Raw genomic sequence first — 60,948 nt, 5'->3', positions numbered from 1 at the left:
AGCACAAATAAAGTATGTTAATGTGTGTCAAAGTATGCATAAAAGTGTATATAATCTACGCACATCACTCGTTGATTTTACTTGGTATCCACATCCTTGAGGTGATTAATTCAAGGGTCTACTCTCCTCGTGATCTCATCTACTATGAAATCTACTCTTACAAGAAAATAATCCGAAGGCAGAGAAACCTTGTACAATCTCACAACAAGAATACAATGAAAGCAAGAAGTAAATACACAATACAAACAAAAACCTTGCTAGCTTGATCTCTTGTTGCTTTGGATTTCCTCTTGATCGGTTGGAAAATGCAGCAACACTTGTCTTCCAAGAACTCAAAGATTGGCGGAGAAGAAGTTGTTGAATCTCCTGTGAAAAACACCTTTTATCTCGTGATCTAGGATTCTCAATTGATTAGTCTTACTTTCAATCGATTGTCATGTCAGATTTGTCTACTCAAATCTTACAATGACTCTTTTCTGCTTCTCCCAATCGATTACCTAATTGATTACGCAGCTTTAGTTGATCACCTGATCAATTCAGAAGCTCATTGTTTACTCATGATTTTCTCCTAATCAAATGGGCACTTTCCCAATCGATTCAGCACAACATTGTGCTTCGTGAAACTCTAACCCAATCGATTGACCAATCAATTGGAGAGAGCTGAATCATTTTGCCAATCGATTTAGCACCTCTCTATGCTCTCGTGATGATTTCCTCCAATCGATTAGAGAAGACTTAATTGATTGCCCAATCAATTCAGCCTTCTCCTTTCTCATGACAAACAACTTCCATGATCACTTGATCGACTGGCTTTGGGCCAATCGATAGCCCAACTTTGACTTGCTTAACCCAAGTCTAGTGTTTTCTTGCCCAACATTCGGTCAACTGTGACCTGTTTGGACTTATTCACCAAGTGTCCGATCAACTTTTTGACCTACTTGGATTTTCTCTTGTGCTAACCTCCTGTTGAACTTCTGATCACCAAGTGTGGTCCTCCTTGACGTATTTAGATTTTCCTCTTACCTAATAATAGTTAGGATTTGCATTTGCCAACGTGTGGTCCTCCTTGACCTACTTAGATTTTTCTTTACCTAACTATAGTTAGGACTTTCCTTTGCAAACGTGCAGTTCTCTTTGACCCATTTGGACTTTTCTTTGCCAACATGTGGTCCTCTTTAACTCACTTGGACTTTCTTTGCCAACATGAGGTCCTCCTTGATCCACTTAAACTTTCCTTTACCCCACCCTCAAGTTAGAACTTTACCTTGTCTATCCTTCAGTTAGGACTTTTCAATCAAGTATCCAATTCTCCATGACCTATTTGACTCCCGTCTCACATATTGTACCATATATTATTCAAACATTGGAACTAAAACTCGAACCCACTTGAGTTTAGTAAAACTGACTAACCTTAATTTGAGAATGATTGCACCAATAATCTCTCAACACAATAGCATTGCTAATTCACTCACTAAAGCATTATCCCAACAAAAACATGAATAACATTTTATCATATAATTGATTCTAGTGTTATAGAGACAATTAGATTATAAAGGAAATTTCTACAAATATAATTCGATACGTATTAATAAAATTAATATTTTATTTATAATCTTATTATTTTCTATATAATTGGTGGTAGACAATAATAAAAGGTATTACTAGTTGATTCTGTCCGAAATCTGAGTTAGATGAAAACTGGCTGAGATGTCGTCCATGTTGAAGGAGAGGTGACTCGGATACACCTGGCGTATGTGCACTGGAAAACAGACCCCCACGTGGAACTGAAGGAAGGCGATGACCTAATTGCCGGTACTTAGGCTCTGCGCACATTCAGACAGGCACATGGAACGTTAGAGATCCAAAATTAGGAAAAAAAATCCCCGGCGAGACCCTCTAACGCTCAAGTTAGGTATTTCCCCCCAGAAGAACAGTGTACGAAGGAAAAAGAAATGTAGAAGATGAGTGCGAGTGTGCGAGTGAGCGTACCTGCTCAAGGGAGAGGACCTCCCTTTCTATATGACACTGCGTATCTCTGGAGCCTGATCGATGTCAGAGAATGTCGGGTGTCAGAACTTGTGGGGTGATGGAGGGCACATGGTACCCTCTCATTTGTTGAAAGAAGGTTCCATTCGCAGCTGATAACAAACTATTGAAATACTCCTTGACGTATGGTAGTTATTCCCTGACAGAAGGTTATGATTGTCTGTCATCATTGTCACCTAGTACTGTCTGTCCCACCCAAGATTGACTATGGGCAGATCGAGATGATCGTTCGGGTATAACACCTGGATCGAGTCTTGATGAGAAGGACGAGCTGTGGTGAGGGCCCCATCTTTCCTGTTTGGATCGCTAAAGAGCCGACCGGGAGTTGTATTACTGAAAGTACCAGGCCTAACTATGCGGACCGAGCTAAGAAAACCCTACCAATCGGGGCAGGTCAAGCATTACCCTCGGCTGCACCTTATATCTCAGATCTGGGACCCTGATCTATCTGTACCTGACAGAGAATTATGCGGCTGATGACGTCAGGCGATCTAACTCCTTCTTTCTCATCCTAACCGTTAGCTGTCACATCCCTTTGACTTTTGACTGTCACACCCCCTTAACTTCTGACTGCCACGCCCCCTTGACTTCTGACTGCCACGACTCCTTGACTTTTGACTGTTTGACCTTATCGAGCCCTACTTTCATACACCGTATCACTAGTATTATTGTATTTGTAATAGATGAATTATAATGTAAGATCAAAGTCCCAAGTACTAATATGATTTTGAGATAGATTTAAGTTCATGCTATAACTAGTATGTGTTATATTTTACAATGGGAAAAGGGTTAATTTCTGATTGGTGCATGCCTTCAAAGAAAAAATATCTCCTCCTATCTTCTAATAGTTTAACGGCCAGTTATAAATTGACTCCATGATTTATCTTTTTTCATATAATCTTAAAATGATTGTGAGGAACAATTATTTTTTGTGACCATATTATGTGTTATATTTTTACTATATGTCAGCAACTTTAAAATTAATTTATATTGAGAAAAAAAATGAATATAGATTCTATCATCCTTTAAAAATTTTCCTCATAAAATTCAAAAAAAATTGAAGGTCAAGAATTTACATAAACAATAACTAATTATTTCCATTATTATTGCATGCCATTCATTTTAAGGCTAAAGCCGAAGTCGACACAAACACTTCCAGAATATTTATTGCCATAGATAATATTCTTAATTATGCAATCGCCATTGGCATTGCCATTCCATAGTTTAAGTAAATAGTCTACTGCGGGAGCTTGTTGATCTTGCAATAAGCGTAGTCTTTAAACATCTTCGCTTTGTACTTGGGAGGGTTGTCTTCGTTGACGACTTGTTGCAGAGGACCAATCACTGAGTCTCCGGGAGGAGAGCAAAACACCGGCCATGACATTCTCACCTTATCTTTGTTCACTGTACTTCTGTGCAACACGCTCTTATAAATCCCATTACTCAAAATCTACAAATGATCACGTACATTAGTGTGACTATTTCAGTTTCGCACTATATATAGCTACTGTCAGTACAAAAGCTTATGGTGCGAGTTTGTTTGTGCTAATTACCTCAATTTGGTCGCCGATGTGGACGATAATGGCATTAGGGACATAGTCGACGTTGATCCAGAGGTCGTCCTTGAGGATTTGCAAGCCGGGGACATCGTTGGGGACGAGTATTGTCATGGCAGACATGTCGGTGTGTGCCACCACTCCGAGAGCTACGTCGGGCCGAGGACACGGCGGATAGTAGTTGATCTTGAGATTAAGGTTTAGGGAGTCTCCTCCTACAGCCTCCTTGAGAGCTTGATCCTCCAGCTCTAACCCTTTCGACAATTCTGTTAGCATTCTATCGACCAGATTCACAACATATTTGGCATATTCCTCAGTTATTTTCCTGAAAAACAGATAAAAACACAAGTGATCTCTGATATTTAAGTTTTGTCAGGGTGTTTTGGATAGTAATCTTTTGAAGAATCTTATGGGGCTAGGCACTAAGTTCCTTGGCCTTCATTCACATGGGAAATGAACATGCAATTAAGTATTGTAAATATCTATAAATCACACTTTCTCAATTTCTTAAAATATAATTATATATATATATGTTTTTTTTTTCAACTTTTTATTAACCCCGTAGGTAAATTTTTAAAATTATCAAATTATATAGGATAATTTCAAAATTATCAAATCTCATACACATTTTCCATTTTACTCTGATCGACTGATTTTTTTATCAGTCGAATCGATTTTACTATATGTAAAAATGTTAAAATTTTAAGTAAATCAGTCGACTGATTTTTTTTAATTAGTCTACTTTAGTCAAAATCAATTTTAAATAAAATCGGTTGATGGACCAAATGACCTCGGATAACTATAAAACTACTTATTATATATTTATTTACCTCTCCTAATTATATCCATATACTCAAACATTAATTTGACTCAATATATTGAGAGTGGTAATTTTTTAAACATAAAAATATTTGAAAAATTCAATTCATATTAAAAAAATCATTACTCTCAATATATTGAGTTAAATTGACGTTTGAGGATATAAATATAATCAGGAGAACTAGTCGAACATTTAAGAACTAGTTTCATATCAATCTGAGGTCGTTTGGCCCATCAACCGATTTTGTCCAAAATCGACTGATGGATCAAACAACCTTGGATTGACATGAAACAAATTTCTATATGTTCGTCTATCTCTCTTGATTATATCCATGCTATCAAAATATCAATTTGACCCAATATATTGAGAGCAATGATTTTTTGAAAATGAATATGTTGAAAAATTTAATTCGTGTTTAAAAAATTTTGCTAATGGACCAAACGACCTCAGATTAACATAAAACTTATTCTTATTGATAGTTCTTGTAAAAACCTCAACTGCATTGATTCTAAATATAAAGAATTCACATATATGGAATAAGAAAAAAGATCTAGTTTTATCGAGAACATGACATAAGAAAAATAAGTACATAAACAAATATGACAAGTGATATGGGTTATGATAAGTGGACCCTTTGCAGGAGAAGGAAAGGGGATAACAAGGACAAGGAAGGCTGAAAAGGGCAAGATGAGGGGTTGCCTGGAAAAGGTTTGACCTGACAAGGGGGTCGCTACACGTATGGCAGACAAAGACCGATCGAACTTGATAAACTGCTCGAGCATATTGGTTCGGCAGGCAAAGGCTGGCCGGGTTCAGTAGACCAGCTGAACACAGAGACGTTTTAGTCTTATATGATACTTAACATACGGCTGATTGAAAGAAGGGCTATCGGGTAATATTGTCTCTATAAACCCAACGGGTTGATCTTGGTCGGTAAGGTAGGGTCGGTCGCGCTCAAGGGACCGGCCGAGCATATGAGTTTGGTAAGCAAAGACCGCTCGAGCACGGGTACTCGATCGGGCATACATAACCAATCGAGCATAGAGAATCGGCCGAGCGTAGAAGTTCTTAACCTTGCTCACAATAGACAAAGATCAGACAAACGTAATAGAACGATCAAGCCTATAAGTTCAGCGGGCAATGGCTGGCCGGGTTACATAGATCGGCCGAATACAGAGGCATTTAGTCTCACAAGACCCTTAGCCTACAGTCGACTAAAGGAAGGACTATCGGGTAATAGTGTCTCTATAAGCCCGACTAGTTGATCTTGGTCAATGATGTAGGATCAGTTGCACTCAATAGACCAGCCGAGTATATGAGGTTGGTAGGCAACGACCGGTCGAGTGAAAGAGACCGATCGAAAGTAGAAGCACTTAGCATTAAGCTGTCCTGAAGGCCTATATACGCCTGACCGATTAGTCTCGGTCGATAAGGTAGGACCGACCGAGCTTAATCGACCGGTCGAGCGCAGAGGCATATAGTAGCATATGGTCGATCGAAGGAAGGGTTAAAGTGCAATGACGTCTTTATACACCCGATTGGTTAATCTCGGTCGACAAGGTGTGACCGTCCGAGCTCAATAGACCGGCCGAGTATGAGAAATAGATTGAACATTAAAGTCTTCAACCTAGACTAATACGGACAGAAGATATTCCCCATATATGCAGAATGAGCTTATGTAACTAACCAGGTATATGTAACAGGTGAACCATAACAATATATATAATCATATGACAACTTAATCAATTTGGCGGCGAATAACTTCTAGAAGTCTCTGCAGGTATGCTAAACGACAAAGAAAGTGCATTTGGGGTAAGAAAAAGTTTCCTTAAACTATTATTGCAGTCCTGGCTTACGTGATCTCTTAACAAACTTTAATAAACCGGGGTCCACCTCATGACTGTGGAAGTTAGATGAGGTGGAATAAAAAGGAGAATCCTCTCCACTGGCAAGGTACGCAAACATACGCATTGCATCCAAATCAAACCCTAATTTTTCATCTTCTTCGATACTGCTTCTTCTTCATCTCGCCGGAGACTAACTTGAGTGTCGGAGGGCCTAGCCAGGGATTCCCACCCCGGTCTTAGGTCACTAACGCTTTGTTGGTTAGTCTCATTGTGTGCAGGGAGACGAGGTCATCTACTGGATTGTTGAGTTTTGGCTGATCCACGGAGTCATCTCGCCGGAATTCCTTTTATGCGAGGTATTATTCATAGATCCACTTTGGTTTTCTTGGATCTATTGTTTTGTATTCAAGCATCGGTAAGATCCGCTATGGGTTTCTCGGACCTTTCCCCGTTCATCGACATTAGAGTTATTATTCGCCATCACTCGTCGTCGCCCAGTGTTTCATCCCGCAAGCTCTCAGACAGGATCAAATTTGGCGTCGTCTGTGGGAAATCTTATCTGAATCTGAGACTATGTGATGGAGGACACTGGAAAGTCTAATACTATTACTCTGACTCAAGAAGACTTGGAGTTGCTCATCAACTCCAGGGTTCAAAAAGTATTACAACAGCAACAGCAACAGCAGCAGCAGGCCAACACTGGAGGTACCTTACCGGTAGCAATAAATTCGGCGATCTCGACTACAGATCACCGTAAAAATAGAGGTATGGAAGAAGATGATATGGCTTATATAACCCCTGCTCCTGTTTCCCCTACTAGACATCCTCGGGCATTCTTTCGCACCCCTGTGGAGCAAGGAGGATGAAAGCCGGTGCTGTAAGAATCTTCGGATGAGGCACCAATGAAGGAAAAGCGCAGGGGAAAGATGGTAACCAGTGATAGTTCTCCTGAGAGGATTGTTACTCCATTCTCTTGGAGGGTTCTTGATGATCCATTACCAAAACGCTATCAGAATTTGAATGTCAGAGAATATTCTGGAACTATAGACCCAGAGGACCATCTTGCTAAATTTGAGAACGCCGCTCTGCTACAGCAATTTTTTGATGGAGTTAAATGTCGAATGTTCCTTACCACCCTTGGTGGAGCAGCCCAAAGATGGTTTAAACGATTACCAGAAGGCTCTATTCGGTGTTTTAAGGACTTCTGCAAAGTATTTCTGCATCATTTGTCTAGCAACCGAAGATATCATAAGACCCCATGGAGTCTTTTCCTTATCAAACAAGGGCATAAGGAAAGCATCAGAGCATATATTAACAGATTTAATCAGGTAGCTATTGATGTTCCTAATGCTACTACAGAGATCTTGGTGAGTGTTTTCTCTCAAGGCCTCAATGATAACAATTTTTTCAAGGACTTAGTGCGTAATCCCCCAACCAATTTTGATTTATTGATTGAGTGAGCTACTGAATTCATTAATGTCGAAGAAGCCCAAGTAGCTCACAAGAAGGAGAATGTAGTGCCGGTCTCAACCACAGCCCACAAGGGAGCTGTAGCTCCTGTTCATCCGCCAAGGGGGCCTCGCGGAGCTCCCCTACCACACCGTCAACCTGAGCGAAGACCGCAAGTATTCCTGCATGTGGAGATGCCACAAGAAGTTCCTCGGAGATGGTGCACCTATCATATGTCGGGTACTCACTATATTGAAGATTGCTTTGCCTTGAACCAGAGGACAAATAGCAATCGTTATCGCCGGCGATCTCCCAACCGACAACCCTACCAAAGGTAGAATAGTCTGCCTAAGCGGGAATATCAAGCGACTGAGACACAACAGGGAGCATTACAATTACCGGGCGGGCCATCCCGGATGTATAAACCAGCATAGCTCGAGATCGCGATCGCTCAATAGGAAGAAAACCGGAGCAATGCCGCCCGAGGAAATATTAACATGATAACAGACGGGCCTACTGATGGTGACTCTAATTGGGCGAGAAAGGCACACGCTCGGCGACTGCAGATCCATGCAGTTGGATGTAAAACAGAAAAGGCAGCGGGACGAGAGATCAGTTTTGGTCCTAAAGATCTGGAGGGAGTAGAAGTACCCCATGATGACGCCATGATAATAAAAGTTGTCATAGCTAATTATAATATTTCTCGCACTTTCATTGATATTGGTAGCTCTGTCAATATTATTTTCAAAAAAGCTATTGACCAGTTGTAGATAGAGCCGAGTGAGCTTCAACCCATGGTAACTCCTCTTTATGATTTTACGGACAATAAAGTTCAACCGCTCGGTCAGATAAAGCTAGCCATTTCTTTAGGGGAGGAGCCCCTAATGAGAACCAGGAGATTCTACTTCATGGTGGTGGATGTGCCTTCTGTATATAACATATACTGGGTCGACCGACCTTGAATGAGTTTCGGGCGGTCGTTTCTACTTTCTGCTAGAAGGTGACGTTCCCCGTTGACGACCAAGTGGGAGAAGTCCGTGGAGATTAATTACCCGCACGGAAATGCTATGTGGAAATCATCCGAACGAAAGCCAATGTCGCTCACAAAACTTAGAGGATAGAAGTTAATGCTATCCAGGAGAAGCCGCCCAGTTTGATATACGAAGAAAAGGAGGAAGTACAAATATAGGTCGGTCGACGAGAAGCTGTAACTTATGTGGCGGCCGACCTAGACCTTCCGCTTAAGACTGAGTTAATACAGTGTTTGAGCTAGAATAGCGATGTGTTCGCATGGACTCCCAAGGAGGTCACAGGTATTTCTCCTCTAGCAATGGAACATTCATTACATGTTTATCCTGATGCTAGACCTGCCAAGCAAAAGAAAAGAGACTTTGGGCCGACCAAAACCAGATCATCAAGGAAGAAGTGGATAAGCTACTGGAGGTGGGATATATTCGGGAGGTAAAATTTCCTAGCTGGTTAGCCAACGTCGTCCTGGTACCTAAACCAGGAAATAAGTGGAGAGTGTGTATTGATTTCTGGGACCTCAACAAAGCTTGCCCAAAGGATTATTATCCTCTGTCGTGCATTGACCAAGTGGTAGATTCTACTGCTGGATGCGAGTACATTTGTATGCTAGATGCCTACCAGGATTATCATCAAGTACCTCTTGCTAAGGATGATCAGGAAAATGTTAGTTTTATTACGGCTGAAGGTACCTATTGTTATAAAGTTATGCCTTTTGGACTAAAGAATGCAGGAGCAACCTATCAGAGGCTTATGAACAAAGTCTTTCGGAAACAGATAGGAAGAAATATGGAAGTATATGTGGATGACATCTTGATTAAATCTCTTCAGGCTATTGATTTGTGCAGAGACATAGAGGAAACATGCCGGACCTTAAGACAATATGGACTCAAGCTCAATCCTGACAAGTGCTTGTTTGGAGCCAGAAGTGGAAAATTCCTGGGCTATATGGTGACCGAGCGAGGGATAGAAGCAAATCCCAACAAAGTCCGAGCAATCCAGGATATGGAGCCCCGCGCAATATGAAAGAAGCTCAAAGATTAATCGGGCGAATCACTGTGTTATCCGCTTCATCTCTCGATCAGCCGATCAAAGTTTTCATTTCTTCAAGATACTTTGGAAGGCCAATAAATTTCAGTGGGATGAAGAATGTGACAACGAATTTCGAGAATTAAAAGATTACTTGCCAACCCTACCTGTGTTAGATAAGCCTGTAGTAGGAGAAACCTTATGAGTTTATCTTTCAGCAAATGAACATGCTGTAGGCTCAGTACTGGTGAGGCAGGAGGGTAAGGAACAACAACCTGTGTGTTTTTTAAGTCATCTATTGAAAGGAATTGAGTGTAGATATACTACACTCGAGAAATTAGCTTATGCTTTGGTCTTGACATCTAGAAGATTGCACCCTTACTTCTTATCACACGCAATCATAGTGTTAACTAATAGCACTCTCGGTCGAGTGCTCCTTAATCCAGAAGCATCAGGGCGATTGATCAAGTGGACGACCGAGCTTAGTGAATACGATATACAATATCAGCCTCGTTTGACAATTTAAGCACAAGCTCTGGTAGATTTTATAATAGAAGTGCAAGGTCCCGAAGAAGAAGGGACTTGGAAAATTTATGTAGATGGATCTTCTACCAGATAAGGTAGTGATATTGACATTCTTCTTATATCTCCTAGGGAGGATCAGGTTCAACTTTCTGTCCGGCTAAGTTATAGAGCCGCCAATAATGAAGCAGAATATGAAGCATTGATAGCTGGCTTACAAGCAGCTCAGCATGTGGGAGTTACTCCGGTATAGATTTATTCTGATTCTCAACTGGCAGCATAACAATTGTCAGGCAAATTCAAGATTTGCAGTGATCGACTTATGTTAAATGCAGAAGCTTTTGATAAATTGAAAGCTACATTCCAAGAGGTAAATATACAGAAAATCACCCGATCAGAGAATCAAGTGGCGGATGAACTAGCAAAGCGTGTGTTAGTGATAGTACCTTGGAACCTAGACCAACCAGTGGAGCAAACAGTATTGGTGTCTTGTATTGAGAGGCAAGCTAACACAGAAATACAGGGCGACTGGAGAGCGCCGATCATATCATTTTTGCAATAAGGTGTCTTACCAGCTGATGTCGAACAAGCTAGAGTCTTTAAGAAGAAAGCCACCCGATATACTTTGATATGGGATCAACTTTACAAAAGGGCTTTTTCTAGTCCCTTACTCAAATGCGTTGGACCAGAAGATATGCAATATATTTTACAAGAGGTTCATCAAGGTTCATGTGGTAGTCATATTGGGGGAAGATCTTTAGCACATAAGATATTATTGGCTGGGTATTTTTGGCCTGCTCTACAGGAAGATGCAGCTTAACTTGTAAGAACATGTATGTCTTGTCAAAAACATCAAAATATCTCACATCATCCCACTCAGTTGTTAAAGACTTTCATCGTTTCTTTCCCTTTTGATCAATGGGGTATGGATATTGATCCGGCGGTAAGAATTGGGGGCCCACCTTCTGAAGGGTCCCAACCTAAGGACGGATGGAGGGCTGGCCAAGCGGGTAATGGTCCGAGCGGAGCTAGAGATAACCCATCCATGGGCTTGGGTTTCCGACGCCAAGGCAGGAAGATCGAAGGGCCGAGCGGAAGTCCGCTCGGTTGGGACCGAAGGGCCGATTGGGTGATCCGTTCGGCCAGGATAGGGGTGAGGGTACAAAGGTGGCCGAGCGGCCTATGCGCTCGGCTCGGGTTATGGGATATCAGCAGAAGTATGTCTGATGATTAGGCCGTACACAATATCACACGATGGAGGATCTTGCCATCACATCATGGGAAGGTTGATACAGTAGCAGTATGGCCTCAAGGACGTCTTCCTGACAGATCCATATCTGGGCATGGCCCTTCTGACATACCCATACCTGGGCATGGTCAAAGGCAGGTGGTTGCTTTGACTGGCGCGCCCAGGCTTCTTCGAGAGGTCTATATAAGGCCTCCATTTCTTCACCGGAGGTATGAAAAAAAGTCTTCATCTTGAGGCCACCTATTCTTGATTCCTCGCCTGACTTGAGCGTCGGAGGACCGTCGCCGGGACACCCCTCCCGGCTCGGTTTTGCTGCAGGTTCGCCGGAGCGCTCGAGGATTCAGCAGGGAGCGCCACGTGCCCAGTGTCCGTTGACTCCTGGTTCGGACAGGATCAAATTGGCGCCGTCTGTGGGAACGCTCCTGCATCCGACTGGAAACAATGGACGAAGCTGGACGACAACACACGGTGGCGCTTTCGACGGAAGAACTCGAAGCTCTGGTCGAGATAAGGGCCGCCAAACTTGTGGAACAAAAACAGAAAGCAGCAGCCGAGCGGCCTGAGCAACAAGCAACATCTGCGTCAGGTGGCCGAGCGGAAGCACCTCCAGCCACCGTCGCATTCCATCGAGCCTTGTTTCGCACCCCTGAAGCCGTACCAGCTCGAAGAGATAGGGGATCTTCTTCAGACGAGATGCCAAGGCGGGATGACAGAAAAGGGAAAGCTCCCCGGGCGGACTCATCTCCCGAGCGGATCAATCGCCAATTCTCGGAGGCTATTCTACGAGACCCTCTACCCAAGCACTACGTGCCTCCGACGATCGGCGAGTACAACGGAACAACGGACCCGGATGATCATCTGGGTAAGTTTGATAACACAGCTACACTCCATCAATATACAGATGGAGTAAAGTGTCGCGTCTTCCTTACAACTCTCTCGGGATCGGCTCAACGGTGGTTTCGGAGGCTGCCGGACGGATCCATCACTAGCTTCAAGGACTTCCGAACGGCCTTCCTCCACCACTTCGCTAGCAGTCGGCGTTATCAGAAGACAAGTGTCAGCTTGTTTGCCATCAAGCAAGAGTCGAGAGAATCGCTTCGAGCTTACATCCAGCGATTCAACCAAGTGGCGATGGATATCCCAACGGCCACATCGGAGACGATGATGAATGCCTTCACTCAGGGCCTTGTGGATGGGGACTTCTTCCGGTCGCTCATCCGAAAGCCGCCCCGAGATTATGATCATATGCTACATCGGGCCAACGAATACATAAACGTGGAAGAAGCGCAAGCCGCCCGGAAAAAGGAAACTCCCACCGAGCGGGCACCTATTCATGCCGAGCGGAAACAGCACGCCGCTCAGCAGCCACCTAGAGGACCGAGGGCCGCACGCCAGGTCGCACGTACAAGAAGTGGCTGCCGCTCGGCCCAAGCCAAAGAAGAGGTGGACCCCTATGTTCTGCTCCTTCCACCAGACGGATACGCACAACATGAGGGATTGTCGAAGTCTTCCCTTCGTGGCCAATCCCGTTCCTAGGAAAGCCGAACGACGGTCTCCCCCCATCGACAGAAGGCAAAGGACCCATGAAGCCGACCGGACCCGCACCGAAAGGCGACATCAGCAGACGCCCGATCGGCACCGATCTCCAAGACAGGAGAATCGCCGAGCGTCCAGAGAGCGGGTGGGCCGACCGGAGGAGACTCCAACCGAGCCAGAAAGGCGGGCGTCCGGCAGCTGCAGATCCACGCATCGGCTGTAGCCAAGAGCGGGCAAGTGGACCGGAAATCACTTTCGGGCCCGGAGACTTAGAAGGAGTTGAAGTGCCCCACGACGACGCTCTGCTCATTAAAGCGGTAATAGTAAATTACACTATTCACCACATATTTGTTGACACAGGGAGCTCGGTCAACATCATATTCAAGAAGACATTCGATCAGCTGCAAATTGATCGAGCTGCTGCCCATGACGACCCGCTCTACGGGTTTATTGTCAAGTTTCACGGTCGGACAAATTCGGTGGCTACCTCCTTTGGGAGAAGAGCAGCTCGGGAGGACCGGGACAATAAACTTCATGGTGGTCGACTCTCCTTCGTCCTACAACGTCATTTTGGGACGACCGACGCTTAGCGAATTCCGAGCGATCGTCTCAACCTTCCACCAGAAGATGAAGTTCCCGTCGAAGACAAAGTGGGAGAAATGCGGGAGATCAATTAGCAGCTTGGCGATGCTATATCGAGATGGTCCGAGCATCTAACTCGCTCGGAAGGCACCTCGAATCGAGGTAAATGCCATCACAGAAACATCCCGCTTTAATTTATGATGAAAAGGAGGTTCAGATCCCGACCCGATCGGAGGCCATGACTTTTATCGCCTCGATCCGGAGGAGGAGCGAGGCGATCCAATGCCTCCAACGAAATCATGATGTCTTCGTCTGGTCGACACATGAGTTGCCGGAATTTCGTCGAGCCCTGGCGCATCATGAATTGCATGTCCGGGACTCGACCCGATGAAGCGGAGGAAAAGGGATTTCGGCGAGTAATGCCATCATCCGGCGGAAGTAGAAAAACTCGAGGCCACATACGCCAAGTTCCCGAGTGGTGGCTAACGTAGTATTAGTCTCAAGCCGGGCGGCAAGTGGAGAGTCTGCATCGACTTCGGGACTTAAACAAAGCATGCCCCAAGGACTTCTATCCTCTGCCATGGACTCTACGGTGGGCTGTGAATTAATTTGCATGCTTGACGCCTATCAAGGATATCATCATGTGAAGATCAAGATAGAAAACTACTAAGGGCACATATTGCTATAATGTGATGCCGTTCGGATTGAAGAATGCCGGGGCCACCTATCAACGCTTGATGAACAAGGTGTTCAAGGAGCAGATCGGGCGTAATCTGGAAGTCTATGTGGACGACATTCTTATCAAATCCGTCCGAGCGACCGATCTTGTCAAGGATATGGAAGAAACCTTCCGAACGCTGCGCAAATATGGAGTCAAGCTAAATCCCCAGAAGTGCCTGTTCGGAGCAAAAGGAGGGCGTTTCTTGGGGTACATAGTGACCGAGCAGGGAATCGAAGCAAATCCCAGCAAAGTGAAAGCTCTGCAGGACATGCCACCCCCAAGAAATACAAGAGAAGTGCAGAGGTTGACCGGTCGGATAACTGCTTTGTCCAGATTCATCTCCAAAACCGTCGACCGGAGCCTTCCATTCTTCAAGATCCTGCGCAAGGCTACTAAGTTCCAGTGGGATGAAGAATGTGACCAAGCGTTCGAAGAATTGAAGACATATCTTAATTCTCTGCCAGTGTTAGCCAAGCCGATCGGGGGTGAGTCACTTTATATTTATTTGTCATCGACTGAGCATGCTGTAGGCTCAGCACTTGTGAGGGCAAGCGGTGAAGAGCAGCCGGTGTATTTTCTAAGCCACATTTTAAAAGATGCTGAATCTCGTTACACCGGGCTCGAGAAGTTGGCCTTTGCTTTGGTTCTAGCTGCTCGGCGCCTTCGACCGTATTTCTTGGCGCACACCATCATTGTCCGGACAAACAGTCCACTCGGAAGAGTACTGTTGAATCCAGAAGCGTACGGAAGGCTCATCAAGTGGACGACAGAATTAAGTGAATTTGACATCCAATATCAACCCCGCTCGGCGATCAAAGCGCAATCCTTGGCTGATTTTGTGACTGAAGTGCAAAGGCCAGAGCAGGAAGCAATGTGGAGAATATATGTAGATGGGTCCTCCACTCGGCTCGGAAGTGGGATTGGAATAGTGCTGCTCTCACCTCAAGAGGAGAAGATGCACATATCCGTCCAACTGGATTACAAAGCAACCAACAACGAAGCAGAGTATGAGGCCCTCATAGCCGGATTGCAGGCAGCCCGGCATGTGGGTGCCGGTCGGGTGACTCTCTATTCGGATTCGCAGTTGGCCGCTCAACAACTTTCTGGCACCTTTGAAATTAACAGTGTTCGGCTTAAACTCTACGTTGAGGCCTTTGAAAAACTCAAAGCCACTTTCCGAGAGGTTCTTATACAGAAGATCCCCCGAACGGAGAACCAGGCAGCAGACGAGTTAGCCAAACTCGCGAGTTCAATAACACCAGTTGTCATTCAGCAACCAATTGAAAAAGTACTGCTGGTGGCGCATGTTGATCAGATGCAAGGCCTCACGTTTCCCAGCGACTGGAGGACACCTATTATAGAATTTATCCGTTCGGGCACCACACCCTCCGATGAATATGCAGCCCGGCTCCTTAGAAGAAGAGCCGGTCGGTTTACACTCATCGGAGATCAGCTTCAAGAAAGCTTTCTCGCGCTTCTTTGAAATGTGTAAGCTCGAGGACTCAGCACATCCTCCGGAAGTACATCAAGGATCATCGGGGTCATCCGGGCGCTCATTGGCGAAGATCATCTTGGCGGATACTTTGGCCAACTTTACAAAGCGAGGCCGCTTAAGTATCTACACCGCTTTCATGCCGAATATCACAACTTCTCCCACCAATGAAGAAATGAAGGCGTCAAGCGTTTCATGCCCGTTCGACCAATGGGAATGGATATTGTCGGTCCATTTCCGATGGCGGTCGGGCAGAGGAAATTTTACTAGTGGCGGTAGACTACTTCTCCAAGTGGGTGGAGGCCGCGCAGATCACTGAACAAATGGTTAAAAATTCATCGGCAACACATCATTTGTCGGTTCGGCATCCCTCGCCGACTAGTGTCAGACAACGGGTGTTCACAGGGAAGATGTTAGAAGATTGGTGCAAGAGCTACGGCGTTGAGCAACATTTCACCGTGGCCTATCCTCGAGCAACGGTCGGTGAAGTGGCCAATAGGAAATTCTCCGTATTCGGGCACTCGGCTCGATCATTGGGAGGAAGTTGGCGGACGAAGTGGGCGTCTTGTGGGCCATCGAAGCGACGAAGAAGGGGGAGTCACACTGCTCCATTTGGTATATGGCGGTGAGGCTCATTCCGGTCGAAGTCGGCGTTGAGTCAGCCCGGATCCAGAGCTACGATGATGACAACGCCGAAAGGAGAAACATGGAGCTGGATTTGGTAGAAGAGGAGAGGGCAAAGGCATCCGTTCGGATGATGGCGTACCGTCAACGAATGAAGCAAAACTATAACCGGCGCGTCATTCCCCGATCATTCCAGGTCGGCGACCTTGTCCGGAAGAAAGTCAAGCCGGTCGGCGACGTCGGCAAGCTTGAAGCTCCGTGGGCAGGTCCCTTCAAAATCATCGAGAAGCTCCGCTCGGGTGCGTATTATTTGGAAGATGAGGAAGGTCGCCAGCTAGATAGGCCGTGGAGCGCGAACCACCTCCAGCCTTACCGGGCAGGGTGAAAGGTGTGCCTATGTAAATCATCTTGTGTACTTTTTTCGACTGAATACTTGAAATGCAGAAACGAAAAATCAAAAGAACAAATAAGGCACCGCCAACAAAATAACGAAGGCCCCGAGCCGCTCGGCCGGAGGTAAATGGGTCAAGCCAAGCGCTCGAAAATTGAAGGCCCCGTACCATTCGGACGGAGGTATATTATCCAAGCCAAAATGCTCAACGAAGCAGACCCCGAGTCGTTCGGCCAGGAGTACGTTCTCCCAGCTAGGTAGCAAAAAGATGAAAACACATGGAGCATTCTCCGCTGAACGGCGTATGCATATAGATTCTTAAGCAAATGACCCGTGCCGGTCGGATGGGCGTAAAATTTGTTCGAGCACGGGAAAAGTTATGAAGGCCAAGGTCGCTTGACCTGGTAAGGAGTTAGCCTTGGAGGGCGTCTAGCCCAGACGTTAAACCGTAGAGCCGCGCCGACCGGCTATAAAAACCGAGCACCGTCGTTAAAGATCGAGAGCTGCGCCGATCGGCTATAAACATCTGCGCTGACGAGCACCGTCGTTAAAGATCGAGAGCCGCGCCGATCGGCTATAAACATCCGCGCCGACGAGCACCGTCGTTAAAGATCTAGAGCCGCGCCGACCGGCTATAAAAACCGAGCGGAAAACCGACGAGTACCGTCGTTAAAGATCGAGAGCCGCCCCGATCGGCTATAAACATCCGCGCCGACGAGCACCGTCGTTAAAGATCGAGAGCCGCGCCGATCGGCTATAAACATCCGCGCCGACGAGCACCGTCGTTAAAGATCGAGAGCCGCGCCGACCGGCTATAAAAACCGAGCGGAAAACCGACGAGCACCGTCGTTAAAGATCGAGAGCCGCGCCGATCGGCTATAAACATCCGCGCCGACGAGCACCGTCGTTAAAGATCGAGAGCCGCGCCGATCGGCTATAAACACCCGCGCCGACGAGCACCGTTGTTAAAAATCAAGTCGGTCCGGCGACTATAAATACCCCGAGCGGACGAACGAATATCAGAGTAAGAAACCGCGGAAACTACAAATATTAAAACATTCAGGCCCGATTGGGGGTTGGTCCTTCGATACTCGGCGTTTGTTAACTTCACGCATGCAAGATACGTGCAGAGCGAGTAGGCCTCCCCGCTCGGACTTTATGCAATGGGCCAAGCCGATCGGACGCGTGACGGTGAACGCTTAAGAGCATGACTGACTCTAAGCATACACGTTAAGCAAACAGAAGAATATTATGGATAATGAGTAAGAAGACAAAAGCAGATGGGCATCATTTCATTAAAGGAAAAATTAGGCCGAACGACACGTACAAAAATTTTGCATCCGCCGAGCGGATGAAATACAGAAAACACTTAACTCGCCTCACTCAGGGTCTTCAAAATTAAAGAAGGCGTCCGGGATATCATCGATCATGGCCACCAGGTCGGAGGCGGGAATATGCATTCCCTCAGCAAGGTGGCCACCCCTCTTCAAGTACGCCATGGCGACCTTGACCGCTTCGGCGAAAGTAGAGGAGACACTGCCACCGAGTTTTACGCCGAACCTCTCCGAATGGAGGTATTCCTGGCGCGCTGCTGCTAAGCGACTCGGCTCTCCCTCTTTATATTTTTTGAGCACTGCCCGGGAGGCGATTAAGGAATCTTGGAGGGCCTTCAAGTCCATCGCAACCTTTGTGCGTTCTGCCGAACGGTCCTCTCGATCGGCGTTCAGCTGGGCCTCCAGATCCTTGGATCGCTGATCTAGCGCACGGACATCTACTTTCATCTTGTCCAGATCGGCTACTGCTCGCTTCTTCCGGGCAGTAGCGCGTTTGGCATCCGCTTCGCGCTTCTTGACTTGGCCCTCTAGCTAAGCCACCTCCATAGCCAGGTCGGCAGCCTTCTTTTGTTCGGCCTCAAAGGCTTGTTTTTCTCGCTCAGCCGACGGACCCCCCAACACTTGAAGTTTTTCAAGGAGCTCCTCCAGCTCGGCTAGCCGATGGCTAGTGGCGATTTGCTCAGCCCAACGCTGTGAGGGGAATAATAACATCATAAGTCAAACGGTAGCATGGTACAGGAAGAAAAATGAACGTACCTGAGTGGCCTGCTGCATGTTGTTATCGCCGAGCTGCTTGGGAGTCATGAGGGCCACTTGAATCTGCGCGTCCTCAAAAAGCTTGGCGAGCGGACCCGTCAAGGTTATTTCGTGAATGGGGCTCGATGGCCGATCGGCGGACAGTAAATATTCCTCCGATGGGAATCGGAGGGTGGTCTTGAGGGTCGGATGGCCGGCGCTTCTTCAGTCGCGGCCGCCTGATGCGAGGACTCCCCTATGGTGGAAGTTTCGCCCAACCGACGTGGCGGCGACGAGTCCGGGGAGGAGAGCCGGTGGGCTGCGCAGGAGGCGATGTCACAGGAGTCCCGATCTGTGATGGCGTGCGATCGGGCGAAGTTACGCCGACCTGGGGGACGCCCAGCTCGGCGGGGGCCGAGGAAACAGGATCCGCCTCAACCTCCGTTGAAGCGGATGGGGCAGCTTCTGTTTCCAGGGCGGACTGTGTCCCCCCCTCTCCTACATCCGCCGGGCGGCTAGGGATAAGACCCCGCTCGGCGAGTTCCTTTTTTGTGGTGGCCTCAATCTCCACGGCCTTCAACTTCAGATGATCAGTAGCCTTGGAGCGCCACATGACTTCAGCTGCAGTAAACGAAATTAAAATCAATTAGGCAAAAAAGACTAAGAGAGTAAAGAATCCTTACTCATGCGGAAGGGGAGATTTGCCCGAACGGGAGACAATCCGAAAATATACAACACCCCCTTGAGCAGCAACTGGTCGATCTTGTATCGCTGACCGGACAACCAGTTCGCCGCATGAAGATAGGCTGGATTGCTTCTGAACTTGCCGAGCTCCGGCTGAGTCGGCACAGCGGTCTGCCATTTGGTTCGGAATGCTGGCCGCTCGGGAAGTCGGATATAGAAGAAAAACTCCTTCCAGTGTTTGTTGGAGGTCGGCATATTATCAAAAAATTTAAAGCCTATTCTACTTTGGAAAATAAAAGTGCCCGGCTCGGATTGTTTGGGGTAGAAGAAGAAGTGGAATATTTTGGGGTCAAGGGGGATACTGTGCAGCTTGAAGAGGACGACCACCCCGCTCAGCTGCCTAAAGGAATTCGGCACAAGTTGGCCGAGCGGGATGCGAAAATAATTACAAACCTCTAAAATAAAGGGATGGGTAGGAAATCTAAGGCCGCCCTGGAATTGGTCTAGAAAGAAACAAGTGGTGTCGATCGGCGGGTCATGTGGCCGGTCAGTCGGGTCGGCTATAACTATTTCATGGTTATCGGGAATCCCATACGTCTTAACCAGGCGCCGAGCACCCTCCTCATAAAATCGGCTCTCCATGGTCAGGTACCAAGGGCCCTGAACGCCAACAGCGGGTTCGGAGGAGCTTGCCATCTCGGAGAGGCGAAAGAATAGCAAGAAATCGAAGGGAAACGAAAGGGGGCGAAATGAGCAGAGAAGACCTAGTAAGTGAAGGAAGAAGACTCACTGGGAAGGAAACGGGTGGAAAGAGTCACCGAGGAGATGATCGCCGCCTAAAAACAGACACTAGATCGTCGGAGGTCGCAGCAGAGGAAGAAGCAGAAGGCAAAGCGCGAGCAAGTGACCGGCCAAAAAAGGGGACGGAGGCTTTATACGGCCGAGGCCGGTCAGCCTCCGCCGTCCGATCTAGGTCACGAGAAACGAGGACGCCATCGGGCCGTCCATTTCAAACGAGGGCGTCCCATCGTAAGTGACGCCGCCGCCACACAATGGTCGACACGTGGCACCCTATCATCGAGCGCAATTAATGCGCCCATACCGCGCACGCTTCGCCTTAATGGAAAAGATTGCACGATTTCCGAGAAGATTTAGACAAGCAAACACCCATGTTGAGTGACAAAACAACCAAAACGAAGAGCCGAGCGGCTGAATTTAGCAGAAGGGCCGAACGACCCCATGGATATTATAAGCTACAGAAAGACGGCGACCGCCCGCTCGGACACATATGGTCCAGTCAGTCGGACTCACTTCCTCCTTCGACTAGACTTGAAGGGAAGGCAAGTGATCCGACGGTAAGAATTGGGGGCCCACCTTCTGAAGGGTCCCAACCTAAGGACGGATGGAGGGCTGGCCAAGCGGGTAATGGTCCGAGCGGAGCTAGAGATAACCCATCCATGGGCTTGGGTTTCCGACGCCAAGGCAGGAAGATCGAAGGGCCGAGCGGAAGTCCGCTCGGCTGGGACCGAAGGGCCGATCGGGTGGTCTGTTCGGCCAGGATAGGGGCGAGGGTACAAAGGTGGCCGAGCGGCCTATGCGCTCGGCTCGGGTTATGGGATGTCAGCAGAAGTATGTCTGATGATTAGGCCGTACACAATATCACACGATGGAGGATCTTGCCGTCACATCATGGGAAGGTTGATACAGTAGCAGTATGGCCTCAAGGACGTCTTCCTGACAGATCCATATCTGGGCATGACCCTTCTGACATACCCATACCTGGGCATGGTCAAAGGCAGGTGGTTGCTTTGACTGGCGCGCCCAGGCTTCTTCGAGAGGTCTATATAAGGCCTCCATTTCTTCACCGGAGGTATGAAATAAAAAAAAGAAAAAAGTCTTCATCTTGAGGCCACCTATTCTTGATTCCTCGCCTGACTTGAGCGTCGGAGGACCGTCGCCGGGACACCCCTCCCGGCTTGGTTTTGCTGCAGGTTCGCCGGAGCGCTCGAGGATTCAGCAGGGAGCGCCACGTGCCCAGTGTCCGTTGACTCCTGGTTCGGACAGGATCAGATATAGTAGGCACATTCCCCCTAGCCATGGCTCAAAGAAGGTTCCTATTGGTAGCTGTAGATTACATCTCTAAGTGGGTGGAAGCTGAACCGTTAGCAAGAATTACTGAGAATGCAGTCATCAAATTCTTGTGGCAACACATTATTTGCAGATTCAGTATTCCCCATAAGTTAGTCTCTGATAATGGAAGACAATTTCAGGGATAGAGAATTAGAGAATGGTGTGCTGGATATGACATTACATAGGCATTCACCTCTGTAGTATATCCACAGAGTAACGGACAAGCAGAAGTGACCAATAGAGAAATCATCAGAGGACTTAAGACTAAGATATATCATGTTGGTGGTAGTTGGGTAGATGAGTTACCCAGTGTGCTATGGGCTTACAGTACCACCCCTCGAGAAGCTACAGGGATAACTCCATTTCAACTAGTATACGGGGGAGAAGCAGTAGTCCCCATTGAGGTTGGGGTAGAATTTGATCGGAGACGGCTTTATGATGAAGATAATGATGGTCGAAATCTAATGGAACTCGATCTTATTGAAAAAGCTCGGGACAAGGCAGCAACTCATCTTACATCTTATCGACAACGAATGAGACAGAACTATAACAAAAGAGTTATCCCCCGATTCTTTCAAGTAGGGGATTTAATGTGAAAGTGTGTTAAACATGTGAGAGATGTTACTAAATTAGCACCCCAATGGGGAGGACCATACAAAGTTATACAGAGACTTGCTTCTGGCTCTTATTATCTCCAAGACTCAGAAGGGAGAAATCTTGAGAGACCTTGGAGTGCGAACCACTTACAACCATACAGAGCCTAACAAGTACGCATATAATTTGTCCATATATTCCATTTAATTTTTGGATATAATGAAAAGATGCAGGCATGTACTCTTTACATTACTTTGATAAAGTGAACCAAACAATTCTTCTTTCAAGCGTGCTTCCTCCGCTTATTGCTATATGAGCGTGTTTCCTCCGCTCGGCAATAGTCGATCGGAGACCTTAAGGAGTGACTAGGCTGGCTTCCTTAAGGGAAACCGGAGACTCTAAACCTCTGACCGTTGAGTGTGTTCTCTCCACTCAAGTTTAGTCGAGCGCGCCTCCTCCGCTCACTGTTGTTCGAGCGTGCTTCCTCCACTCGTCAATAGTCGATCGGGGACCTTTAGGAGTGACCGGGCTGGTTTCCTTGAGGGGAACCGGGGACTCTAAACCTCTGACCGTTGAGCGTGTTTCCTCCTCTCAAGTCTAGTCGAGCGTGTCTCCTCCGCTCACTGTTATTCGAGCGTGCTTCCTCCACTCGCCGATAGTTGATCGGGGACCTTAAGGAGTGATCGGGCTGGCTTCCTTGAGGGGAACTGGAGACTCTAAACCTCTGACCGTTGAGCGTGTTTCCTCCGCTCAAGTTTATTCGAGCGTGCTTCCTCTGCTCATTGCTATTCGAGCATGCTTCCTCTGCTCGCCGACAGTCGATCGGGGACATTAAGGAATGATCGACCTAACTTCCTTAAGGAGAACTGGGGACTTTCAACCCTCAAAGTTCGAGCAGGCTTCCTCCACTCGGCGCTAATTAATCAGGAAATTTTAAGGAAAATCTAGCAACGTTTCTTGGAGGATGGGCGAAAACCCTAAGCCTAGAGCTGGCCTTCTTATATCAATGCAAATTCACTCGGGATTACATGCCTGACCGAAATATGATAATTTACGGACCTTCTTATATTAATGTAAATTCACTCGGGATTACATGCCCGACCGAAATATGATAATTTGCGAGCCTTCTTACATCAATGCAAATTTGCTCGGGATCACATGCCCGACTGAGATATACCAATACTTTGGCCTTTTTACATCAATGCAAATTTGCTCGGGATCACATACTCGACCGAGATATACCAATACTCTGGCCTTCTTACATCAATGCAAATTCGCTCAGGAGTAAGTGCCCGATTGAGATGTATCAATACTTGCGCTTCCTCACATCATGCTAAATTCGCTCGGGAGAACATACCCAACCAGAATATATCAATCTATCGGATTTCAAGCATTATCTTATATTCGTTCGGGAAGTATATGCTCGACCTGAATATGATAATGTTATTGCCTTCTCATATTAATGTAAACTCATTCGTGAGGATATTCCCGATCGAAATGGGGTGATATCCTAGCCTTTTCCACACCGATTCAGATTCACTCGGAAGTACATTCCCGATTGAAATACGATAATACTCCGACCTTCTCATGTCAATTTATATCCACTCGGGATTACATACTCGACCGAGATATATCAATATTATAGTCTGCCCATATCAATTTAAATTCACTCGAGAATATGTGTCCGACTGAAATATGATAATATTTTGGTCTTTTCATATTAATTCAGATTGGATCAGGAGTATAGTCTCGACCAGAATATATTAATACGTTAAATTCCAAGTATTATCTTATATTCACTCGAAAGTATATGCCTGATCGAAATATATCAATTTTCTAGCCTTCGTATATTAATGCAAATTCATTCGGGAGTATATTCCTGATTGAAAAATGTCAAGGCGATGCCTTTCTCTTACATTCGCTCGAGAGTACATTTACAATTAAAATAGCCCCAAGTTCTAGAGTAAAACGAGGGTAGTTTCGAAGACAAGCTGGTATGCCATAACTCTCAATTAGTCATTCATAATTTAGAAACATGCTACATGCATCCAACTACTTCACGAATTCTCCTTTTCATGATTTAATTAACATATATTCATTCTGAAAATTCATTTACAAGGATGCTTGGAGTAGTAAGTAAGCTTTACAAATATGGTCTCAAAGGAATTCAACACAAATAGTTTTACCTGTCCACCAAAGTTCTACTTAAAACTACTGACAAGGTCCTTAGGTAGCTCCTTGTTAAGTCACTGATGGTCTATGAATCGGGGAGGAGGTTCTTGAGGTAAGAACCCTCCTTCTCGCAATTGTGTCAAAACCCCATCAATTGAGTGAGTTAAGGTCCCCACCATGCGATTGGCGAACTCATTTGTAAATTCAGGAGAGGCCAGGTACTCTTGACGACGATTTTCCCATCTTTCCTTTTCACCCGCCTTATATGTCTGTAATTCTAACTCAAGACGTTCCGCTTTCTCTTGGAAATTGACCTTTTCAGTTTTGAGACGCTCTGACTCCTTAGTGAGGAAGTCTATTTCAAAATCTTGAGCTTTCAATCTCTCTTGTAACTATAATAACTCAAAATTCTAGGAGGCCAACTCTTGAGCTGAATCTGGAGATCTAGCGACGTAAGTTTGAAATTGTTATAGGATAGAAGATCTAAGAATAGCATCTAAAATAGCCTTATTCTTCTGGGCTACTTCAACACTCAACTGAGAGGATAGGCTCTGTATTTGCAATTCTAGAGTCTTTTTCTCTTCTTTTTTAACCCCTAATATTTGGCGATGATGTTGCAAATCCTTCTCCAAAAGGTCATCAGATTGGCTTGAGAACTTACCTTCTCTTGGAGTTGGGTGACCTCATTGCCCGGAGCAGGGGAGGCAGCCTTTAGGGCTCTTAATTGATTCTTCAACTCTCTATTCTCCCTCTCTAGATCAGTAGCCAAGTTGCCCATGTAGAAGCTTGAAGACAAAAACTAGAGGAATATAATAACATAATTAGTATATGCAAACATAAACTAGAAAAACATATCTAAAATACTTACAGCGGAGGCTTGTTGATTGTAGGCATCAGCCTGATCAAAAATGTTTTTGCCTCTTAGAGAATTCTGGCCTTGTACCTAAGAATCGGCCATGGAGTCCTTTAGCTGAAGGATGCCAATAGAAGAAGGAATAACATTGTTCCTCAGCAATGAAGGAAGACCTTGGGCCAATTTGAAAAGCACTCAAGGAGGGACCGGAGCTAAAGGTCCTGTGGAAGAAGAAGGCAGTGGCCTTGGAAGGGGAGGAGAAGGTAATATACTGGGACGAGAGGGAGAAGGACCAATGTTAGAAGTAAGAGGAGGTCTTGGTGCAATAGTGGGAATGGTGGGAGGTAAAACAGAAGACGTTGAATCAACAGTTGGTCTAATAACAACAACATCTTGGGAGACAGAACTGGAGGACCTTTTACAAGGGGTCCTTCTAGCTCTCACTACAGGAGGAGAAGGAGAGGAAATCTGGGAAGGCAAAGGAGATAGCGGCGCACCCGAAGTTACCCCAGAAGCAGGAACAACTGGAAAAATGGGCAAAATCAATAAACCTGGTTGCATCATGTTAAGAGCAATGTTGGGACGGATGCGAGTATAAGACATAAATTCCTTACCCCTCTCACGAGACATCTTAGCGGTAGCGATGGGAATTTTCTCCAATTCATAGATAACGATCAGGGTCACGCTATTCTTTGGAACAAATGTACTCTCTCGACGAGCAGTGAAGGGGCTCTCTTCCTCGGAAGATTCAGGCGCCTCATCAGGTACCTCTTGAGAGGGAAGCAAGCCGAGAGACGAAGGGGTCGGGTTGAGACGACGATTCTCTAATAACTTTTCCCCTAGCCTAGTCAAAATTGGTTTTGTTAATCCTGTGTTCTTATACATTAGTGCTGGGAAAATAGCGCCAACTGAAAAGGATAAAAACCATAAGATTCTAGTCAAAACAAGTTAAGGATAGCAAATAATATAGCAGGGAGTAGGTCATTCACCAAAAGGAGCCTCCAATTCGGCGTCTGTAGGGCTTATCTCGAAGATAAAAAGTAAGCCTTCAACAATTAATGCAGGCAAGTAAAATTTAGCCCCTTTCAATTTCGACATGGACGCATGAAAGGTCAAGTCGGTAGTATCATCTTGGGGATTTGGAAGAACTGGAAGAGTTCATTGCCAAGTGATAGGGTATGGAGGAGGAGAAGGCAGACGCAAAAAGAAGAACTTTTGTCTCCATTCTGCTTGTGCTGGGATTTTGTTGAATAAGATAGTCTTGGAACGACTCTGAAACTTAAAAAGGCTATCTTCTACTTGACGAAAAATAAAAAATTGGTGGAACAAGCGAGAAGAAGAGGGAAAGTCAAGTAATTGAGAAACATCGATAAAACCAGACAATATAGAAAAAGATTGAGGGATAAGCTGATTCAAGGACACGCTGAAATATTGACTTACAGTGACAAAGAAAGGATGGAGAGGAAGCTGAAAATCGGAAATCACTTGTTCCCAAAAGACAGTAATGCTCCCTGGAGGAGGGAGATGAGGGTGGTCCTCCGGAGTAGGAAGGATTAAATAGGAAGGGAACCCAAAATTTAAACCCATTGCATAAACTTCCGACTCACTGGCACTGGAAGAGCAATTAACGAACCACTCAGAGGGGGAAGAAGAAGAAGAGGCCATAGTGAGCAAAGGATCAGGGGAGGAAGGAGAGTCTTAATGGAACAAAGAAGGAACGAATGCAACGAAGGAAGAAGACGACGGGATGAACCCTTTTGGTTTGTCTCTAAAACCCTCGATGCTATTACCGAAAAGGGTAAACAGTAGAATGGGAAAAGGGTGAACTGGCAGCAAATCATTAAGCGACTAAGTAGAATATAGGGTATGTAAGAAAGGATATACTTACCTGGATAACCGTGATAAATACATTGCCCAAGTACAAAGTTCAAATTGAAAAAGTTGTGGGATCCTGAGGCAAGTTATGATTAATCTTTTGAAATCCCGGCAAGATCATAGTCATAAGATGTATGACATAAAAGGTAGATCGGTTGAATATTTTCGTCTGGTCATCCTAGGCCTAATAGAAAAGGTAGGCGTCTGACTCACCCAATTGGGTCGTCCGAGCCAACAAGCTCGCTCTGTCATTGTACGGCGGGCGAGAAGTAACCGACTCAGGCAACTCCGCTCGTCCTTCGTACATAGACAAAATAACTATTGTTAAGAGGAAAAATATGGACAAACGCATGAGATTATTCAAGGTTAGATAAGCATATAAGGAATATACTTTATTCCTCACAAAATGTCTAGAAAGGAGAAAAATGCATACACATGCATATGGGCTAAGTCATATGGTCATACATGATGAGGTTAAGCAATCAAGATAGGTTGACCGGGATGTTAATTTATATATGTACGAGCACACAACCATTCGATCGGTCCCCGTAGAGGCATACATAAAGAAGATGAAAAGGTATTCAGAAATTATGATCAATTAAGTCATGCCAAGTTCAAAATAACCATCAGCAAAAATTCATCAGTCGAGAGAAAGTTTTTCAAACATTAGGACTACAACATAACAGTAGCTACAGCAGTTGTGGAAAGAAGTCGGGAGGACGATTCTTCACTATCCTCCTTGTGTCAGGAAAGTTAGAGGGAGGATCCACCACCAATAACTTCAATTCTTTTAGCTGCTCCACTCCTTCCTTTGTCATGAATTTGATGGAGTTTATGAAGAAGTTGGAGACCAGAACGACGAAATCAGAGGATTTGAGGTAGGTCTTTCTGCGCTCTTTAAAGCGGGTGTCTTCATTGGTCTTGTAGTTCGCTAATTCCTCCTGAACAACTTTAAGAGTAGTCTCTTTGAGGTTCAAAGAAGATAATTGATTGACTAATTCCGTAGCATGTGTATCTTTTAGTGACTGTAATTGGGAAGATAGGCGAGCAACTTCAGAGGTTTGTTCTTCTTACTTGGTGGATAATTCAGTACCATGAGCATTGGCTGATTACAGTTGGGACTGGAGACCTTCTATGCCCGTTTTATATTGTTGTGATTGCTCAGTCTCTGTCTTGAGCAACTGGATAGTTTCTTCCAATTGAGCAGACAAACCCTTAGTTTTTTGTCCACCTGATCAGGAGATAGCTCAGAGACCCATTTCTTCAGCGCTGCATTTTCTTGAATTAGGGCATGCAGCAAATGAGCTATGCTCATATTATATATCCAGCGTTGTAAAATAAGAGATATTAGAAAGACACATAAGAAGATAGGATTGCAAAGGAAAATAAAAGTACCTTTATTCTTCCAAAGAGAATTTATCAGTCATCTCAGAATAGTCGTTCCCTTCAAACAATCGACGTACCTCCTCTCCAGCTATGGTAAAAGATCCACCTAAGAGTATGGGCAAAGTGGCAATAAAAGAAGACGTGGAGGACAAAGAAGTCTGGATCGAAGGAGGGCAGTAAATAATATAGTGTGAATTGTGAGGGGGTAAGATCATTTGTTCGGGAAAATTCATAAAAAAAAGGAGGTGAGGACCTACTACTGGGAATAGTTGGGATGACAGAAGAAGAAGGCACAAGAGCAGGATAAAGAGCTGAAAGTGGGAGATCAGGAGAAGGAGGAGCATCATCCAAAGAGGGAAGGTCCTCAGAATGAGAAATGGACTTCTGCTTCGGGGACGGAGCAAGGGTTAGCCTACGTTTTTTCTTGGCAGGGGCTGCTTCGGGGGATTGCTCCGAAGCCGGCAAAGAGGTAGGCTCATTGACGGAAGGAGGATTGGCAGAAGCTCCTTCCAGAGCTACATTTTGAGAGGCAGAGGCACCCTCTATGTCAGCAAGAACAGCTGATGAAGAGGGTTGACCCGATGCAGTGAGGAGCTCTCGCTCCTTAGCAGCGACTAATTCCTCCGATAAGCACAATTGATCGTCGATCGCAGCCGCATACAGAGCGTCCACTACACAAAATAAAAAATATCTTAGTTAGTAAAAAAGGATTGGGATAGATGAATAATGACTTACCAAGTGAGCCATGAAGCTCTATCTTGACAGGACTTAACCCAAAGAGATAGAGGAGATCATCGCGAATCCATTTATGAATGAATAAACGAAAACCTGATAGCTTCTTGGAGTAAGTAACAAAAGAAGGGTGTTTATGTAATTCCTTTATGTCAGGAAGAGTGGGTAGAGAAGATTTCCAAGAAGAACACCAAGGGATAGGCTCTAGAAGTTCCACAAAAAAAAAAAACGAGATTTCCATCCCTTAATGGTAGAGGGCTTCTCCTAAAAAAAGGTTATTTTAGGTCTTGATTGAAATAGAAAGACATTGAGATCTGATTTCTTGGGGTATGAAAACATGAAGAAATTTTGGGGGGTTGGAGGGATGTCGTGAATGCGGAAGAGCATGTACAAACCACAAAGATAGCGAAAAGCATTGGGGGCAAATTGCTGTAGGGGAATGTTAAAATATTAGCTAATTTCTACCAAAAAGTGGGAATTGGGAAACGCAAGCCCGCCACTAGTTGTTCTTTGAAAAAGGTAATACAATTCTTAGGGGGAAGGTGAGGGCGAGAACTAGCATCAGGAATGATAATGCGATAGGTCTTAGGGATATTATATAAAGAACGAAGAGCGGACCTATCAGATTTGTGAAAAATGGAACAGATTTGGACATACCAAGCCGAGAAGGACTCTTCAGCCATAGAACAGTACAAGAATGCAAGAAAATCAACTTACTGAAGCTTTAAGAAGAGGGAGCCACACGGAGAAACAAGGAAGGAAAGGAGGTCAGTAGAGAATGCGAAAAACCCAGACAGTTTGGCGAAAGGAAGAAGACGAAGAGGTGAAGGGTTTAGGGTTTTTTTTGAAAATATTAAGTGATAAGAAGCACCGTTGGATGTGACAGCACTCATAAGAGGAACCATGGATGTCGCAAAGAAAAGACGCGACAGGACGTTACCACAAGAATGTGCGGCTTATTACATCAGGAAAAAGAAATTAGCAAACACGTGTCAGGAAGCCGCAAGTAAACATTTATAATAGACACAATAGACCAAATCATACTCATATCAACACCGTCATATCACACACTACTAATGTTCTCTTACCATTGAAGGGTCAATCAGCTAGCAGAAGATGTCAAAAAGGTGTCTGATTTCCTAGGTGTAATAAATAGAAGGGGTTAATACTAAACTATAATGTGGAAAAAAGTTAAGATATATTAATAATTCTTAAGCCAACCCGGGCTTGTAGATAGGACTGACCTGTTCATTTAATCGCATACAAGGAATCACCCATTTTCTCATTCTAGATGAGACCAAACACATTACATTGCACATCCTTCTCAAACATCAAACCTTAACACTATCAACAGTGATTTTACAAACATAGTTCTCGGGCCATCATAAGTATATCAAATCCATCTGAACGGTTCCTGATCAATTAAGAGAAAGGGAATATTTTGCCCGGCACTGTGATAAGAGGAAAGAGATCTGATGTCCAACAAAATTTCACTGTCATTTATAGACGTCAGATCGTATTCCCACACCTAAATGGGAGCAGGAAGTAGAATGGCAGCTTGGGCGGAAGGGAGAAGTTGGCCCGGTATTCAGGTGTTAGTGGGGTTCCCCCTCACAAACAAGTGACTGAAGGATCCTCTCCGACTTAATTTGATCCAACTCAGCTTGTAGAATATCCACCTTAGCTTGTAGCCAATCTAACTCTTGTCGTTGCTACGATATTAGCAGACTGTCTATATGAGCCTTCCAGGTTAGCGCAGCTACCTCTGAAGCATGGCGAGCCTTCAAATCATTTAACTCTTTAGTCTTACGGTCCAAATCCTGATAAGCTTTGTCCCTCGAAAAAGTTTCTGACCGAACATGGGACGGGGCTGCCGACGGTAGCACCTCCGGTTATGAGGGGAATGATACCGGTCCAGAGCCTGTGTCGCCTCAGCCAAAGTTTTCCCTTTATCTCGCAGCAATTGATTCCAGAGGAAAAGGATCTGAGGTCATAAGTCTCAACAAATCTATGGAGTAAAATGGAGCAAAGAAGAATGAGGATGGATAGGGAAGCAAGAGCACAACTCTATTTAATGTGCCAAAAGGAGTCACGAGATCACTGTAGGAGAGATCACTGTAAAAAGGAGTCACGGGAGCACTGTAAAAGATGTCACAAGATCATTGTAAGAGTTATTGCAGAGTTGCCATAGAAGGTAGAAAGAGGTCAGAAATAGACTTAGGTCTAGTTAGTTGGCTACACTTCCTTCGACTAGACTTGAAGAGGAGGCTAGTGATATGGGTTATGATAAGTGGACCCTTTGCAAGAGAAGGAAAGGGGATAACAAGGACAAGGAAGGCTGAAAAGGGCAAGATGAGAGGTCGCCCGGAAAAGGTTTGACCCGACAAGGGGGTCGCTACACGTATGGTAGACAGAGATCGGTCAAACTTAATAAACCACCCGAGTATATAGGTTCGGCAGGCAAAGGCTGGCCGAGTTCAGCAGACCGGCCGAACACAAAGACGTTTTAGTCTTATATGATACTTAACATACGGCTGATTGAAAGAAGGGCTATCGGGTAATACTGTCTCTATAAACCCAACGGGTTGATCTTGGTCGGTAAGGTAGGGTCGGTCGCGCTCAAGGGACCAGTCGAGCATATGAGTTTGGTAAGCAAAGACCGCTCGAGCATGGGTACTCGATTGGGCATACATAACCGACCGAGCATAGAGAATCGGCCGAGCGTAGAAGTTCTTAACCTTGTGCACAACAAACAGAGATCAGACGAACGTAATAGATTGATCAAGCCTATAAGTTCAGCGGGCAATGGCTGGTCGGGTTCCATAGACCAGAAGAATACAGAGGCATTCAGTCTCACAAGACCCTTAGCCTACGACCGACTGAAGGAAGGACTATTGGGTAATAGTGTCTCTATAAGCTCGACTGGTTGATCTTGGTCAATGATGTAGGATCGATCGCGCTCAATAGACTGGCCGAGCATACGAGGTTGGTAGGCAAAGACCCGTCGAGTGAAAGAGACCGATCGAAAGTAGAAGCACTTAGCATTAAGCTGTCCTGAAGGCCTATATACGCCTGACCGATTAGTCTCGGTCTATAAGGTAGGACTGGCCGAGCTTAATAGATCGGTCGAGCGCAGAGGCATATAGTAGCATATGATCGATAGAAGGAAGGGTTAAAGGGCCATGGCATCTTTATACGCCCTACTGGTAAATCTCGGTCGATAAGGTGTGACCGTCCGGGCTCAATAGACCGGCTGAGTATGAGAAATAGATTGAACATTAAAGTCTTCAACCTTATACGGTTTCTAGCATATTTATAATAGTAAAGTCCTGGTCGGGTATAAATTATCGATCGAGTACAGAATACCGACCGAGACTAGTATGGACAAAAGATATTCCTCATATATGCCGAATGAGCTTATGTGACTAACCAGGTATATGTAACAGGTGAACCATAACAATATATACAATTATATGATAGCTTAATCAATTTGGCGGTGAATAGCTTCTAGAAGTCTCCGTAGGTATGCTAAACGACAAAGAAGGTATATCTGGGGTAAGAAAAAGATTCCTTAAACTATTACTCCAGTCCTAGCTTATGTCATCTCTTAACAAACTTTAACAAATCGAGGTCCACCTCATGACTGTGGAGGTTAGATGAGGTAGAATAAAAAGGGGAATCCTCTCCACTGGCAAGGTACGCAAACATACGCATTGCATCCAAATCAAACCCTAATTTTTCATCTTCTTCGATACCGCTTCTTCTTGATCTCGCCGGAGGCTAACTTGAGTGTCGGAGGGCCTAGCCAGGAATTTTCACCCCGGTCTTAGGTCACTAACGCTTTGTTGGTTAGTCTCATTGTGTGTAGGGAGACGAGGTCATCTACTGGATTGTTGAGTTTTGGCTGATCCACGGAGTCATCTCGCCGGAATTTCTTTTCTGCGAGGTATTATTCATCGATCCGCTTTGATTTTCTCGGATCTATTGTTCTGTATTCAAGCATCGGTAAGATCTGTTGTGGGTTTCTCGGACCTTTCCCCATTCATCGACATCATAGTTATTATTCGCCATCACTCGTCGTCGCCCAGTGCTTCATCCCACAAGCTCTCAGACAGGATCAACAAGGAACCTGATTGAAGAGTCATCCTTGTTTTTAGCGTCGTACAGAAATAATCCTTATGGAAGAAGATGCAGCGGAAAGAAGAAAAAGAAAGTCTTCCAAGGGGCTTAGGGGTGACGGCGCCGAAAAACTTTAGGTCAATGGGGAACTAAAAGCTCTATCAAGATTAAACCCTAAATCCTTGGGGACCAACCGTATATATAGTGGACATTTATTATCAGCCCATAGATGATAATGAATGCGGGACTATAGGTTCTACACATGTCAGGTCTACATCCAATAATTGAAACCCAATAACCTAAGTTATATCACTTTAATGAGTTCAGTTTGTACTCATATGCATAACTTATAATTAAGCCCACTAATTAGAGATAATAACCAACACCTATGTATTCAGCTAGTTCTTATGATTATATCTATACACTCAAATATTATTTTGACCCAATATATTAAGAACAATAATTTTTTTAACACGAGTTGACGTCAATTTAATTCAATATATTGAATATAATGATTTTATGAATATGAAAATATTTGAAAAATTTAATTCATATTCAAAAAATCATTGCTCTCAATATATTGAGACAAATTGATATTTGAAAGCATGAATATAATCAGGAGAGGTAGACGAACACATAAGAGCTAGTTTCATATCAATCTGAGGTCATTTGGTCCATTAACCAATTTTGGAAAAATCGACTGATAGACTAAATGACCTCGGATTGATTTGAAACTACTTCCTATGTATTCGTCTACCTCTCCTGATTATTCAATTTGACCCAATATACTGAGAATAATAATTTTTTGAACACGAATATGTTTGAAAAAAAATCAATTCGTATTCAAAAAATTTGACTGATGAACCAAAGGACCTCGGATTGACATGAAACTAAATCCTATGTGTTCGGCTAGTTCTTCTGATTATATCCATACTCTAAAATATAAATTTGATCAATCAACTGATTTATTTAAAATTTTAACATTTTAACATAGAGTAAAATCGATTTGATTCATAAAATAAATCAGTGGACTGATAGAGATAAAATAAAAAATGATATATAATTTTAAAATTACTTTATATTATTTGATAATTTCAAAAATAGATCTGCGTGATTCGATTCTTATTGTTTTTATTATTGTATATGTCCACTGTTCGGATGGCAATCGCGGCCGTCAGCCGAGCAACTATTATTTTATAGCCTCTTGGCATAAATGATTTTATAATCACCTTCACTGACACGCAGTTAACGGTTGGACAAAGACAGATAAGTAAAGATTATTTTAGAAAAGTAATACTTAAATGATTTAGATATTTAAAAATTTTAAAACTTAAAGGGTAAAGACGTAAAGCTAAACTGATTTAGGTAGTGAAACAATTTTCACGGGTAGTGAAATAAAATAAAGCACCTGTAGTCGGTGGCGGGGAGGACGGGCCAGATCCGGTGGTTGACTTTTGACGGCGGCGCGATGTAATGGAAGAAAAAATCGACCCACGCCTTCTTCCCCTCCAGCTCCCTCTGCAGCTTCGTCCCGTACCCTTCCTGTCCTCCGTTCGCTGGCGCCCCGCCTCCGGAGTCTTTCCGCGCGTACTTCTCCTTCTCCTCCTGCGGTAGCTCCTCGAAGAATTCCCTCCCCGCTCGCTGCAGTTCCCGCATCGCCTCCTCAGGCACCCCGTGGCCCACCACCTGGAAGATCCCCCACTCCCGGCTCGCCTCCGCGATCACCCGCGTGATTTCGGGGCCGTCGAAGGCAGCGAGGTCGATGACGGGGATCGCTGGCGCGGGGCCGAGGAAGGTGGTGAGGCACGGCTGCTCGTGGTCGGATCGGATGAACTCCGGCGGCATGGCGCCTGCGTCGGAGGCGCAGAAGGAGGCTATCAGTTGAACGCGCTCGACTTCCATTGCTAAGTTGAGGAATGGAGATCAGATCAAGGGACAAAAAGAGATTGTGCAGTGAGAAGTACAAGAAACCTCCTAAATTTATCTCCGTCCCCTTTATAAATTATAAATTTATAAAATATATAAAATTCATAAAAAATAAATAAATACGAAATACAAAACAAAGTTATATAAATTCTACCCTTGGAAATTTTAAAAACTGTTATATAATTGAATGATTCCAAAAATTTATTTTGCTCATTTTAAACTAGCTTATGGCTGTTTTATTTAAAATTATACAAAATCTTAAACCTATCTAATTTTATAAACAAACCTATAATGTAAGATGGGAAAGAACGCTAAAACATGACCAAATTTTTACTTGATTTGAAGCTTTCGATCACTCCTACTCTAAGGTCCGTATTCGTCTAGTGCTTTCGTTGGGCAATCTACTAATCGTTCGAAATGATTATAAATTACAAGTACAAGAATTATAAAATAGTGTTACCGACAACAAAAAGAAAAGAATATAATCCTAATCGTCGATTGTCGGAGGAGTTTCACAACGTCGCAGGAGCTTTTTCGGAGCACCGAGCAGAAGAGAAAGTCGTTGTAGTTGTTGTTCTGAAGCTCTGGGTCGAAGGCCTTTAAATAAGTCTATTCTGGGGGCTTGGAACCCCTCCAGGCGCCTGGACCACGTGGCTCGGCCAATCGACGTACTCCATGTAAACTTGTGGAGCAATATTCGGGTCCGGGTGCCTGAACCGCCTGGGTGCCCACGGCCTTGCCCAGGTGAGCCTTCACTACAACAAAAACCCTCATAGACATCGATTTTCCACCGATGTCTATTAGATTTTCGATCGATGTCTATGAAGGCGATGTAAAAGGTCTGTCATTTTAGACATCGGGTTAAAACCTGTAACCCCCGAGAATTCTCAAAACTATTTTAGAAATATTCTATGATTTTTCTGGAATTTTAGGATATTTTTACAGAATTTTTAGAGTAGCGGAAGTAGCAAAAACAAATAGAAAACGAAAACAGCCTAAGCGGGAATTGAACCCGAGACCTATGGTTTACGGGTAATTCTAATAACCAGTTGAACCCAGCAGGGCCGTGCTGAAAGGAAAGGGAAACATTTATATTTAAGTTTAAGTTGGGCCGAAATACCCACTTAATATAAATAGGGAATTAATGGGTGAAGAGTTATTGGGTTTTCTCTTTGAACGTGACTTGCTCCTCCTCACCCTAGTTTCCGCCGACCCTCTCCCTTTTCTTCCTCCTCTCGGCGCCAACCACAAGAGCAAGCGAGGGTTCCGTCCCAAGGGCTCCGAGAGCACTTTCCGGCGACGACTTCGACACGAGGACGCTCCCCTCTGCGAGAGGAACCATAGACGCGAGAAGATCGTCGAAGGGATCGTCTTCTCCGGAAATTCAGCGATTAGAATCGTAAGAAAATCCTAACATGAGGTAAGAAACCCCTCACCTGCAGTATAAGTAGCTTCCGTTTGAATGCATGCTTTTAGATTAGTTATACTCAGATTTTTGTCGACATCTAGGGTGTATTTAACCCTCCTCGCAGCTTTAGGGATTAGTCGAGCACCTCTAGATGGGCCGGACGTGTTTGCCCTCTTCAGTTTGAGGTGTTAGACGTTGTCGGGTGCCTAGAGGTGGTCTCCTTACTAGAGAGGAGAGTTAGAGCACACCAAATGCTCGATAAAAAGATTAGGACAGCTTTTGATTCAGTGGGCATTTATTCAGCTTAGTCAAATGCCGTATAGACGTATTGATCCAGTTAATTAGCTTTATTACAGCTTTCATGGGACTAGATGTCCAATGGGTGGGCTCCCACAGTCGCCTCTAGGTTCAGACAACCTAGCTCTAGGTTCAGATAACCTAGAAACGGCTAAATAAAATAGTACAGCTATTCAGTATTTTATTTTCAACAGTGGCACTGTACAGGATCAGATATCCATTGGGTTGGACTCCCACAGTCGTCCCTAGGTTCAGATAACCTAGTAAACCCTACTAGATTTGGAACTTGCAATCCCGGGTCTAGCTAGGGGTGCGCGCACAGCACGTACAGTTGCCAGGGCCCTCAGCAGCATGATTATTATTTTAATCTACTTATGTATACAATTTTCAAAACTCTCAGTCACCTATGTGATCAGGATTTAATTCAGTATCATCTTAGTTTAGTTCAGTTTCAGTTTCAGTTTAGTTCTTCCTGATTGATACCATGAGTTAGCTCCATGCTTAGATTTTGATATGCATGCTATGTTTAAGTATTTGTGCTTAGTAACTTTGCTATGTCATGCTCATCTATGTTCAGTACGTATTTCAAATAGCATGTTTTCAAAACATAAATTGCATCGTGTGCATGTTTTGTGAGGTAGCTGGTTTCTTACTAAGCTTTAAGCTTACAGATATTTTTTCCTTATACTACAGATAAAGGTAAAGGGAAAATGGACTAGCGGAGGCTGGAGGACAATGCAATGAAGATGTGTGTGGAAGGAAGTTGGAATAAAAGATCTTAGGGATCTAACCAGCTTTATTTATGCATTAGAACTTTCAGCAAAATTAGTTAACTGTTAGAACCTTATTATTCTACACATAGTACATTTGCATGCCATGAATTAGTGAACCATGCGTGATATCATGTTTAAAATGTTAGCTAATACATGTTAAAAATGTTTCTAGCTGTTATAGACTTGATGTGTATGAGTTGGGCACGAAATAGTGCTGAAATCAGGGGTTCTGATTCGAAATCAGAAACCCAGATCGATCTACAGATCGATCAGAATTGGGTTGTGCCACTGGATCGGTCAGCTGACCGATCCAGTCGCGAACAGAGAGTTAGCGTCTGTTATGGATCGGTCAGCCGGCCGATCCAGATGCGAACAGAGAGTACAGAAGCTCACTGATCGGTCAGCCGACCGATCAGTGAGCCACTGGATCGGTCAAGCCGACCGATCAGTGTACTCCTGGATCGGTCGGTAGACCGATCCAGCCGCATACAGAAGCAATCGGTCAGGCGACCGATCCAGAGTTTTTCTCCGTGCCGGTATCAAGCTGGATCGATCACTGGATCGATCCGACAGCCCAATCGATTCATGGATCGATTGAAATGCCTGATTACAGCTAGCAGGACATCCGAGAGGCATAGATTATCTTCCCTAGCATGTGTACAACTCCTAGGTACACCTAGAATATTAAGTTCAGATTTTACAGTAATCAGTTTAGTAAAATTTTAATCAATCCAGATTTCCGCAATAGTAATTTAGCACAGCATAATGTAGCGATCGGCCTCACAGCCTAGTCAGTAGAAGGCGGGTCGTTACAGAGTGGTATCAGAGTAGTTTCCATACTTCCTACACACACATCAGCATTGTACCTGCAGCTTCCAAGTAAGAATACCTCTCACTTGGTATGTTTATTACTTTTCTGTTATAGATAACTAAAGCATGCTTGTTTATGATAGTAGTTAACAAGATAACAATAGTTTCTCTATTATGTTTGTGTTAGTCATGTATGTCCTGCATGTTTTTAGAAATGGCACGAGGACGCCCAGCTAGAAGGGCACCAGCCACTGAGCCCCAGCATGAGGCAGGCAGTTCAGTGCCTCCCCAGCTAGCTGAACAGCAACAGGAAATAACCACCTTAAAGGTTAGTCAGCAGAACACTCCCACTGTCACCCCGGAGCCTAACTTAGCGACACTAGTGGTCTTAGAGGTTCCACCAGTCCAGCCTACGGCACCAGTAGCCCCAGCAGTAGGAACACAGAGAGAAGCCTATCTGATCCAGTGGCAGAGAGTCAAGCCAGAGAATTTCTCAGGCAGCAATGAACCATGGGATGCTCATGCATGGTTTGAAACACTGGAAAGTATGATGGAGCTTTTGGACTGGCCAGAACATGAGAAGGTGAAGTGTGCCTCCTTCTGTCTGACAGGAGATGCACGTATGTGGTGGGAGAGAATCAGAGCGAAGCGCCCAGTGAACCAGATGACATGGGCTGACTTCGAGAAGGAATTCTTTGAGGAGTTCTTTCACATGCAGGTCATCAACCGTCACTACGACGAGTATACTGAGTTTCGTCAGGGCAACCTCTCAGTTGAGGAAGCCGTGAAGAAATTCAACAGGTTGGCTCGTCTATGCCCTGAATTAGTCAGCACAGAAAGGGAACGAATCCGGTTGATGCTCAAGATGCAGAGGCCGGAAATAGCAATGAACGTGGCTGGTGGCGTTCATAGGCCACAAACCACAGAAGAATTAGTGAGCAGTGCTCTAATCACTGAGCATTACGAGAATAGCATCAAGCCAGGCAAGTCCTCTCGGCTAAAGGTCAAGGAGGCCTGCACTGTAAACAAAGAGGCCTACAGCCCCATGGCTCTAATCGAAAGAGAACTCCGGAACAAGCGCAAACCGTGGAGTTACACAAAGGAGGGCCAAAGAAGGCCCGCTTATCCAAAGTGTGCTACTTGTGGGAAATTCCATCCTGGAGTGTGTCGTAAGGGCACACGAGGATGCTTTGAATGCGACAGAAGGGCATATGGCCAAGCAAGGTCCAAACAAGACCGCCTTCCTCACCACAATGATTCAAGATGGAGGCCACCGATTACATCGATGCCGCTTTAGATGGTCCACATATCAGCCAGGGCATTAGAAGCCCCTCCAGCCACGACCAATGCGAGGATCTACTCACTCACCGAGAGGGACGCAAAATGCCTCGACGCTTGTTACAGTCGATTAGTATTTTACAAAGAAAGTACAACCTGTTTATTCGATACTAGGGCAACCCATTCATACATATCCGGGGCATTTCGAGAAGTTAGCCAGACCTCCAGAGGTACTCAGTAGCCAGCACGACGCTACCCTCGGGAGAAATCATGGCGTCCACGCACTAGCTCAGGCGGCCACTATAGCGCATGAGAGCTCTTTGCGATCCGATAGTGATTAATATGACCGACTACGACGTCATCTTCGGGATGGACTTCTTGATCAAATACGGTGCCTCCATCGAGTGCCATAAACAGAAAGTCATATTCCAACCTGAAGCGGAAGCACAGTTCGAATTCGTCGGAGAACCCAGGAGAAAGGCCAAGAAGTTTCTCTCAGCTATGAAGGCACAGAGGTTGATGGATTCAGGATGTATGAGGTTCTTAGCACACGTAGTCAGTACCAGTCAGGACAAGGACCAACAGCTAGCAGAGGTCCGAGTCGTATGTGACTACCCAGCAGTCTTCCCTGAAGAGTTACCAGGCCTAGCACCAGACAGGGAGATCGAATTTGAGATAGAGCTCATTCCCGGTACAAATCCTATCTCCAAAGCACCTTACCGCATGGCTCCAGCAGAACTGAAGGAACTTCATGAGCAACTACAGGAGCTGCTTGACAAGGGCTTCATCCGTCCTAGTCACTCACCATGGGGAGCACCTGTATTGTTCGTGAAGAAGAAAGACGGGAGCATGCGCCTGTGTATAGACTACCGGGCACTGAACCAAGTCACAATCAAGAACAGGTATCCTCTTCCCAGAATAGATGACATGTTTGATCAGCTAAAGGGAGCAGCAGTGTTCTCTAAAATAGACCTCAGATCAGGTTATCATCAGGTGAAGGTTAAAGAAGGGGACATACCCAAGACAGCATTCAGGACTAGATACGGACATTACGAGTTCGTAGTCATGCCCTTTGGCGTGACAAATGCTCCAGCTACTTTCATGGACCTTATGAACAGGGTATTCAGAGAATATTTAGATAGGTTCGTTATCGTGTTCATCGATGACATCCTTATCTATTCCAGAACTCAGGAAGAACACGTAGAGCACCTGAAAACAGTATTGCAGACCCTTCAGCAGAATCAGCTGTACGCCAAGTTCACCAAATGTGAATTTTGGCTAGATCAGGTGTCCTTCCTGGGTCACATCATCTCAAAGGATGGTATCATGGTAGACCCCAGTAAGATAGAAGCTGTGAGCAACTGGAAAAGACCCAAGAACGCCAGTGAGATCAGAAGCTTTCTGGGATTAGCAGGTTACTATAGGAAATTCGTAGAGGACTTCTCCAGGATAGCCTCCCCACTGACAGCTCTTACCAGAAAGAACAGAAAATTTTAGTGGACAGAGGACTGTGAGAACAGTTTCAGCGAGCTGAAAAGGAGATTGACTAGTGCACCTATTCTGACTCTACCAGAGAACGCAGATAGCTTTGACATATATAATGATGCCTCGAAGTTGGGACTAGGAGCAGTGCTGATGCAAGATGGCAAGGTGATTACCTATGCCTCCAGACAACTTAAGGATTATGAGAAGAACTATCCTACTCATGACCTTGAGCTTGCAGCAGTGGTGTTCGCTCTCAAGATTTGGAGACATTACTTGTATGGAGCTCAGTGCAGAGTGTATACAGATCATCAGAGTCTGAAGTACTTCTTCACTCAGAAGGATCTGAATATGTGACAGCGCAGATGACTAGAACTGGTCAAAGACTACGACATAGATATCTTCTACCACCCAGGAAAAGCGAATAGGGTAGCAGACGCCCTCAGCAGGAAGTCCAGCGCTACCCTATTATCTCTAGCAGCCATGTCACCGCCCCTACAGAAAGATATCACAGATTTCGGTCTCGAACTTATAGTCGGACAGCTCTCTACTATGACATTAGAGTCTACCTTGCTTGGTGACATCTAGACAGCTCAGGAGCAGGATCCTGAAATACAGAAAATCAAGCAAGGATTAGCAGGAACAGAAAGTGGAGAATTCAGAGTGTCCGCTAGCGGGGTGTTGTATTTTGATGACAGATTATGTGTTCCAGATCATGAGGAACTCAGAAGGAAGATTTCAGATGAGGCTCACAAGACTCCCTATGCGATACATCCAGGCTCCACCAAAATGTACCAGGACTTGAAGAAGCATTTTTGGTGGCCCGGGATGAAGAGAGACATCGCTCGATATGTCAGCACCTGCCTAACCTGTCAGAGGGTCAAGGCAGAACATCAGAGACCAGGAGGAGTTTTGCAGCCCATCCAGATCCCAGAATGGAAGTGGGAAGACATTTCTATGGATTTCATAGTGGGACTACCCCGAACTACGAACGGTTTTGATACCATCTGGGTAATAGTCGACAGGTTGACTAAATCAGCCCACTTTTTATCCATCAGGATATCCTACTCCATGGAACAGCTAGCTCAGTTGTATCTCAAGGAGATCGTTAGACTACATGGAGTCCCACGAACCATTATTTTCGACAGAGATAGCAGATTCACATCACACTTCTGGGAGTGTGTACAGTAAAGTTTAGCACAGCTTTCCATCCTCAGACAGATGGTCAGACGGAGCGAGTAAATCAGGTACTCGAAGATATGCTCCGAGCATGTGCCCTAGATTTCAAAGGAAGTTGGTGCAAATATCTGAGTTTAGCAGAATTTGCATACAACAACAGCTATCAGGCCACTATCGGCATGGCACCTTACGAGGCTCTCTATGGGCGGAGGTGTAGATCTCCAATCTGCTGGTATGAGAGTGGTGAACAGAAAGAACTAGAACTTCAGACAGATCTAGTAGCAGATACCACAGCTATACTGACAGATCCGCCAGAGGATAGAGACTCAGCCAAAAAGCTATGCCTTGATACGGCACCTTTAGAGTTCTCAGGGATTTAATGTTCTCGAGTAGCTCCTATGAAGGAGTAATGCTTTGAAAAGAAGGGTAAGCTAAGTCGGTATGTGAGACCATACCTTATCGGCAGAAGAGTGGGCAAGGTGGCATATGAGATAGAGCTACCCTGTGAAATGTCACCTGTCCACAATGTATTTCATGTCTCTATCATGAAGCATACCCCGGATGCCACCAGTGATTGAGCCCCTCAGACAGATCCGTGACGACCTCTATGACAATGACCTATTCGGATAATAGACTAAGCTTAAGAAATTACGGAATAAGGAAGTACCATTAGTCAAAGTTATTTGGCATAGTCAGAAGAGGCGACATGGGAGACAGAAGTACCCAGAGTTATTCTAAGTTCGAGGACGAACTTTTTATAAGGTATGGGGGATTGTAACGCCCGAGAATTCTCAAAAATATTTTAGAAATATTTTATGATTTTTCTGGAATTTTAGGATATTTTTACAGAATTTTTAGAGTAGCGGAAGTAGCAAAAACAAATAGAAAACGAAAACGGCCTAAGCAGGAATTGAACCCGAGACCTATGGTTTACGGGTAATTCTAGTAACCAGTTGAACCCAACAGGGCCGTGCTGAAAGGAAAGGGAAACATTTATATTTAAGTTTAAGTTGGGCCGAAATACCCACTTAATATAAATAGGGAATTAATGGGTGAAGAGTTATTGGGTTTTTCTCTTTGAACGTGACTTGCTCCTCCTCACCCTAGTTTCCGCCGACCCTCTCCCTTTTCTTCCTCCTCTCGGCGCCAACCACAAGAGCAAGCGAGGGTTCCGTCCCAAGGGCTCCGAGAGCACTTTCCGGCGACGACTTCGACACGAGGACGCTCCCCTCTGCGAGAGGAACGCATAGACGAGAGAAGATCGTCGAAGGGATCGTCTTCTCTGGAAATTCAGTGATTAGAATCGTAAGAAAATCCTAACATGAGGTAAGAAACCCCTCACCTGCAATATAAGTAGCTTCCGTTTGAATGCATGCTTTTAGATTAGTTATACTCGGATTTTTGTCGACATCTAGGGTGTATTTAACCCTCCTCGCAGCTTTAGGGATTAGTCGAGCACCTCTAGATGGGCCGGACGTGTTTGCCCTCTTCAGTTTGAGGTGTTAGACGTTGTCGGGTGCCTAGAGGTGGTCTCCCTACTAGAGAGGAGAGTTAGAGCACACCAAATGCTCGATAAAAAGATTAGGACAGCTTTTGATTCAGTGGGCATTTATTCAGCTCAGTCAAATGCCGTATAGACGTATTGATCCAGTTAATTAGCTTTATTACAACTTTCATGGGACTAGATGCTTTGGTACGACAACATATTATAGAGGTATATCTTCTCAGATCTAAATGCTAAATAAAGCAAAGACAACTATTGATTCATTATTTTATTTTCAGGGCATCATTATTGATCAGATATCTTGGTTGACTTCTACATATAGTCAGGGATAACCTAGTAAACCCTACTAGATTTGGAACTTGCAATCCCGGGTCTAGCTAGGGGTGCGCGCACAGCACGTACAGTTGCCAGGGCCCTCAGCAGCATGATTATTATTTTAATCTACTTATGTATATAGTTTTCAAAACTCTTAGTCACCTATGTGATCAGGATTTAATTCAGTATCAGCTTAGTTTAGTTCAGTTTCAGTTTCAGTTTAGTTCTTCCTGATTGATACCATGAGTTAGCTCCATGCTTAGATTTTGATATGCATGCTATGTTTCAGTATTTGTGCTTAGTAACTTTGCTATGTCATGCTCATCTATGTTCAGTACGTATTTCAAATAGCATGTTTTCAAAACATAAATTGCATCGTGTGCATGTTTTGTGAGGTAACTGGTTTCTTACTAAGCTTTAAGCTTACAGATACTTTTTCCTTATACTACAGATAAAGGTAAAGGGAAAATGGACTAGCGGAGGCTGGAGGACAATGCGATGAAGATGTGTGTGGAAGGAACTTGGAATAAAAGATCTTAGGGATCTAACCAGCTTTATTTATGCATTAGAACTTTCAGCAAAATTAGTTAACTGTTAGAACCTTATTATTCTACACATAGTACATTTGCATGTCATGAATTAGTGAACCATGCGTGATATCATGTTTAAAATGTTAGCTAATACATGTTAAAAATGTTTCTAGCTGCTATAGACTTGATGTGTATGAGTTGGGCACGAAATAGTGCTAAAATCAGGGGTTCTGATTCGAAATCAGAAACCCAGATCGATCTACAGATCGATCAGAATTGGGTTGTGCCACTGGATCGGTCAGCTGACCAATCCAGTCGCGAACAGAGAGTTAGCGTCTGTTATGGATCGGTCAGCCGGCCGATCCAGATGCGAACAGAGAGTACAGAAGCTCATTGATCGGTCAGCCGACCGATCAGTGAGCCACTGGATCGGTCAAGCCGACCGATCAGTGTACTCCTGGATTGGTCGGTAGACCCATCCAGCCTCATACAGAAGCAATATAGTTTATGGATCGGTCAGCCGACCGATCTAGAGTTTTTCTCCGTGCCAGTATCAAGCTGGATCGATCACTGGATCGATCCGACAGCCCAATTGATTCATGGATCGATTGAAATGCCTGATTACAGCTAGTAGGACATCCGAGAGGCATAGATTATCTTCCCTAGCATGTGTACAACTCCTAGGTACACCTAGAATATTAAGTTCAGATTTTACAGTAATCAGTTTAGTAAAATTTTAATCAATCCAGATTTCCGCAATAGTAATTTAGCACAGCATAATGTAGCGATCGGCCTCACAGTTTAGTCAGTAGAAGGCGGGTCGTTACAAAACCAGTGTAGTATCACTTAACGACATCGGGTGTAAAACCGATGTAATATTATATGTTAATAACTCCAATTTTGGCAGCGGTATACGACCGATGTAATATTAGTTAATGACACCGGTTTTGCAGCGGTGGAAAACCAATGTAATATCAGTATTGTTTAACGACAAAAATTCGATTTCCGAAATAGTGGAAAACCAATATTATCACCAAGCAAATCATAAAATTAAGTTAATATTATTAATTCACTAAGAAAATCACAAATAAAAATGCACCGATGTATCTAAACACACCAAGTCGATATAACCAACACATAAATATTCTTCTTACAACATAAAAAGATAATAGATATTGTGCACATCAAGTCAGTATCCACAAATTACACATAACTATTCTTCTTACAACATCAAAAGGTAATAGATAGTACACAAATATTCTTCTTACTGGTGCCAATGTTATCCTTCTTGCTCTGTGCAGAGATTTAACTAAATCTTCCCCAGTAGTTTTATTTGTTAATAGACAATTCTCTTTATCTATTACTGGGCACCTCTGCTTGTTTGATGTCCTTAGGGTGACAACTGATTGGTGATTCTTTGTAAAGGAGGCCTTCATCTTAAAGGAGCCACTAGAGGCTTTGGGAACTTTGCAACATCTTTCTTGGTTGTCCTCTCACCATTTAATTGATTCTCCAGTTATCTTACCTGAATAGAATAAAATAGTCAATATGGATATAAAGCAGTTTGTTGCTTACATAAGGGAAATTAAAGATGCTGTAAATTTTACTCAAATAGAGATTGAAAATAAGTAACCTTTTGCTGGTAATTTTTAGTTGTTTGCTCAGCTTCTTTGATCTGCACATTTGAAATAATCTGTTATAAGACAACTGATTTGAAAGAAGCTAAATATAGTGATGCATGGTGTATAGTAGATTATTATGATTTTTCTTGGAATATATAAAATAATTTATTCACACTATCTTCAAAAAGATTCTACTTATATTAACATAATAAATTTTCAAAAGAATAAAATGAAAGATTCCTCCTTCATTCTTAAACCTCATAAATCTAAGCAGCATGGAGGAGATATGATTATAATTAAACTTCCACATAATCAATGTCCAAACTTCTCATCCTGTTGACATCCATACCCACCGAAGAGTTCATTCCACAAGTGTAAAAAGTGAACAATATCCACAGGTGTTGCTACAATCTGCAACTAAGATTGTCAGTCGTAACCACCAAATATACTGAAAAGTTTCCTAATCTATTTTGTAATGGTTCATTCATTCACACTGAAAATTACTGAACCAGATTACCTCTTTCAAACTCTTAGGCCACAGTCTTTTTCTTTAAGCTTTTCGCATGCTTCTTTTGATTTTTCAACTCTTGCTTTATGTCAATACACATCATTTTATCAGCATTCTCGTCTCCGATAGATTAAATTTACAATCATGTTAAACCTACAATTATTTGATTCTTTTCAGAATTCAGGCAGTTGATGTTCAAAGTATTCTACCTCTATGAACTGGAAGTCCAATCTGCTCCTTGAGTATCTGATGATAGTATTGCTCAAATTTACCCAAGTCATACATCTCATTGTACAGATCCTATGAAATAGAAAATTCAAAAAAGGGATCTAAGATATATATGTAATAGGTCAGAAAAGTAGCCAAATAGCAGTTAGCAATAATTTTATACAGACCTGCCAAACTAATAAATCATATTAACAGTTCATGAATCAACACAAATTCGAGTGCTTTCGGTCTTCTATTTTCTGGTTTTTTTTTTCCTTTCAAAATGACCAGTCTTGCATTATGATCCAAAATGGCCAGAATCAAAGCAAAAGGAATAATATTTATCCAACTGCAAGGCATCAAAAGAAAATTAGAATATCAATGAAAGAAGTAACAAATCACATTTGATCTTCACATACTTAAGAACAAATACTATGACAAATTACCAAATAAAAACAATTGTCACATAATTGCACAAATAAAATTGAAAAAGAAAACCACCAGATAAGACATTTCAATTCCTCACCCAAGTAGAATCCTTTACCACACTTTACCTCAATATTAATAACCATTAAATTGATGGGATAATTGACCAAGATCCTGATACAGATAGTAAAGTGTAATAGCAAAGTGTATAAATACAACCTGATTTAGATTAGGAATACTGAGAGAATGACCAAAATATAGAGAAAATATTAGTGAAATTTGTAAGGTAATCAAGTATAGTATTTCAAGTTCTCTCTACAATCTATCTAAAACTTACAAAAATTCTATTAGTAATTTCTTGTTATCAAAGCGGTTTGGACGAGACTTACAAAAAACTAGGTGTTATGCAACTTGTATTAGAACAATCTGCTAGCAATGTGTCCTATTCTTCTACAAAACAAAACTGTTATTGTCTTCTCAGAAATTGGGATAATATGAAAGAGTACCAAAGAATTAACAAGAGATTAATAGAAGTGAACTGATAAGAGTTAAGACTACTGATTTACGAAGAAAAACATACTCATACAGAGGATCCAAATGCAGAAAAATAGAAATAAGCATTACAATAGAATTCTTACAAACACAGGAAAATAGGAACAATAATTAAAATTGAATTGTTAATCACATCAAAAGGTCCAAACCAATTCAAGTTTATTCAGTACTGCATATAATATAAATAATCATTTAAGTAATCTTCATCATGAAATGTTTGTAAACATGAATTGCTTATAAGTAACATCATACTAGAAAAAGTTTTTCTGATAGCCTTTCAAGCTTAAAGCATAAAGCAAGCTGAACTCGCATGCACGTCTTGAATAAACAAGCATAACATAAATATTTATTTGGTACTAACATTATGTCTGATAGAAACAATATGTCGAAACATAAGGTACTAAAAGATGGTTCCAGATAGCAGGCGGTTGACCCACAACCCAACACCTAGCCAAAGGCTCAGACAATCACCATTAAAATAATATTACAATAGAGGAGAATGTTAAATTAAGAATTACTAATATCACCTTTTAGAGCAATGTTGAAACACCATCTTCTTCAAAATGCTGCTAAATCTTGAATTGTAATTGAGCTTAAAGATTATTCTCATATTTCAAGTTGATACTACACCAAAGGAATAAGCAAAGAGTGATACAACATGCTAGTATGGAAAACAATCTAAAACATAGATTTAAATAGCTTAGATTTCATTTCCAACAGCTAGCCAGCACATCTGAGTGCAATGTGTTCACATACCTCCTCTATGGTCGCCTCAACCTTCTTATTGTGTTGCTGCTCTGATACTCCCCAAATAACCTGGGGCGGCGGTGTGGTATACATGAGTATACCAACAGGTTCCAGTGACCTGCTACATTTTATGATGAGACAACCAAGCTACATAATAAACAGGAGAGAACTTGAAGACTCAACATAAAATTATAATATTCTCCAAGTAACCTTTTCCATCGATTATTTAGCTTACGAGACGGTAACTCGTCCCAACAGTTATGTCAAGTTAGAAGACAATCCCAAGTATTGGAAGTTATCAGAACAAAAAAGACGATAGTAAGGATACATACCACTAGCACATGACAAAGAATTTCCAAGTTACAAAAACTATAATCAATCTGCAACACATTAAACAAGAAACGAATCCCACCTTTCTATTTGCAGTTGCTCCAAAAGTTAATTGTTTAGGCTCCCCACTAGACGGGTTTAAAACATGGAGTTCATCATCCTTGACATATGCAAGCATGCTTCCATCTGGTGACAGATGCGGGTCAATAATTGGCGAGCCAGCACAACATGTAAGCTTGAGCTCTGGCTCTGAGCCTGATATTTCCTGGAAATATACCTGATGAAATAGATAGCGATCACTTAATATATCATAATCAAAGAAGAAAGTTTAAGATCAACAGGTAGAAAGGCACGCATAATAGCTACTTGTGATGAAGCATTTTAATGTTCAAAACAGAAATTGCTTCAAATACAATTGACCTATTAGCTGAATGTCAACACTTGCTCATTAAATCAGGAAATAGGGCAGAGCACAGACCCCATTTGGCAATGGTACCACGATAGTGGGCTTCCCTGGAGCGGAGCAAGAAGAGGACGTCGACCTCGATTTCCACTCGTACCTCGTGACTCCCAATCCCCTCTCCCTTGACCTCTCTTGCCTCAGCTTCTCTTCATCCGAGAGATTACTCTCATCAAGGCCGCCCTCCATCAGCCGGGTAAAACACAAGCTCCTGCCGCTGTGAGGCAACGCCAAAGGTGAAGACTTTACGGTGGAGGGTACCATCGGGGCTGAAGAGATAGGAGATCAAGTGCCCATCGGGGCTAAAGCTGATGGAAGAGGGAGCGACGTATCCCGGAAGAGGGTATTGGACGATCTCCTCCACAGAAAGAGGAAAGAGTCTTCCTCAAAATCAGTAAGGGGCATCTCAACTTAGCAGTGGCGCGGCTGCTTCGGGAAAGAGGAAAAAGTCTCCTTCTCGCCGTCCTCCACGGCCGCCTTGTCCTGCATCAAGAATGGAAGACACACAGGGGGAGAGGAAGGGCCGGAGAGGCCGCCGGAACAAGAAGGAGCCGTCGCACGTCGAACCCTAGGAGTTTGGATGGCGATCGGATCGGGGAAACGAGGGGATCTAGCTCTCACTTCACTAATATAGTAATGGTGCTAGGCCCTCCTTTGAGCGGAGAAAGAAGGACCAGTACTGCTTGTACTTGTCCTGCACCTTATCCCGCATGATCGATCCCATCTTAAGGTTCACTGCCCGCTTGCCTTTCACTTTCGCCGAGCCCATCACCCACATGAACCAGTAGACCACGACAGCGCCGACGACCGCCGCCATCCACATCATTGTCGAGAGATCCATTGCTCGTCTTTCAAATGATAACTCCTAAAAGGAGGATGCGGAGGATTAGGGTTTTGATTTATGGTGGGCGAGGAGAAGCCCAAAAGAAATCGCGTTAAGAAAGTCCGCCAGAATTTTGGTTCATAGACACCGGGTTTTAAAAACCGCGGTTAAAATCAATGTCTATTAATGAAAAAAAGGCGCTCATAGACATTGGCTAAAAAAACCGATGTCTATGAGCGAAAATTTGAGTTCATAGACACCGATTTTTGGAAAAACTGGTATAAAATACTCAAAGACATCGGGTTTTGCTTAAAACCGTTGTTGTTAATTCCACCGATGTCTATGAGGGTTTTTCTTGTAGTGCTTGTCCAGACACCCGGACCAGCTCCGGGCGCCCGGACTCCTTCAGGGTGTCAGACCACTTTTTCTTCTGCCTTTCGACCTGCAAGGAAAGGTTAGTCCAGAAAATCAATAAATGTATTTTACCCTACAAAATAGAGTTAGCACAAAAAAATAGATTATGAGTAGTAATTAGATCCTGTCTCTCTGAGAGCAGGATCTAGTCAAGGTCTCAACTTAAGTTTCCCAAATGGACCTAAGTTGGACCGACACCTACAGTTCCATCAATAGGGAAAGCGTCTTCACTGGATCTCTCCTCCAGTTACTTGCCTTTACTTACCACTTGCAGTCACTCGACTTGCTTCTGACCCACTAGATCTTCCCGCCAGTTGTCAAGTCTGCTGACCCAACTGGATTTCGACTGATTGTCAGGTCTCGCGGACCCAACCAAACTTCCCGCCAGATATCGGGTATCGCGAAACTATCTATACTTCACACCAGCTATCGAGCCCCTAAGACCTAACTGTATTTCCCACCAGCTATCGGGTCCCACGGACCTAACTGGATTTCAGCCCAGTGTTAAGTCCTTCAAAGCAGTCAACTCCTGCACACTTAGTAGAAGCGTTAGACAAACAATTCATTTAACTTTAATCTATTTATCATATATCAAAACCAGATTGTTAGTGCAACTTGCACCAATACATACTATTTTTGATGATTTTTTTTAAATTTTAAACCTATTTAGGATTTTTAAGATTTTGAGTTCATTAATAATATTTTCTTTCTTCTAATAATTCTTTATTTTATTATAGTTTATGTAAAATACTGAAAAATAGAGAATAATAATAAGGAAATTTTTCAGAATTTTTAGAAAGTTTTTGGGAATTTTTCCGAGCTCGTTTGGACGAGTTAACAGGGACAAAAATGGGGTCCGGAAAAGTCTGTTTAGGCCACCCTGTTTTAATGAGGAAAAGTTTTATTTCCTTTCCCTTTTTCTTTTCTTTTTCTTTTTCTTTTTTCTCTTATTCCCTCGCTGTTTCCTTCCCTCGACGCCGAACCCGTGCCGACTTCTCCCCCTCCGCGCGCCCGACGCGATTTCTCTGTGCCCTAACCGGCGCCCACGGCAGTTTTCCTCTTCTCCTCCCGCGTGCATTAAGTTGAGACAAGAGAGCCGGCTGTTCTCTTCTCCCCTTTCCCTGTGCCCTAGCCGCCAGCCACTAAGACCTTCTTCTTCCTCTTTCCCCAAGCGTCGACGATGAATCTGCCACCGCCGATCCACTGTCACCCTTGTGTGCCGACGCCGCCGCCGACTTTTGACCCGAGCAGCATCGCCACACCCTTGCCCCAGTGCCGAGCCGTCCAATTCCGTGCCTTATTTTGGGTTCACAGTCAGCCGACTCTCCTTCTCCACGTCGAGCCCTAGCTTTCCGAGGCCGATCTCTTCCTCTTTGCCGAGGTTTTTGTTGCTGCTGTCCACTGCGGACTCACAACCGATCCCCACCAATTTCCACACTGTCGCTGGTCGCTACTGTTTCCTTCATCCGGTCTAGCCCTAGTTCTTCATTGGTGCTCTAGATCTGATCTGCCCATCTCCAGCTACTCAGGTCAGTGACTCCACCTGGGTTTTATTTATAGCAACCTCATGGGCTGTGAAGCTACGAATGAATGTTTGGATGTGGTCTTGATGTGGGTTTGATTTTTCTACTTAGTTTCAGTGATACTGTTCGCCATCTATTCGGAGCATCAGTTGTTAGCACCGGCCATAATTTCCAGCAACATCCTTGCTATGAGAAGTGAGGTAAGGTGTATAAATTTTGTTTTGGTATTAGGTTCGTATTTGGAAGAGTTCAAGTTGATTTAGGTTTAGACCTAAATCAAATTGTATAGTGGAACGAATTTGGGTTTAAGAAGCTAACCCTAGTTGGTCGAGGTTTATGGATTAGGGTTTTGCCCTAAATTAGTGTAAGAGATTTTATTTAGCTATTTATATGATTGTAGCTAAATAAAATATATTTCAATTCGTGACACAGGACTTTGACGCGAGATGAGTATCTCGACGTCGTATTTGGATCAGTTTGGACTTTTTCGATTGGAGGCGGGTACTTCTGACTTTATGTCGTTTGATATACATATTAGTGATTTTAACAAATTGCAATAATTATGTTTCTCATTTGTTTCAGTTAGTCACTACCCAATACTTATTACATGCTTGGTTGATTGTTTGTTTTGCATCTCATGTATTCCTTACCTGCTTATACATGCTTATAGGGGGTAGTGACATACCATGCTTCACCATGTTCAGGACCTAGGTTGTATACCTTATCTGATCTGTGTACCGTTGTTTGATTCATTGACTTATGGTGCACCTTATGTATGTATATGGATTAGTTCAGGATATTTTGTGGTTGTTGACATGCACCATTTGCATGATTGTATGCTGTGCGATAGTCCGCTCCATTATTGTTGAGCACATCGCCAGTTACATGGATCTACACACACCACCACTCATGGGTTAGTGGTCGATTCAGGTAGAGTGTGTTGCAGCAGGGACTTTGTTTAGCTCCGTTGGTCCGCTCATGGGTAGTGTGACACAACGTGGTAGCCGGCAGAGATTCCTCCTCGTCATCGTGTACCGGGAGTTGAGAGCATTGCGCTCCCCGATTTATGATTTGGGGTAGGAGGATAGGTGTACTCCGACAGCATCCCGTCCACTCGGTCACTCATCAGGAGCAGTGACGACAGAGTGCACGGTTGTCACAGCCCTACCCACTCGACCTCACTATTATGTGTGAGATGATTGACTAGCGTCAGGGGTGACCAGGACGCATCATTGGCATCATATGCATGATGCATTTATTGCTTGTGCTTGTGTTTGCTGCATTTATATGCTGCATATTGTTTGGATACCTATGATTGACATGCATACAGGATTTCTATACCACTCGGACTGTTTGTTCTTATACCCAGGTCCTGATTAGTACAGTTTCTCTCCTGTTTACTTCAGTTGTATTTTTATCTTTCTTATATCAGGAGACTGTACGCATGATTAGTGCTAGGTGTTATTTCCCTACTTTGTATATCAATTGTACCTGCTGAGTGTTGGACTCACCCCGCCTCCATTGTTGTTATTTTTTTTCAGGTTGATGCTGTCAGGAGAGAGTTCCAGTTGCTGGTCCCCTGCAGACCACGAGGACTTGTTGACTTTTTGGTTTTTAGTTTTTCTTCTTATTTGACTGTGTTTAGACTTGGTTTGTTTGATACTTGGATATTGTATGGATTCTTATGATTGATGAATTTTCGTATGATTTGGATTTGTTTTTACTATACGCCTGCCTAGAGGGCAGAAGAGGTAAGTTCGTTGTGATTTGAGCTTTATGAGTGTAGTGGAGTAGGATATCGATTTTGAGCTTTACGAGTGTAGTTGAGTAGGGTTGTTTTTGAGTCATATTATCCATGTTCTAGTTTGTTATCTATTTAACTGCGTGGATGGTTGTGTGATGTATTTTTATTATTGTTATTATTCCAGCCGCATGTGGCTGAGGTATATGGTGGTGTAGAAAGTTTCAGATTGTCCGCTGTACAGGGGAGATGCTGTCGAAATTTCTTCGGACAGGGACTCCTCTGGGGCGTGACAATTTAGTGGTATCAGAGCGCAGTTTTACGATCTTTGTGTTCGTATTTTGGATATTTGGGATAACCTGATACCAATTTATATGGTATCAGAGTGCCAAGGTTTGGCGATACTTGTTTGATTTTCGTGTTACGGATTTTCGAGATTTAGCTGATACCAATTTATTGGTATCAGAGTGGGTTATGATACCTGCTTTTGGTGTTCTGGATATTTAGATATCTATTTCGGATTTGTATGGATTTCCGGCGATTTTCTCGTTCGGAATTTTGAGGTAAAATGGGGGCTGGACAGCGACGGAACATCTCCCGGCAGCAGATAGGTATAATGATTAATTTTATAATACCTGAATAATAATTACTATATCCTAATGAGTATTGATCTTTTTCTCAGTACTCCAAAGTACTCCAAACTATCAATGACATAATCAGTGACATCTTGCTTTTCAGTGAATATAGGTAGAATAAATGTAAGAATTGTCCGAACATTGAAGTTACAAACTTCTAAGAGGCTATACAAGCAAAATGACAAGTATCACCTATGATACCCGTATATAAATCTTAACATATTATGTGACATGCCCATACCACCTGATTTGGAATAAGAATTAAATAAATTGTACAGCCAACAATACTTTATAATTACAGTTGGTTGTGAATTAGAAAATAAGGGTACAAGTTCTTTAGTATGACAGGTGAGAATGCTAAAGATGGAGGCACCAGGTTATAAGGAAAGATAGGAGGAACTTAATAGAGACCAAATCATTTTATAGGTTGTCACCTTGCACACGTTATTGTATAGAGAATGGAATTGTGGTATAAAAATTAAGGTAATAAAGTTGATAAAGTGAGAGCTTGATGCTGATGTTAGTATTACTCGTCAGAGCCAAATTTTTGATTCAGTATCAGTACAATCTTTAATTTCATTGCCAAGCAATCCCCTTCTTGCTTGTTGCATTTTGTGCAAGCTGTCTCATCTATCATTGGCCCTATGGACACCAAAAGGAAGTTTGCTTCCTTCTCCACCAGATACTGCCATTCTAGCACTTAAAAGATATGCATCAGCTGGTGCCAATGACTAATGTGAAATTCAGTTACGATGATACAATTTTCAAATTATGATGTAAGTGAGATTAGAATGACTAAAGCAACTGTATCTGTGTGATAGATAACTGATTCATCTACATGTTTAGAATGGATACCAATCTATTCAGTGCATTTTCAATTTATGATGAACTCTGACTTTTATAATCAGATAAACTTGTTAGAATTAACTATTGGTAGATTACCCACTTTTAGACCGTATCGATTGACCGTCTCCCTGCCGTCCAGTGATTCATTGGACGTCACTCAGGAGGTCAGAGGTTGTCCATTGGATTTTGGCAACCTGATGCTTACGGTAGATCTTTTAGTATTAGAAATTGTCGATTTTGATATTATACTTGGCATGGTCTGTTTGTCAGTATATCATGCCACTGTTGATTGCCAGACGAGGGTGGTCACATTCCAGCCTCCGCACCAACCCTCGTGGGATTTCATTGGCATCAGAGACGACGACATATCGATCATTTCGGCGATTCAGGCTCAGAAGCTGCTGTCACATGGCTGGCAGGGTTTTCTGTTATCTTTGATTAGTACTGAGGACAGCAGCAGTTCGCAGCTCTCCGACGTTCCGGTAGTCCGAGAGTACCCAGATATATTTCCAGAGGAGCTACCAAGTTTTCCTCCCAGAAGGCAAGTGGAGTTCACTATTGAGCTGATTCCGGGGACCGCACTGGCATCGAAAGCTCCTTATCGTATGACACCAAAAGAGTTGAGCGAGCTGAAGGTTCAACTCCAAGAGCTTTTAGATAGGGGATTTATTCGCCCTAGTGTTTCTCCATAGGGTTCTCCGATATTATTTGTCAAGAAAAAGGACGACACTATGAGGTTATGTATTGACTACAGACAGCTGAATGCAGTGACCGTCAGAAATAAATATCCTTTACCACGGATCGAGGATTTGTTTGATCAGCTCAGAGGTACATCAGTATATTCTAAGATTGATCTGCGATCCGGATATCATCAATTGAGGGTCAGAGACTCAGATATTCAGAAGACAGTTTTCCGTACGAGATACGGTCGTTATGAGTTTTTAGTAATGTCATTTGGGCTTACCAATGCTCCAGCGGTGTTTATGGACTTGATGAACCGCATCTTTTTGGAGTATCTGGATCAGTTTGTTATCGTTTTCATTGATGACATATTGGTCTACTCGCATTCCGAGGAGGAGCATGCACAACATCTTCGTATAGTCTTGGAGACTCTTAGACAGCATCAGCTACACGCGAAGTTCAGCAAGTGTGCATTCTGGTTATCCTCAGTCAGTTTTTTGGGACATGTGGTTTCTAGCAGAGGTATTTCAGTTGATCCTCAGAAGATCGAGGCTGTCACCGGTTGGGAGCAGCCGAAGTCAGTTCAGGAGATTCGCAGTTTTCTGGAATTGGCCGGATATTACCGACGTTTTGTCGAGGGTTTCTCACGTATTGCTATGCCACTGACACGCTTTACCAAGAAAGGCATGAAGTTCATGTGGTCCGAGGATTGTGAGACCAGCTTTCAGGAGTTGAAGCGGAGATTAGTGTCGGCTCCAGTTTTGGTTTTACCTTCTGGAGAGGACGAATTTGTACTCTACACCGACGCATCTCTTCAGGGTTTGGGCGCTGTTCTGATGCAGCACGGCAGGGTAGTCTCTATGCTTCTCGACAGTTGAAGGAGCATGAGAAGAACTACCCAGTTCATGATCTGGAGTTAGTTGCCATCATCTTTGCTCTGAAGCTTTGGCGACATTATTTATACAGTATTACATTTGAGATTCTCACTGATCATAAGAGTCTCAAATATATTTTCACTCAGAAGGAGCTTAATCTCCGACAGAGGAGATGGATGAAATTCCTGAAGAATTATGATTGTACCATTAGCTACCACCCGGGGAAAAGCTAATGTGGTTGCTGATGCAATTAGCCGGAAGTCCAGAGGGACTTTTGCTTGTCATCGAGTTGTGGTCACAGACTTGATTCAGGGTTTCTCCGAGTTAGATCTTGAGGAGCAGGGACCGACAACGCAGGGTATTCTGGTTACCATGGTTGCTCAGTCGTCGATCAGGATGAGGATCCGAGAGGCCCAGGCTGGTGATCAGCATTTGTAGTTCATTAGCAGTCAGATAGCTTCTGGGCAGCAGACCGAGTTTACACGCGACGAGGAGGGTATTATATACATCCGAGGCAGGTTATGCGTACCTCAGTCTCATCCGGTCTTACAGGAGCTACTCCAGGAGGCACACCGCTCTCGATTTACGATCCATCCATGCGGGACCCGTATGTATCGAGACTTGAGGCGTTCCTATTGGTGGAACGACATGAAGAAAGACATCGCGGATTTCATAGCTAGATGTCTTGTTTGTCAACAGGTGAAGGCTGAGCACCAGAGACCTGCAGGATTACTTCAGCGGATTCCTATTCCTGAGTGGAAGTGGGATCACATTACCATGGACTTTGTGGTAGGGTTGTCGAGGACACAACTAGGTCATGACGCGATTTGGGTAATCGTTGATCGATTAACCAAATCCGCGCACTTCTTAGCGATCCGGAGGACTGATTCCCTGGATTGATTAGCAGATCTGTATTGCTGAGAGATCATCAGACTACATGGTGTTCCGTTGAGTATCATTTCGGAGAGATCCACGGTTCACGTCTCGTTTCTGGCAGAGTCTGCAGCAGGCCTTGGGCACACAGCTCCGTTCTAGTACAGCTTTCCATCCACAGACAAATGGACAGTCAGAGCGGACCATTCAGACTTTAGAGGATCTGTTGAGGTCATGTGTTATTGATTTCAGAGGCAGTTGGGAGGACCATCTACCGTTGGTAGAGTTTGCCTACAACAACAACTTTCATTCGGCTATCCAGATGGCACCGTTTGAGGCGTTGTATGGTAGGTCTTGTCGGACACCCATCCTCTGGGATGAGGTTGGAGAGGCTCAGATGTTGGGACCTCATAGAGCTCAGCAGGATGCAGAGTTGGTCCGTACTATCAGACGGAGGATGTCAGAGGCGCAGGACCGCCAGAAGAGTTACGCTGATCGGAGACGCAGACCACTAGAGTTCTCTGTTGGCGACCATGTATTTCTCCGAGTTTCACCCATGAAAGGGGTGAAGAAATTTGGCCTCAGAGGTAAGCTAGCTCCGCGGTACATTGGCCCTTTCGAGATCTTGGAGAGGATCGGAGCGGTAGCTTACCGGTTAGCCCTACCACCGTCCCTGGCAGGAGTTCACGATGTATTCCACGTATCTATGCTGAGGAGATACGTACCTGACCCGACGCATGTGCTGACAGATGTCTCAGTTTCAGTTCAGCCTGACGTCACTTATGAGGAGATTCCGGTACGGATTCTGGACCGGAAAGAGCGTCAGTTGTGGAACAAGACTATCCGGCTGGTTAAAGTCGGATGACAGCATCATTCGGATGAGGAGGCTACTTGGGAGCTCGAGGATACTATCCGAGCTCAATATCCCCATCTTTTTACTTGAGGTATGTGAGTTAATTATTGTTCAGCATTTATATACCTGTTGTTAGTACTTGCTGATGGTAGATAACGAAATTTGGGGACTAAATTTTTATTAGTGGGGGAGAATGTAAAATACCAAAAAATAGAGAATAATAATAAGGGAATTTTTCAGAATTTTTGGAAATTTTTCGGGAATTTTTCCGAGCTCGTATGGACGAGTTAACGGGGACAAAAATGGGGTCCGGAAAAGCCTGTTTAGGCCACCCTGTTTTAATGAGGAAAAGTTTTATTTCCTTTTCCTTTTTATTTTCTTTCTCTTTTTCTTTTTCTCTTATTCCCCCATTGTTTCCTTCCCTCGACGTTGAACCCGTGTCGACTTCTCCCCCTCCACGTGCCCGACGCGATTTCTCTGTGCCCTAACCGGCGCCCACGACAGTTTTCCTCTTCTCCTCCCGCGTGCATTAAGTTGAGACAAGAGAGTCGGCTGTTCTGTTCTCCCCTTTCCCTGTGCCCTAGCCGCCAGCCACCGAGACCTTCTTCTTCCTCTTTCCCCAAGCGCCGGCGACGAATCTGCCACCGCCGATCCACTGTCACCCTTGTGTGCCGACGTCGCCGCCAACTTTTGACCCGAGCAGCATTGCCACACCCTTGCCCCAGTGCCGAGCCGTCCAATTCCGTGCCCTATTTTGGGTTCACAATCGGCCGACTCTCCTTCTCCACGCCGAGCCCTAGCTTTCCGAGGCCGATCTCTTCCTCTTTGCCGAGGTTTTTGTTGCTGCTGTCCACAGCGGACTCACAACCGATCCCCGCCGATTTCCACACTATCGCTGGTCGCTACCGTTTCCTTCATCCTGTCTAGCCCTAGTTCTTCATTGGTGCTCTAGATCTGATCTGCCCATCTTCGGCTACTCAGGTCAGTGACTCCACCTGGGTTTTATTTACAGCAACCTCATGGGCTGTGAGGCTACTAATGAATGTTCGGATGTGGTATTGATGTGGGTTTGATTTATCTACTTAGTTTTAGTGATACTGTTCGCCATCTATTCGGAGCATCAGTTGTTAGCACCGGCCATAATTTCCAGCAACATCCTTGTTGTGAGAAGTGAGGAAAGGTGTATAAATTTTGTGGTTCGTATTTGGAAGAGTTCAAGTTGATTTAGGTTTAGACCTAAATCAAATTGTATAGTGGAACGAATTAGGGTTTAAGAAGCTAACCCTAGTTGTTCGAGGTTTATGGATTAGGGTTTTGCCCTAAATTAGTGTAAGAGATTTTATTTAGCTATTTATATGATTGTAGCTAAATAAAATATATTTCTATTCGTGACACAGGACTTTGACGCGAGACGAGTATCTCGACGTCGTATTTGGATCAGTTTGGACTTTTTCGATTGGAGGCGGGTACTTCTGACTTTATGTCGTTTGATATACATATTAGTGATTTTAACAAATTGCAATAATTATGTTTCTCATTTGTTTCGGTTAGTCACTACCCAATACTTATTACATGCTTGGTTGATTGCTTGTTTTGCATCTCATGTATTCCTTACCTGCTTATACATGCTTTTAGGGGGTAGTGACATACCATGCTTCACCATGTTCAGGACCTAGGTTGTATACCTTATCTGATCTGTGTACCGTTGTTTGATTCATTGACTTATGGTGCACCTTATGTATGTATATGGATTAGTTCAGGATATTTTGTGGTTGTTGACATGCACCATTTGCATGATTGCATGTTGTACGATAGTTCGCTCCATT

At 43.9% G+C, this 60,948-nt stretch overlaps 1 protein-coding gene across 1 annotated transcript; it reads right to left on the bottom strand.

Annotated features, from left to right (window-relative positions):
- Positions 1–3,123: 3,123 nt before the first annotated feature.
- LOC121992545 (flavonol synthase/flavanone 3-hydroxylase-like) lies at positions 3,124–35,489 on the bottom strand. Its single transcript, XM_042547005.1, has 3 exons — positions 34,913–35,489; positions 3,600–3,927; positions 3,124–3,496 (listed from the first exon to the last, which is right to left on the bottom strand). Exons 1-3 carry the CDS (start codon positions 35,404–35,406, stop codon positions 3,284–3,286), a joined length of 1,035 nt encoding a protein of 344 aa, XP_042402939.1. The 5' UTR covers positions 35,407–35,489; the 3' UTR covers positions 3,124–3,283.
- Positions 35,490–60,948: the final 25,459 nt, after the last annotated feature.

Source organism: Zingiber officinale, chromosome 6B (genome assembly GCF_018446385.1).
Source record: "Zingiber officinale cultivar Zhangliang chromosome 6B, Zo_v1.1, whole genome shotgun sequence".
Lineage (NCBI taxonomy): Eukaryota > Viridiplantae > Streptophyta > Magnoliopsida > Zingiberales > Zingiberaceae > Zingiber > Zingiber officinale.
Note: the sequence above shows the minus strand (reverse complement) of the source record. Positions and strands in the feature narration are given on the sequence as shown.

Coding starts and splice junctions, on each gene's coding strand:
- LOC121992545 (XM_042547005.1), bottom strand. CDS start 35,406: ATGGAAGTCGAGCGCGTTCAACTGATAGCCTCCTTCTGCGCCTCCGAC. Junction 3,928..34,912: donor CTCCCCGCCACCGACTACAG/GTGCTTTATTTT, acceptor TCTGTTTTTCAG/GAAAATAACTGAGGAATATG. Junction 3,497..3,599: donor ACATCGGCGACCAAATTGAG/GTAATTAGCACA, acceptor GATCATTTGTAG/ATTTTGAGTAATGGGATTTA.